General features: G+C 37.8%; 3 protein-coding genes across 3 annotated transcripts; 2 read left to right on the top strand and 1 right to left on the bottom strand.

Moving 5' to 3' along the window:
* Positions 1–9,867: 9,867 nt before the first annotated feature.
* On the top strand, positions 9,868–31,566 carry LOC127813458 (uncharacterized). The gene is made up of 4 exons (XM_052354418.1): positions 9,868–10,208; positions 30,625–30,737; positions 30,870–30,954; positions 31,230–31,566. The coding sequence occupies exons 1-4, from the start codon at positions 9,966–9,968 to the stop codon at positions 31,317–31,319; spliced, it is 531 nt and encodes a 176-aa protein (XP_052210378.1). The 5' UTR covers positions 9,868–9,965; the 3' UTR covers positions 31,320–31,566.
* Positions 31,567–32,003: 437 nt separating this feature from the next.
* LOC127813457 (uncharacterized) lies at positions 32,004–34,858 on the bottom strand. The gene is made up of 2 exons (XM_052354417.1): positions 33,545–34,858; positions 32,004–33,448 (listed from the first exon to the last, which is right to left on the bottom strand). The coding sequence occupies exons 1-2, from the start codon at positions 33,955–33,957 to the stop codon at positions 32,650–32,652; spliced, it is 1,212 nt and encodes a 403-aa protein (XP_052210377.1). The 5' UTR covers positions 33,958–34,858; the 3' UTR covers positions 32,004–32,649.
* A 7,296-nt stretch (positions 34,859–42,154) lies between these two features.
* On the top strand, positions 42,155–62,453 carry LOC127812806 (uncharacterized). Its single transcript, XM_052353335.1, is given in 17 exon segments — positions 42,155–43,576; positions 43,674–43,843; positions 44,093–44,303; positions 44,420–44,657; positions 44,772–44,922; positions 45,008–45,301; positions 46,778–46,938; positions 47,074–47,157; positions 47,887–48,234; positions 48,817–48,879; positions 59,019–60,310; positions 60,408–60,580; positions 60,882–61,092; positions 61,209–61,345; positions 61,347–61,450; positions 61,565–61,715; positions 61,800–62,453. Coding segments are annotated over 17 exon segments (5,382 nt in total). The 5' UTR covers positions 42,155–42,288; the 3' UTR covers positions 62,106–62,453.
* Positions 62,454–69,182: the final 6,729 nt, after the last annotated feature.

Raw genomic sequence — 69,182 nt, 5'->3', positions numbered from 1 at the left:
CTCTCTTTTTCTGGACTTTCCTCTCTCTTTCTCCCAAGTGGAAACTTTTAGAAACTGTTTATTCCGCTGTGACCGGCTCCACTAACCAGCTAATACACTCGCTAACACAACGGCAAGCCGAACCTGATTATCCTTTCATGAACCTCGGGAATGATGAAAATGTTGCGGTTTGTCACCGGCGGCTAATTTTAAAGAAATTTGTAAATACATTATAATTTTAAAATTATTTAATAAAATATTATTCCTTTCACACGTGGTGACAAAATACTATAAATATGTCGCATCACTTTTATACACTAGAAAGAGAATACTATAAACCTCACCTCACTTTTTTACACTAAAAAATATAGTGCCATGGTGAAAGTGGAATAAGCAAAATTTGTTACTAAAAATAGCAATTAAGAAATTTTGAGATTATTTTGACACAATATATAGTGTCTAATTGAACATGCTATTAAAAGTAGCGATTTAATAAAGAATTGCTATTTTTAATAGTGTGTTCTAATAGGAAAATGTATTAAATTTATGATACTAATATTCATCATAGCAAATAAATGTATACAAATATTGTATTCATAGTCAATGACCTTGTTAACAATCAATTCGTTAATACAAGAGCAATGTATCAAGACACACTATATATTCATTCAAATTAAAATAACATACATGCAAAAAATGCCTAAATCAAATAACTATATATTCGACATATATACTGACCATGAAAACATCATCTAACATCAAACAAAAATGATCACAAACAAGTAGAAATAGAGGTATGCCAATTTTTTGTCCTCTTTGTCGAGGTTCTTGCTCCTTATAGGATCATCAGACACAACTTGCTCCTACATTCGATGATTTTGCTCAATTAGTCATGGTCTATGCTTGTACACTTGCAACGATACCCTCAAAGATAACACCCTAATAGAAACTGTAGTGGTGATGTGAGGTAAACATGTTGTAATAGTTATATCTCAACCTCGAATGCCACTTGCACTTTCGCCTTAACATGATCGTGGATTGGCATAGTTTTGGTGAGATCGCTAAGCCTCATTGCTCTCGATATCTTTGACATGTAAGCCCTCGGCCCCAGCATCCTTCCAATATAATCGCTTGATGTTGCCGCCCCTAACATCCACATTATGTAATTTCTTAGCCTCGCCAAGTCCATTTGTATCTAACATATAATTGCTTAGCTTTTATGCTTGTACACCTATAATGATACCCTCGAATGTGACACCTTGATGGGAACTATAATGGTAGTGTGGGGTAAACAAGTTGATGATTATATCCCAACCCTAGATACCACTCACACCTCTACCTCAATATGATCGTGGACTGGTGGATTGACATCCTCGTGGTGCAATCGCTAGGTTTCGTTACTCTTGACATTATCGGCATGCAAGCCCTTCTAGTGTAATCACTTGATGTTGCCACCCTTAACATTCACATGATGCAATCCCTTAGCCTTACCTAAAATGTGAAGTCACCAATCGTCTGTCCATCCATTGAAAATGACATATCCTCTAGATGATGCAATGATAAAGTGATCAATAAGGACTATGGCAAATCAATATCGGGTCTAAACAAACCATTCAACCTTATATGGGAAATCACTCAAATGTGAAGTGTTTATTGGATATTTTAAATAAAAGTTAATACATACGAGTATCACAAAAAAAAAATTGAATAAATGAAAAATAATTCATAAGTCATACCATACCATGTTTGCTTTGGCTCGCTGGTTGGTTTATCATTTATAGATGAGATGAGGTTGATATAATGTGACAAGTAATTTGACAACACCATGTCATGTAATCATTATTTAGAAAAGTAGGACCCTAAATCTCTAAAGCCATGGTGGCATGATGTTGCTTCCATATGTTGACATATCATCGATGGTAAACACACCAGTCACATGTGTCATTGCCCCATATGCCCAATGTATGGAGCTCTATTTCAATGTCCCTATACGGTAGCATGTGTGTACCATATCGAATTAGTGCATCACACAGGGCGATAGGTGCCACTCTACAACATCAAAGAATATTAGCAGAACCTCAGATAACCAAATGTCTTATTTGTCTCGACACATAGTAGGTAAGAGTCTAATCACATTATCGTTATATAACTCCCTTGTGACCTACAAGGATAAAAATAAACATATGGTAATTAAATCCAAACAATTAAATGCAAGCATATATTTATGAAAATAAACATTGTCAGCATATGACTACGAAATAGTTCGAGTGAATACCTGCAAATCAATCTGGTGGTTGAGTTGGTCTTGATAGTATCTAGTGTGTGGGCGATAAGGATATCCTTGCACGTATGATAACCCTTTTAATGTTGTCTTAATAGCTCCATAGCTTAGTCATATGAGGTCATTAGCAACTTAGATGGTAGGTCAATGAGGAGTCTCTCTTATGCTCATAGTTGCAGAAGTAACAATGAACCCTAATTTTATACATGCCTTGCTGACATGTACAACCGCAATGAGGCTCTACCCAACTAAGAGACTTGCATTGATCGAAGTTAACTAATAGTAGTGGGAACAATAGTTGGGCAAATGACTTTGACTTATTTGAAAACAATTACACCCTCCCCCAAAATAAGTATAAGATGTAAACTCGATCATATCTTTAAACCATTACCTTGTGTGCATCACTTGATAAGTCAACAAAGTAAGATCTCAATCATGTCATCTTCAATATAACCCCAAATATGTCATTCTTTATGGGTCCTATCTCACTAACTATTTACAAAGGAACAACCAGTCCTACAACCATGTCCTCATCCCTTAAACAAACATCCCATCAATGCGCAACTTGAATAACAGCTTTCCACCAATTATACGGAATGCATGATCTTCCCCATCCACTTAACCAATGTTATGATCAATGATCGATGTTATTTGGAAATTAACCCCAAGTTTTTGCACATGTATGAACCCGACACTTGTCAAGTAATGAATGATACAATGGCGCGATTCTTATTCTCACATGTTGAGTGATTGTTTAGACCTGCATGTAAGCACTTACCTTGTGTTCATCCCCTCCCAAATATCAATAGACTCGTGTGAATATTGTAGGTGGAACACGTCGTTGATAGAGTCTAGAGCAAACTAATCCATTGTACCTACGAACCATTAAGGGTAAAAAGGTCATAATATTAATATATATGTTGGGTAGTTTAATGTAACTATTGACATCAGTTAATATAAACAAATAAGTTAACAATTGATGAGTAAATTAGATAACAAATGTGTTAATTCATTTAAATATAGGACAATAAAGGTAACAAGTAGCGTAGGTAATATAAGACAAAAAATATAACATGTAATTATCAAGCATATTGCATGAAAAAGAAGTATAACATCGCGTAATGATATAAACCAAATAATATATTAAATGCTCCTCCTCAAGAAGTGGTAAGCCTTATTCCTTTTGAAAGTTTGGACATGCACAAGGATTATGACCTTGTTGTCTACATATGCCACAATGTTGTCCCAATTTGGTACTCCCTTATATCTATCTTATTATGCATTTTGGTGAAATGTGGTCATCCCCTTGGACGTCTCTATGTTGCGTTTGACAGGACACTAGGATCATTATGTTTTGCCTAATATGCTAACTCTTGTATTAGATAGAATTGCTCCTAATCGATTTTGATGTATGTATCCACAATGTATACAAGGTTAACGAACTCTTTACAAGTAACACAATCAAATCTACAACCCGCCATGGCATGAGAGTAAGGATATCTTTGGATTTGTCATTTTGCCATTTATGACCATTACACCAACATTGGTTAATTCTTACATCATGATGTTTGCACCCTTGTTGTTGTTGTTTTGGTCCCTTCATCTCTTCACATTGAAAATATCAATTTGGATGTCCTAATATGTGTCTTTGTGTGTACTTGATGTACTTTCATTTTTTTAGAGCTTAATAACATCATTAGGTACAAACTCTAATGTGTTGGCTTGATTAGTGGTCCTAATGTGGTGCCTATATTTGAAGTACTAAACCATCATATTTTTGTTGTAAAAAATACAACAATTAGAATTTGTGTGAAGTGGGAAAAATTGCAATGGAAGATTCTAGTATTGCAATAAGTTAGCCAACTAGAGATTAATCGAGGGATAGGGTATTTTCGAAAGGATATGAGCTTCTCGAATGATTTTTTTTGAAAGGAATGAAGGATAAGTCTTGTGCTTGTACCTCTCTCGGAAATGATGAAGTAGGCTTTCGTGGAGAGTTTGAGACCTCTCTCAAAAGGGACAATGATATAGGCTTTCAGAGAGAGTTTGGGACCTCTCTCGAAAATGATGATGATGTGGGCTTTCGGAAAGAGTTCGGGAGTTCTCTCGGAAAGGGTAAAGATGTGGGCTTTTCGAAGAAAACTACGAACAACCAACAAAAGGTCAGAAGACTAGCGAGGGATTTCCACCCACGAAATCCTCTGATGCTTAAGTTAGCTACTAAGAGAAAAATGTGCTACTGAAAGAAAACTAAAGCTTCGAAAAGAAAAGTTGGGGTGAATGATGATTACCAAAAAAAAAAAATCCCTTTTTAGTACTATAACTTGGCTTTTATAAGGCTCGAATCCCGAGAATCATTGTGGTAACATGTGTCAATGGATCTGAGAGGACACATGTCAATTGGTCATGCTTTCTTTCGGAAAGGAAGTTCTTTCGGAAAGAATCATTGCTTTTTGGAAAGGCCTTTCCAAAATGACATCCATCGCTATCCGATGCCATTATTTCCCTTTCCGATCTTGGGGGTACAACACCTATAATATAGCATTTGTACAAATACAACGATGAGCAGACTCTTTGGACCCTCAGGATGATATTAAATTATTTAGACAGATTTGTGGTCATGAATTCCCATTAAATGGCATCTCACTAGTCCATTTGTGAGTTTTTAGATGCGTGCATTGTATTGGCCTCATTTTCGCATTAAACTTTAATATTTGATTCTCCATCGTTAACTTGTATAAGTATTTCTTTGTTGTTGTGTTCTTAAAATGAGATTTGAATGCTTAATAAAAAAATGGCTCGCTCCATTCATTTCATGTGTCATCGACGACACTAAGATGAGATGTCTATCCAATACAAACACACATGTTTGTTATTTTGCCATTCTTAGTTGAATACCATAGAGAAATCAACCCCAACTAAATTTATTTTCACTCTCTACTATCACAAATGTAAGAGAGAACAATTGTTCATTGACATCCACCATTGTAACTAGTAGGGTCACCTTATACTTCCCATACAGGCTCATCCTATTGAGATTGATGACTAGTCAACAATATTGAAATCTATGTATGGATGACCCAAATGTCCAAAAATAACAAGAGAACTCATGTATGTTAGGGTTGGAGGTAGGAGGCATCTGTACTTTTTTCATTAACTTGAAATTGACCCTCATTTAACCATGCCTTAGCTTCTCCCATTACTGAGTTACAAATTATCGTAGGTTTCCTCCGTTTAATAAGTATTAGTCTTTTCCCTTATTTGCTTATAATCCTTTTTACCATGGGTATGATCTTTATGAAATCGCCAATACTTAGATTAATCATGCTTGTAGGCAAAGATCTCTATTTTATTCAAACCACTTAAGATAGTATTTGTTTTCTATGGCCACAAAAATCTTAACCCTTAGGGCATTTAAGGGTGTATGCTATGTCAAACTCCTCTAAAGATGGGGTAGACAAATAAAGTATTACACTCTCCTATTACAAGCATATAGCAAAGCCTTTTGCCCAACCATTTTCTTTTTATTTTTCATCTTTTTAGCCTACTCTACCCTTTGCGTCTAATGGTCCTCTTCCATACTAATGTATCTACTCTTATTTAGCGCATTTTGGAAAGTGACCATTGTAATACGCTGGTCAAAGTCTTTAATACCAAGGGCTTTCTCATTAAATAGAGCCACCTAGTCTTTTAGTAACTCATCGTTCTATTATTGGATGTTAATGAAGGCTAAGGTTATCTTTTTGATGTGCCTCAAGGGTGTAAAGTACATGAGAAAGTTTTACTTTAATTCATTGAAACTATAGATGGAGTAATCGGGAAGTCTTGAGTACCACTATCTAGCATTCTCATTTAAGGTTGTCAAGAATGCTCGACACCACATCATGTCCAACATGGCTAGGACCAATATATCACTACAACAGATTTTGCTATTAGTGACAATTTTGTAGTGGCGTAATGAATTTTCGTCACAAAAAGTACTCTTTTTGTGACAATATAAGCATTTTGTCACCAAAATTCATGAACTGTTATTTTTTGGTGATGATTTTGAGATTTCGTCACAAAAAAACGTCATGCATAAGTTGGCACCAACTTTTAGCGCCAACACCCGATCACGAAAAGTGATTTTGTGACGCTTTGTATATGTAGGTGACGAAAAATAAAACGTTAGCATATTAATATTACATTGGGTGACGATTTGTTTGTGTCACAAATAAATGGATGACCATCTGTGATGCATTGGATATTATCACAATTGTAAATAGTATTAGGTGATGTTAACTTTAGTCACTCGTTGATAGTAATATTTTAGTTTGTTGCATAAGATGACAACTTTAGGAATGTCACTAATGAGTGTTAGATTTGGGGACGATATGATATGCGTCATGTATACAAGAATAACCCATTTGTGATGCATGACATATTGTCACATTTGTGAATAATATCAGGTGACATTCAGTTTCACCACCTATTGTTAGTATATTGTAGTTTGACGCATAAGGTGATGACTTTTGAAATGTCAATAATGAGTATTACAGTCGATGATGATTTTCTTTCTGTCATGTATGCAAGAATACCTATTTGTGACGCATTACATATCGTCACATGTGTGAATAGTATTAGGTGACATTATGTTTCGTCACCCCTTGTTAGTAATATTTTAATTTGATACATATGGTGACGATTTTAGAAATGTCACTAATTAGTATTACATTTAGTGATAATTTATTGCGTCACGTATTCAAAAATACCTATTCGTGATACATTACATATTATCATATTGGTGAATAGTATTAGGTGACGAGTTCAACGTGGTATGAGAGGTTGGAGGTGCCATCATAAGGCTTGATGGTTAGAATCTTAAACCTTTCCAGGGGTATTTTAACCATTATTGCCTTATTGAGGGGGTGCTAAGGCTTTAAACTATGTGTTTTCTCCCTTTTACCCTTTTTATTTATGCCATCTTCATCTTGAGGTGTTGGGGATGCCTTTCTTACAAGGTTGTTTCCTTGGTCCAAGAGAAGACTGACCCTTCTTTTTCCAAGTAGTGATGCACGTAGTCTTCACTCTAAGAATGCCAATTCCTTTTCTTATTGTCAACATTCATTTCTTTTTGGGACTTGTTGACCATTCTCCGAGGAAGGAGGACATTTTTTTTGGGACTTATGCTACCCTTCTCGAGAATGGTGAAGGTTATTTCTCCTTAAACGCCTATTGTCCTGTTGAGAGTGTTCAGCTTCCCAAGAAGGTTTTCTTTCTCCTTATTGTCTAAGGAATGCGTTTAATAACTTAGTTAAATGTTGTACCTAATTCTTCAACTAGATTGAGTGGTCTTGATTTTCTTAGTTGTTCGGGATGACAGGGATCTAGGCCTTAACATAGGATTCTCGTGTTTGTGCCTTGTTTAAGTGGGTGCTTAATGGGGCGACATGTCAAGTAAGGGTGAGCTGGGTAACAGCTCAGTAAATGAGTAGGTAGTCATAGGGAACGAGCACGTATAGACATAGACTATTGAAGTCGACCCCACGATGGGTAGCAAATGATGATGTTATAGAGCTAATTACTACCAAAGTTGTCCTCGAGCCATGTTCTTATTAGCTTTCCTCATCCTTGACCTTGTTTAAAATTTGCTCAACTTGCAAAAGAAAATAAGGGCTCGATCCCCAATATGTTATTTCAACGATTAAGTCAATCATTAGACCTTAAGGTAGAACAACACAATAATAATATAATTAATGAGATATATAAGTGTTGAGCCAACTTACTCATATTAATTAAGTTTTTATGATTAACAAAAATATTTTTATAATACAAATGTATTTTTTTCTCATATAAAAAAAATAAATTTATTTTGAATTAAAAGTGAGTACAAAGAGTTAATTTATTTTGAATTAAAGGTAGATTGTCTTTAAACATGTTTCCTTCTTTTGATCATTTATATCTCAAAAGTTTATATTTGAATTTTCATTTATTGATAAATGCTTTTATTACTTATGCAAAAAGTATATTTATTTTGAATTAAAGAATAATTACTTTTAGATATATTTTATCTTTCTCATATAAAAAATAAATTGATTTTGAATTAAAGAGAATTGGTTTTAAACATGTTTTCTCTTATTCATGTAAAAAATAAATTTATTTTGAATTAAAAGAGATTGCTTTTAGACATATTTTATTGTTTTAATCATTTATGTCTTAAAAGTTTATATTTGAATTTTCAAATCTTGATTTCTTATTCAAAAAATAAATTTATTTTGAAATAAAGGTGAGACATGTTTTCTTATTGTTTGAGAAAGGCTAAATATTTTTTGAATTTCAAACTTCATATTAACCATTTTTTTAGTGTCTAAAATACTTATAAATACCCCCAAACTTATTTTTTGAGTATCCATTGCACATATTGCACATCCAAAGCTCCAAAAACTCTCAAGCTAATTTTCAAGCATTCAAAGTCAATCAAAGATTCATTGTTCATCTACTGAGAGCCACAAGACAAAAGAAGAAAAAGAGATCGTAAAATCGAATTCGATCTTCTCCATTCAAACTAAGGTCACTATTTATTTATTTATTTAAATATTATTATCTTATATAATTTGTTCTTAATTACTTATTTGTGTCTAAGTATGAAAAAATTATTTATAATATTTAAATTATTATTGAGTATTGTATAGGTTTCCTAAATCCGTTAAAATCTATATGAATCTAGTTTTCAAGATAAGTTAGAGAGAAAATCTTGGTGCAGTGATTACCTAGAATCCACTGTAATTTAGGTGTGTATCTTGTTTCTAATGTGAGTTAGTGTGAAAAACTTGGTGATTTTGAATTAGTGGGACCCCAAGGGTGGTTAGATCTTGGAAGAGTGGATTAGATGTGTGGAAACACTAAATCACTATAAATTGTGTTGTGCCTCATATTATTTATTTTTCTTATATTTTGTGACTTACATTTATTATTAATCTTAAATATAATTTATTATATTTATCAAGTATATTTTTCAATAAATTTTTAATTAATAATATTTATTAAAATTGAAAAAAATTATAATCATTCAATTCACCTCATTTTAAGTGACCATACCTTAAGGGACCAACAATAAGTCATAATGCCGCCACATGGATGCCCAAATTTAAGCTTGGTAGATAATTAAAACTACACCATGTGGTGGTTAAATCTAAACCTATGGGTTGAACTCAATGAGAAATAATTGATGCTTAGGTCCAATGAAGGTTTAAACATGATTATTTGAGATTGAGTTTATGATGTTTTTTAAAATAAGCTTTAGTCTCGTATCTAGAATTTGAGTATCCACTTTATCTTATCCTAAATCTTGGGATACTTGTCGCTATTAAAAAATTTAAGAAGATAATATTATATTTTTACTTGAAATTAAAGCTCATATAGATATATTATATATTTGTATTAATATAAAAATATATTAATATAATAAAAATGATAAATAAATATCTAAATATTATTTTTTCTTTTATAATTGCAGTCGTAAGTAGACATTCATAATTGCAGTCGTAAGTAGACAGAATCGATCACATCTATGATGTCATTCGGCATGTTATTTTTTTATCTTTTGATAAATAAAAAAAAAAAACCAAATGTGGGAGTTGGAGCCGGGGCTGGGGTCAGTGAAGCATCAGTATTTCTGAAACCCTGGATTTATCATCGTCGACCGGAGAAATAACCGGAAAGAAGGATGCAGCGATGGGGCGCCAAGCTTCGATCATTGGCCGCCGCTTTTCCCTCCGCTGGCCGGACGATCCAAACCTCGTCCCCGTCTTCCCATCGCCTCCTTCACTCTTCTCCGCAATTTCTCCATAAACCCTTGCCGTCCACCCTAATTTCCTCCAACTTCAAGCCCCTTTTCAGTGGCTATTCGGCTTCCCAGGGTTTGTTGTTGAGTCAGGCAGCTCACTCTGCTCATCTTCTTCCTCCCTCTGTGAGTCGGTCTCTCTCTCTCTCTCTCTCTCTCTCGCTCGCTCTCGCTTTTTTTTTGGGTTTTCCATTGCTGGGAAGCATGGGAGAAAATGGCATCCAGTTGCAGATTGTTGAAGCAGATTATTCATTTAATTTTATTTAATGTGCTTACTGTGTGGGTAGTCTACTCTTATTTATTTTGTCTTTTTGTTTGTTCGGTTCAGTGAAAATGTTGGAAAGAGGAAATCGAATCCGGCAGTTGGGTATTGATGAATTAGTGTATGGTTTATCTAATTGATTTTCTTGGCGGATAGACAGTTTGTGCATTGATGATTTTCATGAGATGGGGGCTCACTGATTATGGTGGGAATTATGTAGCCTGATCGCTTTGATCTTTGCCTTTTTGATTTTAAGAAAATGTATGTTAAGGAAATGCAACCCAACTTAGTATTAAATTCTTCCTTTTACTTCTTGTTACACCCCTTAGCCCTTGTTTGGATTGGGGGTAAAAAGGGAGAGGGAAGGCTCTTTCCCATGTTTTGGAGAGAGTTTCATAATAGAATGCAAGGTGAAGGGAGGGTGTATGTTACCTTGCTTTCCCCTCCCATACTCCCATTTTCCTTACACCCCAATCTGGGGTGTAGGGAGGGGGAAGGGAACACACTATTAAATATTTTTATTTACACTTATTATTTAAATATCTATAGATAATAATAAAACAAAGTGTAAGGTTTAATTGTCACATTGTTTTTATTACTTTCATCCCATCTCTTTCCATTCTCTATCCAAATGAAGTGAAGCTACATTGCTTTTCTTTACATTTCATTCTTGCCTAACAAAGGAAGAGTAGCAACCTTTTCATTTTTGTACTTACCCTTCTGTTCCATCCCCTTCCCTAGCTTTCTCTACAAACAAAGTATAGTGAGATTGGTTGTGAACCTTGGGCCTTGGCTGTAAGAGCATGTATGCCTTGGCCGAATTTGGTAAAAGACATTTGTGTTACCTATGAACTTTTTATCAAAAGAACTTTTCATCAAAAGAAATTTCATTAACGTCATGCAAAACACACCTCATTTCTGATTGTCAACAGAATTTTACATGATAGTAAATTGTCGGGAGGTCTTAACATTAAGTCTCCATTTTTAGAGTCCATGCCAGAGCTTTTATTGTTCTTTTGAAATGATAAAGTTGGATGTGTGCTCACAGTTTAGTGAATGGAAGTCTTACAATAAAAGACGAGCGTAAGACCAGTTTTGTTGAGAGTCCCATTAAAATTGAAAGGGAAATTCTATAGGACAGTTATAAGACTAGTTTTGTTGTATGGCTCAGAATATTGGGTAGTCAAATACTAGCATGAGCAAAAGACGAGTGTAGCGGAGATGAGGATGCTAAGATGGATGTGCGGCCATACAAGAAAAGATAAAATTAGAAATAAGATTATTCGTAATAAGATAGGAGTAATGCCAATTGAGGAGAAGATGAGAGAGACTAGACTAAGATAGTTTGGTCATGTGAGAAGAAGACCAAGAGACGCACGCTCCTGTGAGGAAAGTTGATGAAATGGAACAATTAGTCAAAAAAAGAGGTAGAGGCAGACCCAAGAAAACTTTGGGAGAGACATTAAAGTTTGATATGAAGTCTATGGGCCTAAATGAAGATATGACAAAAGACAAAAATACATGGAAGTTTAGAATTCATGTAGCGGACCCCACATAGTGGGATAAAGACTGGATATGTATGTATGTATGTAATAAAAAACTTTGTAGTTTTTAAATAAAATTTCCCTATGCTTGCACATTCATTTCAAGTTTATTGTATAATAGTGCAATAGATATTAAATAATGTATTAAAAATAATAATAAAAATTATTAGAGAATTAATGTAAATGTTCAATCTCATAAGGTCGGGTAATAATCTGCCTAGTGGATTCACACTTTGTACAGAATCACCTTAGGATGGCTTTAACTATGTACGGAATCACCTTAGGATGGCTTTATTTTTTTTCCCCCGAAGTTGATTTTGTTACGGTTACCGTGTTACCAACACTCATAGAAATCTGTAGGCGCTAAGAATTAGTGTCATTTACTTCACTGTCAAAGTTTTTATGGCTCATTGGCTATTGTAGCAGGCATTATTTCTTTGAATTTCTTGCCATTGCAACAACTAAAAAGATTCAGCTAGGGAGTCAATCCCCACTACCCTATTGAGAAATTTTTATAGTATCTCTAGCTAATAGAGTTGTGCCAACATCATTGTAGTGGCTGGGTATTTTTCTTAGATTTCATATAGCATGGCCCTTTCTTTTGTGCTTAAAGCATTTTATGAAGCTTTTTAGGTTGAAATAGAGGAAATTTTTAGCAAAAGAGGGAGTGGAAGACCAAAGAAAACTTGGTAGGAAACCTTTAGACATGACATAGGATATAATGGCCTTACAAAGAATATGACCATGGATAGGGATGGTTGAAGGTAACCCGAGTGTAATTATGCCATGTGATTGTACTTCTCGAAAACACATTTCTCAAATACTTTTCAAGCTATTCCCAATCATTTTTAAAGCTCGTTTCTTCAAACATCAAATGTTTACAAATAGTAATAATTTCTTCTTATATGATAAAATAATTTTAAGCTAAATTAGGTATTATGACAAATAAATCATTCAAAATGTATGCTAGGGAATAATTTTCCAGAATATATATACCAAGGCAGAACTACTCATCTGGTGTTACTTCAATGCAAGTCATAATGAGTGCACTTTCTCAATCTTCATCTCTTTCTTCTGTCACATTTTCTCTTCACCTCTATTTCTCTCTTTCTCATCTTCTCCTTTGTATTTGTTCGGGGTTTCATTCATAGAACAAGAAAGTTAGTCACCAGTCATCCTCTCCTTTCCTTCTATCATTCGCTGCACTAGTCGTCGCCCAATTTGTTCAACATCTTCTCTCCAACCTCTAACCCTACCTTCCTCTCTTGTTCCAGACACCACCCATTTTTTTTTTTCTTTAGGTAGATTTTCGCTTTGATAGCTGCATCATGCTGTGACTACCACCCAACCCTTTCAGCTGCTTGCCATCAAGAACCCCTGCCACAGCTATGGTTTTTGCGAACCCTTCTCTCGTGGGATTGGCCCTTTATTCCCCTTTTGTTGGACCTCTTTATTGGGTCAAGTCTTTTCTGTTGAACCCTTTATTTAGTTGGGCCTCACTTTGATCCTTTGGGTTTGTTTTGAAAATAATTGACATGTACCTACTGTTGATGGGGGGTAGTACATTGTATTGGCGGTTATAACCGGCTGTACTAGAGGCTAGCTATAGTAATTATACTTAGATGGTAGTTGCCTATGGTTGTACTTCATTTTGAGTTTGGCAGCCTTGTTGGCACCAACCCCTTTTGCTGGGATTAGTATATAAGAATTGATCTAGCCTAATACAACTCATCGAAGAATATTTTGAGACAATTCTCTGTTTTCCCGCTCAATTCTCCTTCTCTCTCTCACACTCTCTGCTCTTTCCTTTCTCTCTGCAATTCTTCCCAATTCCCTCTAATTTTCTACCGTAATTCTCACCAATTGGTTGAGAATTCTTTGTCAGATATTAGGATCCGACAATTTGGTATTAGAGCACATCCTTAGCTGGCGATTCCCACCTGCGATCTCAATTCCAATGGTGGACGGCACCAGGATGAAGAACTTCGAATCTGAGCTGCAACAATTCAACTTGACGATCTTTGATCTGGAAGCTAGGGTTGATTCCTTGAAGATTGGATTGAACAGGAACCATGGGGCAATTATTTTGATGGATTGGAGATTGGAGACAATCGATTGGAAGTTGGAGAACTCGATGGATGGGTTAGCAAAGAGGTTGGATGGCTTCATGTTGATTTTTTCCAAATTGCCCCAAGTAAGTCTCTCTCTTGAATTCCCCCCTAGGGAGAGATCGGATCCTCTAAATTTGAGGTAGAATTGGCAATGGTTAGGGAGAATGAAATGGAGAGAAGGCAAGAAGTATAGGCTGCCACTAATCAGCCCTACTTTCCTATGCCTAAGATGGGGATTCCCCTGTTTGATGGTCAAAACCCGAGGTGGTGGGTGAAGAGATGTGAGAGAACGTTTGTCCTATACCATATCCTAGACCAACAGAAGGTCACATTGGCTTCTGCCTATCTCAATGATGTTGGGGATTCTTGGTTCCAAGGCTGGATCAGGGTTAGAGATGGCTGTCAATGGGCAGAGTTTGTGGAAGATCTGTGTGAGAGGTTTGGTGACCGGAGTATGATGGATGTGGTAGAGGAGTTCAACAAATTGAGGCAAGAAACTTCAGTGCAGGCATATCAACTTAAACTTGAGGTGTTGAAATCCCCAATGTTGGACCTTAACCCTCATTTGATCGAGGCCTACTTTGTCTCAAGCTTCATCAGTGGCTTGAGTGGAGAATTAAGGCCAACGGTGAAGATGTTGCAGCCAAGGACAGTTAAACAAGCAGTAGAGAGTGCTAGGGTGCAAGAGCTTACGGTTGAGGCCCTAATGAAGAAGCAGAGACTGCAGGCAAGAGGGTTGAGTTCCACTACTTTACTACAAGGGAGTAAGGGGTTCAATAAAGAGGCAATCAAGAGCAACCTGAACTCTAAAAGTTTGACTTTCCATCCACTGCCATTTCAAATAAGTCATCGGGGGGAAGAATTGTTGAGCAAAGGAGGTGGGCTGGACTATGCTTTTGGTGTGGGGATAAATATGTACTGAGGCATCAGTGCAAGAGATAGTTACACTTGCTGGAAGGAGAAGAAGAAGTAGAAGCAGGGGAAGAGACACCAACAGTTGCAACTAAGATTGAAGAAGAGGATAATGTGGAGATTTCCTTGCATGCTCTTAAGGGGTTTGACCAATAGCAAAATCATTAAGGTGGAAGGGAAGGTGCACAACTACAAGCTGATGGTCTTGATTGATAGTGGGAGTACCCACAACTTCTTGGATGAGAGCACAACCCAGAAGTTAGGCTGCAAACTCACTGGCACACAACCCTTGTCACTAACTATGGCCAATGGTAGCAAAGTACTCAACAAGTCTGCTTGTATTGGCTTTCGATGGGAGATGCATGGAGAAGAGTTTGAAACTAACCTGAGGCTGTTGAAGTTAAGGGGATGTGACATGGTTTTGGGGGTTGATTGGATGGAAATTGTTAGCCCCATCAGCTTTGATTTCAACAAAATGCAGGTGACTTTTGAGAAGGATGGGAGAAAATGACACTTACAGGCAGCTTCAAAATAAGTATATGTAAGATGATTACTGGGAAGAAATTACAAAGGATGTTCAAGAGTAAGTGTCCCAAGTGGCACAACTGTTCTCTATTCATGCCATGGATGATATGGAGGGAAATCAAGAACAAACAAGGAGGTGAACTAATGTTGACTGCCAACAACTAGCTTTAGTCCAACTGGGAGGTTCATGAACTTGACTCTCTTAACATACTATTAGTTGAGTTTGAGGACCTATTTGTAGAGCTTGATTCCTTACCTCCTAAATGACCATGTTAAACCGAGAGCTCAAATGATCCAAGAATCACTCAATAACCTCACCGAATTCAATCACCATTCAAAACAAAATTGAAATAGAAAAGAAAATCAAACCAGATTACAGCACACGCGATATACCCTGGTTCATGCCATTTACATGGCATTACATCCAGGAATCCAAGAAGCGACCAATCCACTAGAATCGTATGAAAAACCAGTACAAGAATACCTTTCTCTCGCCCCCACTTGCCTCTCGAATACAATACTCTAACCGAAGACAACAAGAACTATAATCTCACAGCTCTTTCTCTCGCCTCTCACTGTGTTCGATCACAAGGGACTAAAAGATACAAATGATTGATGATGAGACTGACCTCCGCACCCTTCTATTTATAAACTAGAGGGGCGGAACTACCTAAGGGAAAATAACTAACTTATAAAAGTCAAAACTACCCTTAGTAATTACAACTAGTTACATTTAAATCCTGCTAACTAACTGCTGTTGATCATCTCTTATTTCTTCTTGATTTCTCCCAGAATTCCAGCATTCTATTACTTCGAGTAAAACAATAACAGACCACTTGACCATGCCATTTCTCTCAAACCTGATAGTATACGATCATGTCAATATCCCCCCATCCAAAAGACTGAGATTGAAAGACTAGTGAAAGACATGCTTCAAAAATCCATTATCAAGCCCAACCATAGCCCTTTTGCCTCACCTGTACTACTAGTAAAAAAGAAAGACAGCTCATGACGATTTTGTGTTGACTACCGTCAACTAAACACCATTATTGTCAAAGACAAGTTCCCCATCCCAATTATTGAAGACCTATTAGATGAACTAAAACATGTTGCATTTTTCACCAAGCTAGACCTCGGATTTGTTTATCACCAAATCAGGATGAAACTCAAGGACATACCCAAAACAATCTTTAGAACCCATCATGGGCATTATGAATTCATTGTGATGCCTTTTGGGCTCACCAATGCCCAACCACCTTTCAAGCCCTAATGAACCAAATCTTTGAACCCTACCCATGAGAATTCATGCTAGTTTTCTTTGATGATATTCTTGTGTATAGACCTTATTTTGCCCAACACCTTAACCATTTGAGGTCCTTAGGCTGAACCAACTATTTGTTAAGAGGTCAAAATGTTCCTTTTCCCAAAAGCAGGTGGGAGGTTTGTGAGGAATCATGGGGTTATCAACAGGCCTTAAATTGATCTATTGAAGAAGGATAGTTTCAATTGGAACCCCAAAGCTGAGGAAGCTTTTGTTCAGCTGAAAAAAGCCATGAGTGAGGTCCTAGTCCTAGCATTACCAGATTTCAATAAGCCCTTCATATTGGAAACTTATGCTAGCAATATGGGAATAGGGGTTGTATTAATGCAGGAGGGTAGGCCATTGGCTTTTATCAACTAAGCTTTAGCCGTTAAACACTCGGGATTGAGCATATATGATAAGGAACTAGTGGCTGTGTTACTAGTAGTGGAAAAGTGGAGACACTACTTGGAGGGGAGTTAGTTCATAATTAAGACTGACCATGAAAGCTTAAAATTTTTACTGCAGTAGAAACTGCATGCACAATTGTAGAGAAAAGGGATGGCTAAGCTTATGGGGCTGGATTATATCATTCAATACAAAAAGGGGACGAAAAATGTTGATGCAGATGCATTGTCCCTCTGCTTTGAAGAGGGAACCTCTGCAGCCATTACCTCAATCGTTCTTGATTGGTACTAGGAAGTAACATCCATTTATGAGAAGGCTGAGTGGTCTAAAGAATTGTTGGAGCAGCAGGTAATTGACCCTTCACGCAGGTCAGGCTTTACACTATCTAATGGGCTGATGAGATATCATGGCAGGTTGGTGATTGGAGATTGTGACCAACTCAAAGGCAAGATTATGTAGTCCCTGCATGGATCTCCCTTGGGTGGACACTCGGGGATGCAGAACACCTACCACAAGGTAAAACAACTCTTCTATTGGCCATAGTTAAAGAAGTTTGTGATGGCTTGCGATGTGTGCAAATGGTGCAAGTATGAAGCAGCTACAGGCCTGGGTCTATTGTGGCCCTTGGCCACTCCTATGCAAGCCTGGACTAGTGTGTCCATGGACTTTGTGGAAAGGTTACCCAAATCATAAGGTAAGGATTGTATCTTGGTGATAGTGGATTGTTTTATAAAGCTTGCCCATTTCCTAAGCCTTTCCCACGCTATTACTGCTCAAGAAGTGGCTCGGATCATCTTGGACCAAATGGTAAAACTACATGGAACCCATAGTCCATAGTGTCCGACAAAGACAAGGTATTTACAAGCCTACTATGGCAAGAGTTGTTGAAATCCTTGGGAACTAAACTGCAAATGTCCACTGTGTATCACCTTGAGATAGATGGGCAAACTGAAAAGGTTAACCAGTGCCTAGAGACTTACCTCTGCTGCCTTTGTTTCCTACTGCCTAGACAAGAGGCTCTCAGCTTAGTGGTGGTATAATTTATGCTACCACAGCTCTATTAAGATGTCATCTTTTGAGGCCTTGTATGGGTACAAAACTCTCTTACTACCTGCCATTATTGAACCCACTACGGTGGTAGTTGTGGACACTTATCTATAAAATAACAGTAGAATATTCTACAACTGTTAAGGAAGGAGTTGGCAATTGCTCAAAACTGGATGAAGCAGTTTGTTGATAGGAGGAGTGAAAGAGAATTTGCAATGGGTGATTAGGTGTACTTGAAGCTAAAACACTCCCATCAAAAGGCTCTTTCTCAAGGACTGGTCTCTAAATTAGGCCTGAAGTTATATGGCCTTTTCCCTATTATTGTGAGATTTGGGATTGTTGCCTACAGACTCCATCTGCCTACTGATTCCTCAATTCACCCAGTATTTCATGTTTCATTGCTCAAGAAGGTAGTGGGAACACAACATGTTAGTCCCTCCTTACCTTCCTTTGTTCAGGACACTTTCCCTAATATGGAGTCGGCTGCCATTTTGGACAAGAGGGTCATCTACAAATAGGGAGCCCCTTTGACTCAAGTATTGGTGAAACGGTTTCATCTCCATCTGGATAATAACACTTTGGAGTCCCTATTGGACTCACACAGTTCCTTCAGGCTGCACACCTATTTTTAAAGGGGGGAAAATTTGTCATGTACCTACTGTTGATGGGGGTCGTACATTTTATTGGTGGTTATAACTGGGTGTTCTAGAGGCTAGCTATAGTAATTGTAGTTAGATGGTAGCTGCCTATGGTTGTACTTCATTTTGAATTTGGCAGCCTTGTTGGTGCCAACCCTTGCTGCTGGGATTATTAGTATATAAGAACTGATCCTGCCTAATACAAATCATCGAAGAATATTTTGAGACAATTCTCTGTTTTCCCGCTCAATTCTCCTTATCTCTTGATCCTTCTCTCTCTTGCACGCTCTATTCTTCCCTCTCTCTCTGCAATTCTCCCCAATTCCCTCTAATTTTCTACCCTAATTCTCACCAAACAGTTGAGAATTCACTGTCAGATTTCAGGATCTGACAATAACCTGGGAGATCTGACCAGAGTTCTCTAGAATTATGTGAAGAATTATGGAGAATAAGAGAAGATGATAGAGAAGGGAAAAGAGAACGGAGAGTATAGAGAGGATTTGAGAGAGAGATAGAAGTGAGAGGGAAACAAGAGAATGAATTCAATTCAATATCTGGATGCCTCTACATGTGGGGGAGGTTTCAATTTATACCCTTACTCCCGCGTACAAGAATTCCTGCTCAAATAGAACAAACAAAGCCTAACTACTTTCTGTTTTATTCCCTCCTAATACTTCTCCACTTCCACTCTTACATTTTACGTAAGTACCCTTCTAAGTATTGCAAGTACATGACAATACTCTCCCCGTGAGACATTTCTTGTCCTCAAGAAATGGTTAGTAGGTTGCTGCTCATGGGAACTGAGTTAGCAGATCCGGGAGGTGTAAGAAATGATAACAGAAAACGAGAGAAAAGAATGACAAGAATGCCTCGATCTTATATTGAATGAATAACAAATATGAGCCAGCTGATATATATATATATATATATATATATACTCAGCTGACAGGGAAGGCGCTAAACCTTAACAGCAAAATAAGCTAACTAACTACAACAGAAACAATAGCTAAATAGAAACAGAAATGTAAAATACTATATGTTATCACTTTCTTCAACATTTCCCCTCAGTTTAGACCTCCCTTCAGGCTTGGAATTCCTTTGTTTCTTTACAACATCAGTATTGCCAATCAGCTGTGACTTTATAGGAGAAAACTGCAAACCAATTAAAATTGCAACTGATCACGAGGCAAACTCTTAGTAAAGATATCAGCAACCTGATATAAAGTGGGCACATATCTAATCTCAACCACACCTTTTTCAACCTTCTCACGCACAAAATGCACATCTATTTCTATATGCTTAGTGCGGGAATGTAACATCGGATTCTCAGCTATGCTCTTGGCAGCCATATTATCGCACCACAAAATAGGAGTATGAGAAATAGAATAGCCCAGCTCAGAGAACAAAGATTTTAACCATAGAATTTCAGTAACTCCTTGAGCCAATGCTCGATATTCAGCTTCCCCAACTGATTGAGCCACAATTGATTGCTTTCTAGAACCCCGAGCTATCAGAGTAGAACCAAGGAACACACAAACACCACTTGTTGACCTTCGTGTAAGCTGACATCCAGCATGATCAGCATCAGTAAACACAGTCAAAGAAAGACCATGTATCATAAGCCGAAAAACTAGCCCCAAACTGATCGTACTCTTAAGATATCGAAGAAGCTGTTTGCAAGCTAACCAATGCTCCATTTTAGGAGAAGACAAGAACTGACTAAGCTTGTTTACCACAAAAGAAATATCAGGCCTAGTATTTGTCAAATATTGGAGAGATCCAATTAGAGTCTGATAAAGGGTAGGGTCTGAAAATGGCTCTCCCTTGTCAGTAAAAACAAAGCCAGATATCAGAGGTGTATCACAAGGTTACAATCTTGCATAGAAGCTTTCTTCAAGAGATCTAAAACATACTTTGATTGCAAAAGATACAAACCATCAACAATTCTATGAGCTTCAAAACTTAGGAAATAACTGACAGAACCCAAAGTTTTGAGAGCAAAATGATCATCTAGATCCTGAATACACTTATGTAAGATAATAGGATTGGATCCGATGATTAATATGTCACCAACATACACCAAAAGAAATAAAACTACTGTGTCAGTCCGTTTAATGAAGAGTGATGCATCTGATACTGCTCTGGAAAACCCCCAATCTTGCAACGCAGATTTCAACTTAAGATACCAAGCTCTAGGTGCTTGTTTCAATTCATACAAAGATTTCTTCAGTTTACAAACATGGGAAGGAAAATTAGAGTCAACAAAGCCAGCTGGTTGAGTCGCCAGCTGGTTGAGTCATATAAACATCCTCTACAAGTTCTCCATTCAAAAAGGCATTATTTATATCTACTTGCTGAATATCCCAGCCAAAGTGGACTGCCAAGGAGAACAAAATTCTAATTGTAGGAGCTTTAACAATTGGACTGAATGTCTCCAAATAATCAATTCCAGGAGTTTGGAGAAAACCTTTTGCAACCAAACAGGCCTTGTGTTTTAGAATGGATCCATCAGCCTTGTATTTAGTCCTAAGCATCCATTTACAGCCAATTAAATTCATATTTTGAGAAGCCGGTACCCATTCCTAGGTATTATTGTGTTGAAGAGCAGAAAACTCTTCTTCCATTGCTTGAGTCCAACGAGGATCAGAGAGAGCTTCATCGATCGAGTTAGGTTCTAGAGCACTTAGGAGGGCATGAGGAGAAGAACAAAGTTGTTTAGACTTAGAGCGGGTAATCATAGGATGAACAGAAGGTAGAGGTACAGATTTAGGACAAGAAGGAAGTGGACAAGTGGAGGTACCTGGTTGTATGTCTGAAGAAACATGTAACAAAGAGGGGGAAACAGAATTTTCCAAAGGTGAAGATGGTAATGAAGTTTGAGTGACAGGAGAAGAAGGCATTGAAGACTGTGCTACCCGAGAACTCTTAGAACGGAAATAAGGAGGAGAATGAAAAATAGTAGTAGAGGGACACAAAGAAGAAGGTTGAACAAGCTTATTTATAGATGATACAAACAATTTTGGATAAGGAAAATCAGTAGGATTAAACTGAACATGTCGAGAGATATAAATCCTACCCGAAGGATGTAAACACTTATATCCGGCATGAATTGAACTATATCCAACGAAGACACACTTAGCTGAGTGCAAGTCAAACTTATGTCGATTGTAAGGCCTTAAGTAGGGAAAACAGGAACAACCAAAAGGTTGGAGATGCATGTAGTTGGGTTCTTTGTGAAAGAGCAATTCAATGGAGATGTTAGCTTCAAAGGAACTGAAGGCAACAAATTAATGGTATAAACAGCCACTTGAAAGGCTTCTACCTAGAATTTAAGAGGCATATGAGCATGTGATAGAAGGGTAAATCCCATTTCAACAATATGTCTATGTTTTCTTTCAGCAACGCCATTTTGTTGGTGTGTATAAGGACATGTAAACCGAGGTTGTATACCACATGACCGAAGATAAGGCAATAAAACTTTAAATTCCCCACCATTGTCAGTTTGTAGGCTTTTAAGTTTGAAGTTATATTGCAGCTCAGCTAATTTGTGAAAGGCAGTGAATGTGGAAAGAACATCAGATTTCAACTTAAGAGGATACAACCAAGAATAATGTGAATAAGCATCAACCAGGATCAGATAGTATCTGAATCCTTCAGTAGAGAGAATAGGTGCTGGACCCCATACATCAGCATACACTAATTCTAATGGATGTGTTGCTGTTATTGGACAAGAAGGAAACGGTAACTGATGTAGCTTACCAAGTTTACAAGAATCACAAAATGCTAAATCTGAGTTTGAGCAAGAAACTCGAATCTTATTCAAAACATGTTTCAGTACATGAAAAGCAGGGTGCCCCAACTTGGCATGCCACTGCTGAACAATATTCTTTGAATTAACAGAGACAACATCAACATTGTTAGGCAATAAATCATGAACAAATTGACTCTGTTGATTACATTTAAGGGAAACAGAAGGATGCATAACAACAACACTTGAAGACTTGGAAAACTGCGATGAAACAACATGAGTGGACTTAGCAGGATCAAAAGCTGAGGTCAGCTGATACAAACCATCCTTAAGTAGTCCTCGGAGTGGCATTAGTCCTGAATCCTTGTCCTTAATCACACAAGAAGTAGAATTAAACTCAGCAACAATATTATTGTCTTTGGTTAATTGAGAAACACTAAGAAGACTTTTGTTCATATGTGCAACATGTAGAACATTAGGCAAACCAAGGATTGAAACAGGTTTAGTATGAGTGTAAAGATTGCTATGACCAATATTAGATATAGACAATTTCTTACCATAACCAACGGCTACTTTGTCATTACCTTGATATGGAGAATGAACTGATAGGTTGTTGAGGCTGGTAGTGATATGGTTAGTTGCTCCAGAATCAACAAACCATGGAGCTTCTCCACGAGAAGAAGAAGGCAAGGATTGAGTTTCAAAGTTTTGTCCATATGGTGATATAGAACCTACCTCAGTCATGTAAGCCTCACCAAACTCATTAGGACTAGTTAGGAAAGCTTGATAATCATTTTGAAACTGATTAGATTGCTGAAACTGATTGTTAAACTTGGAAGCATTTTGATTCTGAAGAGAGACTCTCTGAAAATTTCTATCAAAATGATGATAACACTTATAAACTAAATGGCCAGGTTTGCCACAGAATTGACAGTATATGCGTCTACCACCGGACCTGCCACCACGGCCACGACTTCCTTTATTCACATAACCACTTCCTCGAGGAGTAAAACTACCTCTATTATTAGTAAATCTATCACCAGATTTTGATCCATAGGATGCAACATTAACATTCATTGAGCTACTCATATCAGAGTTAACAAAGACAAAACAGATTGATTTTTAGCAGTTAGACGTTGCTCATGCATAAGCAGCAGATATTGAACTTTCTCAATGTTAATTTCATCCATTTGATAGGTGATTAGACTAACGACAGCTTCATACCCATGATCCAATCCATTTAATATGGATAATAGTAAATCTTTATCACCTAGAGGTTCTCCAATGGTAGCCAAGGCATGTCCAATTGTCTTAATTTTTAGAATGTAGTCATTAATGGACAGAGAGTCTTTCTTTACCGATCGTAGTTGTTGTTTCAACTGGAAAGATTTTGCAACGGTTTGTTGAGAATATAAATTCTCAAGAGACAGCCATACCTCCGATGAAGACTTGCAGTGGATTACCTGCGCAAGTACTTCCTGATCAATTGTCGAGAACAGCTATCCAAGAAGCAGCTGATCCGATTTGATCTAGTTCATATAGTCGGGATTGAGAACCGATGCATCTGAATCTTCTCCAATTGGATTCGATTTAGAGTTTAAGTTCGATTCTGGAGTAGGAAGATATTTAGGAGGAGGAGGACGTTTGTTGAGAAACTTCGACAAATCATATGCCCTAACCGTAGCAAGAACTTGTGCCTTCCAGAACAAATAATTACTTGTTCCTAGCTTGATCGGATTGTAATTAAGAGCTTTGGCAACTGAAGAAAAATCAAGTTGCGAATTTGAAAGAAAAGATGTAGAAGATCGGGGAATAGATGAAGCGCTGCAATTTGGATCGGAAGCCATAACCAGTGGCTTTGATACCATGTAAGAAATGATAACAGAAAATGAGAGAAAAGAATGACAAGAATGCCTCGATCTTATATTGAATGAATAACAAATATGAGCCAGCTGATATATATATATATATATACTCAGCTGATAGAGAAGGCGCTAAGCCTTAACAGCAAAATAAGCTAACTAACTACAACTGAAACAATAGTTAAATAGAAATAGAAATGTAAAATACTATCCGCTATCACTTTCTTCAATAGGAGGTACTCCCACATGCTGTCATCCTTATGTCTATTGGACCATTGAATAAGTACTTGCATGATTGGTGCTCCGTGGCGATAGATCACTCGTCTCTCCAAGACAACAACTGGTTTCGGGGTCGCATTAGGCTCCACTACTTCTAGAGGTAGCTGGGGGTTCACCTACTGTCCCCCTATTGCTTTCTTCAGGAGTGACACATGGAAGACCGAGTGTATCTGCGTATCCTCTGGTAGTTGGAGTTTGTAAGCCACCCTGCCAATCTTGCCCATTGTTAGAAGGCTGTCTTGAGAAATCCAGAATATTTACAGTTATGATGCATCAGAATTTGGGGGTATAGATAGGCAGTTTTTTCCAGCTTATAAATAGAATTGAGTTGGGGGTTAAAACCGGAAATCTTTATACCGGTTATAAGTTCCTAGAAGTTAACACCCTATTTTCTATAAATAGGACAACAGTCTAGGCATAGGGATGAATTATTCATTCTCACGAGAAAGTAGATAGATGAAAGACTGTGTGAACAAAATAGTCTTTGTAATCTTGAAGTCTTGTAATCGTGAGGGTGAGGGATTGTACTGTGATCATTCTGAATCAAAGAAGGTTGCTCTCGGTGGTGGTTTCAAGGTTGGATGTAGTTCCAATTCAATTGGCATGAACTAGGATAAAATTCTGTCTTTTTATATGGTTTGAATGTTTCATTTCCTGTTATGTTCTTTGATTAATTTTTGTTCTTTATTATCCGTTTGTGTTGTGGTTTGTTGGCCAGTGAGTTGAGAGTGTGATTGGGAGGTGTTTGATTGGTTTCTTGAGAGGAAAAAAGGCTGCCAATGCTCCCAATTATAACACCTATAATAGGAAAAGGGACCAAAATACCTTGGGCTCAGCTTTGAGATGGGGCCCTTAGGTAAGGACCTTAGGTGAGGCCCCTTCAATTTCAAGTATACTTCTTCCCTTACTTCAAATTCCCTGTCACTCCTTTCTTGGTCGGCTAATTGCTTCATACGATTTTGAGCCATGGCAAAGTCTTTTTTTAGCTGTTGGAGGACTTGCTGTCTCTGCTGTAAGTGCTCGTCTACTGCTGCTACACTTGTGGGTCCCAGTAGTGTTGGTAATAGGGGTGGTCTGTAACCAAAACGAGCCCCAAAAGGGGACGTTCTGATTGTACTGTGGTGGCTGGAATTATACTACCATTGTGCCACTGAGAGCCATTTGTGCCAGCCTTTTGGATTCACAAAACACAAACATCAAAGATAGGTCTCCAAACATTGGTTTACCCTTTCCGTTTGCCCATCTGTTTGAGGATGATAGGCAGTGGAGAGGTTCAACTTGGCCCCTAGGGATTTCCGCAAGGTCTGCCATAGGAGACTAGTGAAAATTTTATCCCGGTTGGATATAATAGTTTTGGGGACCCCATGCATCTTCACCACCTGATCTAGTAAAATTCGGGCCACTTCTTGGGCAGTGTAGGGATGAGTAAGGCTTAAGAAGTGGCCAAACTTTGTGAATCGATCTACCACCACAAGGATGCAGACTCTGCCTTTCGACTTTGGCAGCCCTTTTATAAAATCCATCGACACACTTTTCCATGCCTAGTTGAGTATAGGAAGAGGTTGTAATAACCCCGGGTAGGCTACCGTCTCGCGTTTGCATCTTTTACATACATCACAAGCTAAAACAAACTGCATTACTTCCTCTTTGAGTTTAGGCCAACAAAATAATTGTTTTACCTTGTGGTAGGTGTTCTACACGCTAGAGTGTCCCCCTATAGGAGACTCATGCAATGCCTGGAGTATCTTCTTCTTCAACTCCTCACTATCTCCTATTACAAGTCGGCCCTTACACCTGATCACCCCATTCTCATAGGCGTACCCCGGTTTACTCCCTGGCTCTATAATCAGTTGCTCGAGGAGGCCCTTGAGCCGTGCATCCCCTTTATAACTCCTCACGATTTCCTGGCACCAATTAGGTATTATAGCTGTGATAGAAGTTGTCATACCTTCCTCCATGCACCGGGACAATGCATCTGTTGCAATATTCTCCTTACCCTTCCTATATTGAATGACATAGTCTAAACCCATAAGCTTGGTCATACCTTTCTTTTGCAGATGGGTGTGGAGTTTTTGCTGTAACAAAAATTTCAAGCTCTTGTGGTCGGTTTTAATGATGAACCTCCTCCCATCCAGGTAATGCCTCCACTTATCTACTGCAAATATTACTGCCAAGAGCTCTTTCTCATAGATGCTGAGGCCTGCATGCTTGGGGGCCAAGGCCTGACTTATAAAAGCAATGGGTCTCCCCTCTTGCATGAGAACAACCCCTATTCCCATTCCACTTGCGTCAGTCTCAATCACGAAAGTCTTGTCAAAATCAGGTAGACTCAGCACTGGGGCTTCACTCATTGATTTCTTCAGCAATTCAAATGCATCCTCAGCCTCTGGACCCCATACGAAATTGTCTTTTTTAAGCAAATCGGTCAACGGTTTGCTGATCCCCCCATACCCTTTTACAAATCTTTTGTAGTAGCCCGTTAGTCCTAAAAATCCCCTAAAGGCCTTAAGGGATGTAGGCCTTGGCCAGTTGTTCATTGCTGCCACTTTGTTGGGATCAGTGCTCACTCCATGCCCAGATATGACATACCCCAAATACTCCACATGATTTTTGGCGAAGGCACACTTTGACCTCTTAATGTACAATCCATTAAATTTGAGAATCTCGAGAGTAGTCCTTAGGTGTTTAAAGGAAAGTCAAAGGTGGGACTATACACTAAAATGTCGTCAAAGAAAATGAGTATAAAATCTCTTAGGTGGGGTTCAAAAATCTGGTTCATGAGTGATTGAAAAGTGGATGGGGCATTTGTTAGGCCAAATGGCATGACAAGAAATTCATGGTGGTCATGGTGGGTTTGGAAGGCAGTTTTATGTATATCAAGGGGATTCATCCGGATTTGATGGTAGCCGAATCTTAGGTCAAGCTTAGTGAAGATGGTGGCATGTTTCAATTCATCTAACAAATCTTCAATAAGGGGAATTGGGAATTTGTTTTTGATGGTAGCTTTATTCAATTGGCGATAGTCAATGCAAAACCGCAATGTACTATCTTTTTTTTTTTTACTAGCAATACGGGGGATTCATAAGGGTTATGACTAGGTCGTATGAAGGATTTTTGAAGCATTTCTCTAACCAAACTTTCTATCACTGTTGTTTGGCTAGGAGGATATTGATAGGCACCGGTATTAATTGGATCAATGTTGGGTTTTAGGTGAATGGTGTTGTCTATTGGTAGCGTCGGGGGTAGAGATTCCGGTTCTGCAAACAGATTCTCAAACTCAGTAAGTAGTATATTAAGGAGGTCGGTTTGGTGTACCTCTAGGTTAGCTTGTGGAGGGGTGCTAACCGTCAACATGAATTCTCCCTTTGCCTCCAACTCCTCATTCTTTCTGTCCGTAGCTTGGATTGAAAATAGATGGGCTACTTGATTCAGCTTTTGTTTGAACATTTTTTGTAGTCTTCTCCCTGTTATCATCTTACAAACCCCCAATTCCTTGCTTCTTGTCAGTGTCACCAATTTCCCCTCCTTTTCAAACTTCACCTCCATCCTGTTGAAATCGAAGCAAATTGGGCTGACTTGCTTCATCCAATCCACACCTAACACCACATCACAACCTTCCAGTTTAAGAAACCTCAAGTCAACTTCAAACCCTTCTCCTTGCATCTCCCAGCAGAATTCAGCACATGCTGATTTGCTGATGACCTTGTTGCCATTCGCTATAGTTTACTGACAACGGCTAAGTTTGGATCAAGGGACACTACAACCTTCTTGCTGTTCTTTCATCCAAGAAGCTGTAGGTGCTCCCACTGTCAATGAGGATTATTAACCTACTGTTCTCCACTCTTCCCTCCACCTTGATGATTTTGCTATTCGTCAAACCTTTCAGGGCATGCAATGATATCTCTCCACTGCCCTCTTCCTCTTCTCCTTGCAGTTGGGGTCCTTCCTCCTCCTTGCCATCTCCTCTTCTTCCCCTTCCAGTAGGAGGAGTTGCTTCCTGCATTGGTGGCCGGGGAAATACTTCTCCCCACACTTGAAACAGAGGTTGGCCTGCCTCCTCTGCTCCATGGTCATTCCGTACTGGGTGGTCGATGCTAGTAGAGCTAAATTCTTCATCCCCGGTGACCCTTTCCCCATCTCCTTACCTTAGTTCCTTCCCTGAGGTATGCTCCCTTGTGAAACCCCCTTGGACATGATCCTCTATTTCTTCGTCAATGCCTCCATCGTCAGCTCGTGAAGCCTGGCCCTATCTGCAGCATGTTTGAGGGTCCTAGGCTGGAGCACCTTCACCATTGGCCTCAACTCCTTATTCAAGTCGCTAACGAAGCTTGAGACGAAGTAGGCCTTAGTTAGGAACGAATTGTGATTGAGCATTAGGGCCTTGAGCTCCTCAAACCTCAATCGGTACTCCCATCACCAGACCTATTTGCTTGAGCTTGTTGAATTCTTCAACCACATCAGATAGGCTTTCGGTCTCCAAATCGCTCACATAGCTCCTCCGCAAATTCCTCCCATCTGCACTCCTCTCGGACCTTGGACCACCCTTGGAACCAAGCGTCCCCTACGTCATTAAGGTAGGCTGTTGCCATCGTCACCTTTTGCCTCTCAGCTACCCCATACCATTCAAACATCCTCTTGCACCTTCTAATCCACTAGCGAGGGTTGAGGCCATCGAACAACGGTAGTTCTAGTCGTGGCATGGGTATTTCGTGTTGATTCGGCCCCATCGGTGCCTCTGGTTGTCTTCTCCACCCCAATTCACCACTTTCCTCGTCTCCTTTAGAAGCTCTTAACGGCCTCTAATTCATCCCAAGTTCTCGGGCAATCAAACCGCTCGCCGCTGTCCCCATAAGATGGGATTCGTCCTCTCCCTCGGAGGGAAATCAAGAGAGAGGTTCAACTGATGCTGCCTAGCGAACATCCCCACGAAGCTTTGCTTCTGCTCCCTTATTTGGACTCCTAGATCCTTGTGGATCTGGGCGATTGCTACCTCTAACTTCCGATCAACAGCCAAAATGGCCTCATGATTTTGGTTGGATCCCAATTCCAATTGATCCACTCGACTCTGGAGATCATTCACCATGGATTCAAACTGTTGCACTTGCATCTCCAAACTCTTCATTTTGGTCCCATCTGCCATCACTACCTTTGTCCAACCACCGTGGTCCAAGAGGAGCTCTGATACCAAAATTATCAGATCTTAGGAGATCTGACCAGAGTTCTCTAGAATTCTGTGAAGAATTCTAGAGAATAAGAGAAGCTGATAGAGAAGGGAAAAGAGAACGGAGAGTATAGAGAGGATTCGAGAGAGAGAAGTGAGAGGGAAACGAGAATGAATTCAATTCAATGTCTGGATGCCTCTACATGTGGGGGAGGTTTCAATTTATACCCTCACTCCCGCGTACAAGAATTCCTGCTCAAACAGAACAAACAAAGCCTAACTACTTTCTGTTTTATTCCCTCCTAATACTTCTCCTGTTCCACTCTTACATTTTACGTAAGTACCCTTCTAAGTATTGCAAGTACATGACAAGTGGCTACAATTTTTAGCTAGTTAATTTTATTGACATCCAAACAGCTTATGTATTTGATGGATTTCAGATGCTGTGGCTTTTCAGTTCTGGACATATTCTGGTTTGGTTCTTTCTCATGTCGTTCTTCTTTCTTTCTTTCTTTCTTTCTTCTTCTTAACTTTTTTTTTTTTTAATTCTTACTTGTTGCTGATGAAATCTGGGAAAGTATGGTGATCCTAATTTTGAGCACTGGAATAGACCTTTTGTTTTAATTTGATTCAGTTTTTACATTTTGATATGGCACAAAGCTGTCTTTCCGTCTATTTAAATTGTCTTATGGATCATTTATTTCTTGCACCTCTTTTTTATGAATTATTTCTGCTTGTTTACTAGTTCATTCAAGTACGGCACCTTACAAAGAAAGAGAAGAAGGAGAAGATGAAGAAATTCAAACCAAGGACGCCAGTCACTTCCAAGCTCAAGAAATACAAAATTAAATGTTATTCGTAGGTTTATGTCCTTGTAACGTTGCATTTGTACTCATGAGAATATATATAGACTTGTATGTGAATAATAGGTTCAATGCATTCTTATTAAGTTCACATAAATTTATTATGTTGAGTTTTTTCTCTTGTCAGATCTTTTAAGGGCAGATTTAGGGTAATGAATGATGGAAAGATTAGGCGCTGGAAGGAGGGGAAGCGACATAATGCTCATTTAAAGGTGTGTTTATACTATATCCCATCTGAGGAATGCTTGTTTTCTATATAGGTATATATATAGATGTAAAAATGGCTATAACCTATTGAAATAGTTAGAATTTGAATTTTCAGCATATTTCTTTACTATAGTTATGGAATCTGTATAAGATCACATCCTATTGCAATACCTGGAAAATAGAGTAAATACCTGTGTAACTCTACTTTGATTCCACCAGAAGTTTAAGAAATATGACGCATTCAATGGTAAAATTAGTGGCATTCTGTTGCTTGATGCAGTCTAAGAAAGCAAAACGTAGACTTAGACAGCCTGGTATCGTCCCATTGGCTTATGCAAAGGTGATGAAGAAGCTCAACTTCTGCGGCTAAAGCACTGGAAGTCCTTTCTGACCGCTGATCATTTTGGCTTGAAAGAAGGATGGTTGGAAAGCCTGAGCTTTTGCATTGTTTTCACTTTTTGCTTTCTCTGTATCTACTTTTAAATATGGAAAGCATTGAAGTTCATACTCTTGCAGCTATAGGAATGTAGTCATCAATTTTTTACTTACGTTCGTAAACTGATGCATGGTTAATTCATCTCAAGACTTTCATTCGATAGGATACATTTGAAGTATAACTTTTCTGTTCTAGCCACACCTAGATCTATCTTCATTGTCTTGGGGGGGGGGGGGGGGGGTGGCGGCGGCGGCGGCGATGGGAAGTAAGGAAATAAAAGAAACAAAACTGAAAAAGTTGTTACTTCTTCTGTATTACCTGCTTTAGGATTTTTTTTTTGGTTCTAGTTTGAAGGGAGTTTAAAGCTATTTTGGAACTATATTTTTCAGTCGACATAAAGATAAAAATAATATTCGTAATGGACATGACATGCAAAGAAGCATATTTTATATTTCTGTTTTCTTTTTGCATTCACTAATCATCCAAAGAAGCATATTTTTTATTTCCGTTTTCTTTTTGCTTTCACTAATCCTACTTCAGTATATGAGAAATGAAAACCTGGCCACTACACATTTTTTGGGGATGAATATGAATTATATGTTAAACCACTTTAGCAATATCAATTAAGGGTATTAGACTCTTATTAATCAAACGCCTCGCAATCCACATTCAAATGTAACAATCTCAGGTCCTAGGCGATGCTAAGTACAGTTCAAAGCTGTTCAGAACTTCTTCATTGAATGATGGGCAAGCCAAATTGTTCATGCTTATACTGAAAAAAAAAGGCAGTTGTCTAGGGCTCCGTGTTTACCTCTTTTGGCAACTCCAAGCCATTCTCCAGAAAACCTTTCTGGTAACCGTCCTTTCTCACCAGCCCGGCAGCTGTGGCTCCTCTGAGGTTACTGATATTCCCAAAGGTCAGCACAAGAACACCAACAATAGTGGACCAAAATGCTACCTCAAATGACCTGTCAATGTTTCCATGGCCAACTGATGCTACTGCAAAGCCTGTTAATGTTCCAATAGCTCTTACCCATGAGAACCATAACGAAAATGCGCCTTCTTTCCCTGCTGGTGAGCAATCTAACAGCAGCACGCGCCCAAAGGCGTGCAAGAGACCTGTGGCCATGCTCTGCACAGCAGCCAAGACCAAGACATGTTGGTTCTGCCAGTTGTTTTTCCGGTAATAGAACCCGGTCGCAGAGGTGAATGCTGACAGTAGGAAGCCTAGCAGCTGCATTTTCACTGCATCTGCTCTAATGAGCTACTGCAGTGGTTGTACCAGTGGGAGAGAGATCAAAGGGAATATGAAATATGTAAGCCAAAGGTAGAGAATGTTCACTGGTTTAAGGCAGAGTTGCCCAAGTAAATGGAGAACTCCTCCTGTGAATATGCACATTGTTGCAAACGAGGCAAAAAAAACAGCAGCTAAACTCCCTGCTGCATGAGGGTATCTGAAAATGGAAGTAAAATGGGATTTGGGGATGGAACTTGGCGGTGAATCTGTATTTGCAGCAGGTATGTTAGCAGCAAGGGAATGTATTGTTCCAGCAGAGATTATAAGGCCACTGAAGATTGAGACGACCCACAAGCTGAGAAACCGCTCAGTGTGGCCCAGCATGTGGTAGGTGAAGGTGGCGATGATGGCAGAGCCGAAGCAGCCAGCAGCAGTGGCGTAAAGCGTAAGCCAGCCGGCCAGGGCTCGCCTGTCAGGGAACTTACTTTTTCTGATGGTGGAACCAACAAAGGCCTGCACCATCAGGCCAAGGTGGCGGGTGTGGCAGGCTACTGCAACCGTGCTGGCAGCAACAATGGCAGCGATATACACTGGAAATACCCATGTGGTTTTGAAAAATCCAACGGGGAGGCAGAAGACAGCTCCCACGGCTGTTGCAGCGGCAGCGATCAACTGTTGGTTGTTACCATCATCAAGGCAGCCCGAGATAGCTCCTAGTATTGGTGCTGCAAGAATAAGCCCTGCAGCCCAAGAAATTGAAGTAAACTCCAGCGGGGAGAAACTACTACTTCTGACCTTTATGGATGGATATGTCAATCCTTCAAACCTGGCAATAAGCAAATATGATGAGTTGGGCCTAAATCATTCCTACGACCAGCCACATTAGCTTTTACTTTTAGAGGCAAGGATTCAGAGAACTTACAGTTGCATTTGCATTTGGGTGCAGGCCACGCCCTTGGAGGTCTTCTCCCACCCCTGGGGTGGCACTGGTGGCGGTGAAAAGATTTGGCTGATGAGGAGGGGAAACAGAATAGGAATCAGAACAGTGTGAACCAAGTATGAGCACAGCTCGTACAAAAACCAAAGCAGGACTTCCCCTTTACTCGGCTTCTCCTGAAGCCCAGTGGCATAAAAAGCCTCGTACTCCTCCTCCCTATCCCTCCTGGGTTTCATCAGCACCGCCCTGTGACCACCGGGACTGGACACAATTTCCTCCTTCCCAGCCTCCTCGGCCTCGGATACCGGTGTTCCTTGGAACGGAGATGTAGGAGTAAGAGTCGCTTTCTCCTCCTCCTCCTCCTCCTCCGTTGTGCTGACACTTTCGGATTTTCTCATTTTTGGTAGAAGAGGCAATGTTGGTAGGAATTTTGAGAGTAGTGTGCGAGAGAAATTGGGTTGGCTACAAGTAATGGTGTGGAAGATGGTTGGGCCGAGGAAGCACAGCTGGGATGTGAAGCTTTCTAGATTGTGAGAAAAATAAAGCCTCGGATAGTTCACTTGCTAGGCTGATGGTACAGAGGCCATATTGGCAGCATTCTGTTTATTCCTTTATGCCACATGCGGCTTGGCTGCCACCTCTAATGCATACACAGTTCAACAAAAATACACGATATATCTTCCCAGGAATTTGTTCAAAATACTATCAAAATAATGCAATCAAAGAATATTTATATTCACAAGCGACTGCAACGAATTCTTTCACTTCCAAATTTATAAATAGATTTCACACAAAGCATTACTTGATTTACATTATTTCTCAATTTCCTCAACAGTAAGTTGTAAACGCTGTACCTGTCCTAGGAATGGGATATCCGTTTTGGAGATAGCTATAAATGCTTCCCTCCTCTCCTAGGAAGTATGCAGCCAAGCTTTGTGAAAGCTAAAGAAAAAGGAAGCCTTCGTTTTTATTTCCTTTAAAATATAATGGTTTCTCATAGCCTTCGTTCATGTGAATGAAGATGAGGTCAGGAACAGTCTTATCTGTCTGGCAAATGAAGTAGCATTTGAAACTGAGTACAAGGGGTAAGGGGAGAGTAAGGCGACTTTCTGTTAAGATGCGATGCGAATGACTCTTAGTTTAGTAAGTTTGGAAAGACTTGAATGAACCATAATTGTACATTTACGGACTTCAAAAGAAAAAAGTGAATGAAGCTCATCACATTCTAATGCAAAACAACCTGTAAATTGTGAGAGATTGAAGAAGAAAGTGTAGTGAGGAGAAGAAGACGCAAGAGAGAGAAAGAACAGGAGAGAGAGAAATGGGAAGAGAAACCATTAACTTAATTTCAGATTACATTATAAGCCTATTCATAAGTTGAAAGCTCAGCCATAATTATCATAACAAAATAAATAAGTCATAAAAATCTTAAATCTAAATTTCAAAAACTCAAATAAAACCAAAATCTTAACTTCAACCGGTCACATTCTGCAGATTTAATATATTAGCAATGCTGCTAATCAAGCAATTGTAGTTATTCTATTCTATCAGTAGTATTTGAATGCACAAGGAAGAAGTGACCGGCACTATATGTGCAGACAAAGTCAATGAAGCAGGTCATCACATCCTTCAATATATACTGTTCTGTATTCTTATGACTCTTTTTTCTTCGAGCTTCCGTTGCTGGGGACCTTATTCAACATATTTTATTTTTCTTCTGAGAAAGCAACACTATAGTCTAATCTATACCCAAAACCTGAGATAACTGTTTGCATATAGAAATCTAGGTTGTAGGAAACAAATAATTGAAACTCAATGATCATGATAAACAATAGGCCAGCAACACATCCAGCAAAAAAAAAAAAAAGGGCAGCATCATATAATCATGTTGTCATCTTAAATCCTCATCTTTAGGTATTGAAGGAAAGTTTCAAATTTTGAAATTTCGAACTCAAAATTTGTGGTGACTCTGACATGAATGATTGTATTGCTCTCTACATATTTCTATCAACAAGTAGCAGCAATCACTACTATTTTTTTTTATTTACTTCGGGTGTCTGAGCTTTGCTCGACTAATTTTCAAGGGCGGGTAATGTTTTTCCCTAATGCACCCCGTAGATAAATTAGGATGCGGATACAGTTTATACATACCCAGAGCTGGAGTGTAGTCCATACATGACTTAAACCTTTTAGCAAGTCTTCGCACCGATTCAAATCTTGATACCATATATGAAACTCCAGGTGTTTGACCACTACACCATGCTCGTGGGATAACAGTCACTAATCTTTGAGTGAGTATTGGATACACTTGTTGAGCATGCATAATAGTCTAAAAATCACTTACATTAAGTAAGGTAAGCACACACAAATCTAATTGGGGGTAGGGTGTCAAAACAAGTAAATAAATTGAGTTTTGTTTAAGTTACTAAGGGATCATGATCTGTTAAGGCTCAACTCGAATTTGATCTGTTAGCTTATTGGGTTAAGAACCTTTAACCTAAACCTTGACATGCTAACTAAATAGGTAAATATATTAACCTATTAAATCACTATTAAGGTTAACATGTATAAATCAGGTTGGTTCATTAACTTGTTTAAGCATTTATTTAAATTTAAATACTAACTAAAATATTAAAAATAAAAATAAAATAAAATAACCCACAAATTACTAATCAAATGATTAGTTTCATTCTAATTCTTCTGAATAACCTAAAATAGTCAAGACATAAACTAAGAACAATACATTCATTATCCATGATATAACTTGAAAAATAATCAAAATATTAAAATCTAGTGTGAAACATGACTTGGCAGAAAGTGAAAGAAGGAAAATTAGAAAAGACGATGAGGGCATTTTGGAAATTAACAAACATCTTAATTAATAGGTCATAACGGGTTAATTTCGGTTTTAAATTTCATGTCAACCCATTTAAACTTGTCTTGTTATCTAGTCGACTTCCGCATTTTTTAGGTTAACCTATTATTAATCTGGACTCAATAAACTCTTATTGGGTCGACCTAATAATGACCTAAACTTGTTAAGGATAGATTCAAATTCCGCAAATTTCATGTCAAGTTTGGATTGGATCATTGGTATACGTGATCTATTGATACCTCTAACTGCCATTTTTCCTAGGAAAATTCAAGGTTGATTTGATATGGTTTATGCTGGAGCTTGAACTTAAGCTTATGGATGTTTTTGAGAAGGTTGTTTATAGAGCATATGGTATATTAATACCAAAAACTATTTATTAATGAGCTTTTTTGGCTTCTCGAGAAGTTAAAAACTCCTTTTAAAGTGTGCTTTAAGCTTTTCATGCTAAAAGCTGCTTATAGCTGTGTAACCAAATGCTTAGATTTTTCAACAAGGTTCCAGTAGCATAAACCAAGAAACAGTGATAACAGAAGAAGTCACTTCACCCTTTTACCATTAGGCCAACTTTTAAGGGTTATATATGCTGCACCAGTTATGATCTAGTACATGGTGATGGTCAATATCCTCTCCTTGTTTAGAAAGAAAGGAAATTAGAGAGAGATATGGTACAAAACAGGAAAAAGAAAGGCTTGTGAAGGTATCCATGTAGCAATGAAGTCACAAGTTTTGGATATAGTATTTAGAGGCATTAGAGCAACATTATATTAGAGCATATATAGATAAATATGTATAATGATAGATAGATAAGTGAAACATAAATAAATTACAATGTTACAGTGTGTTAGAATATATTAACAGCCATGTCGGAAGCCTTGATGCACACAGCTTCAAAGTGTCAAAAGACTTATCATCTATGTTACAGTGTGTTAGACTTATCATCTATGGCTTGCAGGGGAAGTTTGAAAAACACCCTGTATGGGTTGGTAACAGAAACGCACCTATTTTCAGCAATTCTAGTGTTCTGATCATAGACAGTATTGGCAACTTGATTATCACAGATGATGAAGTGAAACCTATTAAGATATACAGGAGTCAAAACAATAAATAATGTAATGGACAATAGGAATTTCATGGTAAGTGTAAATAATTGTAGGAGAGAATAGGTTGAATTGGGTGTTTAAAAAATTTCGATTTGATAAATTATTTATACAAAAACTATTTTGAATACTTTCATTCTTTTGAAAACATTTGCTGTGAATAAAGATTGACAATATTTGACATTTATAATTTTAAAATTAGTGCTATAAATGTTGAATGAAAACACTTGTGCTCGTGTGATTTCACAGATAATGCATAAAATATAAATTAAAAATGCACAACATATGAAAATTGAATGTGAAAGAATATGCAAGAGATTAAACTTAAACAACAACAACAACAATATATCCGGCCTTTATTCCACTATATGAGGTCGGCTACATGAATCCTAGATTTTCATGCATTTCTGTCTTTTGTTATATCTTCATTTTGATCCATACACTTCATATCAAATTTTAATGTCTCTCCTAAAGTCTTCTTGGATTTGCCTCTACCTCTTTTTTTGATTAATTGTTCCATTTCATCAACTTTCCTCACCGGAGCGTCTCTTGGTCTTCTTCTCACATGACCAAACCATCTTAGTCTAGTCTCTCTCATTTTCTCCTCGACTGACACTACTCTTACCTTATTACGAATAATCTCATTTCTAATTTTATTTTTTCTTGTATAACTGCATATCCATCTTAGCATTCTCATCTCTGCTTCGCTCGTCTTTTGCTCATACTGGTATTTGACTGCCCAACATTTTGAGCCATACAACAAAATTGATCTTATAATTGTCCTATATAATTTTTCTTTTAGTTTTAATGGGATTTTACCATCACATAACACCCCTATGCATTTCTCCATTTTAGCCAACCTGCCTTAATTCTATGCGTGACATCCTCGTGAATTTCTCCATCTTTTTGAATCACTGATCCCAAATATTGAAAATGATCTTTTTTTTATATAATTTGGTCTTCCAATTTTATTAACATACTCAACTCTTGCATTCTTACTAAATTTATATTCCATATATTATGTTTTCTTTCTACATAATTTAAATCCTTTAAATTCTAAATTGTTTATCTACAATTCAAGTTTAGTGTTTACTCTATTTTTTGTTTTATCCACCAACACTATGCCATCTGCAAATAGTATACACTATGGCACCTATGTCTGAATGTGTTTAATGAGTTCATCCATTACTAAAGTAAATAAGTATGGATTTAGTGTAAAAATTTGATGCAGTTCCATTGTAATTTTAAATGATTCAGTATTCCCTCCACATGTTTTGACCATTGTCTTTGCATCGTGATACATGTCCTTAAGGGTTTGTATATAAGCTATTTAGACTTATTTCTTCTCTAAAACCCTCTATAATATTTATCTAGAAACCCTATCATAGATTTTTTCTAGATCTATAAACACCATATGCAGGTCCTTTTGATGATCCCAATACCTTTCCATTAGGCGCCTTAGTAGATATATAGCTTCCATTGCTGACCTACAAAGCATGAAACCAAACTGATTTTTCGAGACGTATATTTCTTTTCTGAGCCTCTTCTCTATTACTTTCTCCTAGAGTTTCATGGTATGACTTATTAACTTAATTCCTCTATAATTTTCATAGTTTTAAACATCTCATTTGTTCTTTATATATAGGAACCAAAGTACTCTTCCTCCACTCATTTGACATCTTTGTTGATATAAGGATCGCGTTAAATAATTTCGTTAGCCAGGAGATGCCCTCTTCTCCCATGCATTTTCATGCTTCTATTGGTATATTATCCGATCCCACCGCCTTATGATTTTTCATCTTTTTTAATACTTGCCTTATTTCTTTTGAACTTATGCGTCGATAAAATGTATAGCTCACGTTCCCTTCGGAGTTACTAAGATGTCCCAACCTAACTTTTGTGTCCCCACCATCATTGAATAATTTTGTGAAACACTCATTCCATCTCTCCTTAATCGCTCCCTCATTCACTGATACATTTTGGTTTTTATCTTTTATGCATTTCACTTGGTTTAGATCTCTTGTTTTTCTTTCTCTTGCTTTAGCTAATTTATATATATTTCTTTCTCCATCTTTTGTATCAAGTCATTTATATAGATTTTCATATGCTTTTGACTTTGCTTCACTAATAGCTCTTTTTGCTACCTTTTTTCGTTTTTTTATAATTTTTTAGGTTTTCTTCATTACCGCACTGATGTACAACTTTATAGTAAGTTTTTTTATTTCTAATTTTCAATTGTACCTCTTCATTCCACCACTAAGACTCCTTAAGGTTTGGAGTTTTACCATTTGTCTCTCCAATGACTACCTTTGCCGTGCTTCTTAGGGCAGTAGTCATTTCCCTCCACATTTGGTTTGCATGTCATTCTCCATTCCATTCCTTTCTACCCCTTACTTTTTTTTGAAGATTAATTGTTTCTCTCATTTTAAATCCCACCACCTAATTCTTAGATTTTGTTTTATATGATTTTTTTCTTTTCTAATTTCTTATTTGGATGTCAAGTACCAAAAGTCTATGTTGAATAGTTAAACACTCACTCGGTATCACCTTACAATCCCTACAACAGAACCGATCCTCTTGTCTCATGAGGAAGTAATCTATTTGGGTGCTTGATGTGACATTTTTATATGTGATTAAGTGTTCGTCCCATTTTTTGAACCTAGTATTGGTTATGATGAGCCCATATGCCATAGCAAAATCTAGAATAGACTTATTCTCATTATTAATTTCCCCAAATCCATACCCTCCATGTACCTCTCTATAACCGTTTCCGTCTTTACCCACGTGACCATTTAAGTCACCTCTTATAATCACTTTATCTCCTATTGGTATCATTTATATGAGTCCCTTTAGGTCTTCCCAAAATTTTGTTTTTATCTCCTCACCTAACCCCGTTTGTGGTGCATATATACTAAAGATATTCATAGTCATTCTTCCTGGACCAACCTTCACCATAATAATCCTGTACCCTATTCTCTTTACATCCATTACCTCATCTACTAAGCTTTTATCCATAATAATCCCCACTCAATTTTTTGCTCGATCATTTTTTGTGTACCATAATTTTATATTTAGTTTCTGTTAAAGTTTTTATTTTTTTCCCTACTCACCTCGTCTCTTGAAGGCACATAATATTAATCTTTCTCCTAATCACCACATCTACCACTTTCATAGCTTTGCCTGTCAATGTTCCTATGTTCCATGACCCAATCCTTAATCTATGATTTTGATTTTGGCTTTGACTTTAACTTTGATTTTGATTTTATTTTTTATTTTGATTTTGGACTAGCTTCTTTACCCGCATCTGTCCAAGCAAATGCGATGACCCTTGCTCATTTGTCACTACATCTGGGCGCCGATATAGTGGCCCTAGCTCACTTGACATTTCACGCGAACAGTGTAGCGCGTCGCTATGAATGGTTACTTCCCAACAATTTTTCATAATTTGAAATAAAATCGGAATAAAAAATGCAGCACACGATATTTATAATGGTTCAACACAACTTGCCCTACTCTACTACCTTGGCTTCTCACCATAGATTTTCTTACAGCTCACTAACTATTTTAGCTTTTACATGGTCAGTTGAAACCTCAGCTTTTAACAAGAGAAGCAGTAACCATGCAAACTTTTTCATGGGATAAGATAACAACCCTTATGCTTTTTAACTAGGATCAATAATAACCCTTACATCATTTACTTTGAAAGAATATTGAGCAAGCTGAATCAATGATTTGTGTTCCACATAAACCACGTCATCAAGCAATTGGTGTTGTGACGTTCTATTGCATGAAAATGGCAGCATTGAGCACATAAAGGTCAAATTGTGTTTGTGAATTGATAGCTGCTCAGCCTAGTTTGTGTTTGTGAATTGTTAGCGACTTCGAGCAATTGAAGTTATAAATTGACTCATGTTGGACGAAAATGGCAACAATGAGCATGTAAACGTTGATTTGTATAAATGTGACATCGAGCAATCTGCAAGGGGGAACTGAGTAATTGGAGTTGAAAACGCGAACAATCAAGCATCGAGCAATTGGAGTTGTGAATCGATGTTGTCATTGAGCATTGAGCAATGGGGCGACAATGGGGAACAATGATAAAGAGACAGTCAAAAAGATAGAGAGAGTCCAAAGTTGAGACAGGGGTAGCTTGGGCCTTAAAAGAAATTTTGTCCCTAACCAGCGTTCGTGGATGAAAATACATTTTCAAATTGGAAACGCATTTATGATATTTTCAACTTATTACAAAACGGTCTCTAAATGTTTTTGAAATTACAAAAAATAGTTCAAAAACATTTTTAATATTTTTGGAGTTTCAAAAATGGGGAACGTTTCAAAAATGCCAAAACATTGCAGGCTCATGTCATGCCATTACAAGATTAATTATTAAGTTTTTTTATATAAATTTTTAACAGATAGAGTTTACCTAAAATTTGTACTAAACTTATTGATTACAAGGTTTGTTCCATAAAAAATTATTTATTATTCTGTTAAATAATAAAATCCATTTTATACATATTTTATTATTTTTACACTAAATAAATGACGAAACATTGAAAACCTCATGGATATGGGATAAACTCAGCAACTGTACAATTCAGCTAAACGATGGCGAGTCGCGTGTAGAATTTGTCTCTCAAAATTTGAATATTATCATTGGAGGCACTAGACTTTAGAGACCATTTTTGCAAGCATTTTCCAGGAAAATCGAGGGGAGAGACGGCCAAGCCTAGCCCGTGTGAATGTGAAGATCATTAATGGCTGGCATGGAAAGTTTGACCAAGGTAATCATTACTCTTCTCATTTTCTTCCCATTCTCTGTCACTGCATCGTCCGACACCCTCAGGCTAGGTGATCGCCTGAATTCTTCTTCCTTCCTTTCCTCGGCGAATCAACTCTTCAAGCTTGGATTCTTCACTGCGGAGAAGTATTCCGGTCACAGTTACTTAGCAATATGGTACAACAGTGATCCGTACACCCTTCCAGTATGGATTGGCAACAGAGACACAGAAATTCACCACAATTCTTGTGTTTTGGCTATAGACGGTGCAGGTAATTTGATTATCGCAGATAATGTTGGGAAGCGGATTGAGCTATACAGCGCTCCAAGCGGCATCAACACAACTGCAACTCTATTGAACACCGGGAATCTCATTGTGAGAGAGGTGAAGAGCAATGAATCAGTGTTGTGGCAAAGCTTTGATTACCCTTCCGACACTCTTCTTCCTGGGATGAAATTAAGAGTGAATCACAGGACCAGCAAGAAGTGGACGCTTACGTCGTGGTGGAATGGAGAGGCGGGAGTTTCTGGGGCTTTCACCATGGAATGGGATCCCATCGGACAAGGGCTCATCGTTAGGCGCCGAGGGAAGAATTTTTGGACCACTGGGGTCTTGGGGGACAAAGGCTTTGAGTTTCTAGACACTAATACTAATATGCTTTACAAATTTAGGAATGTTACAAGCGAGGATGTGGATTACTTATCCTATTCACTCCGCGATGAGGAAAGTCGTAGGCCTGTATCAGGATGGCGATTAGATGATGAGGGCTCAATCCATGAAGTAACCGGGTTGCAGATTTCCGATGGCAGTTTATGTTATGGCTACAAGAATGATTTTAATAAGGGGTGTCAATTATGGCAACAGCCTGATGAGTGCAGGTATCAATACCAGTCGTTTCAGAAAAGATCCGGGAGGATTGGAGCGCAGCAAATTGATCGTGTTGGGAACTTGAGCTTCAGCGACTGTAAGGCCAACTGTTGGGATGATTGTGCTTGCTTTGGCTTTCAATTTGATGAAAATACAACTAGTTGTACATTTTATCGAGGAAATCAGAGTCAATTTTATCAGGATTTATCCGGTGACCCTCCACAACGTTATCTTCTTACTGACGACCCGGCACAACAACCAACTACAGGTGTATTATCATTCCACGGACACTCGGGAAGGAAGTGGATATGGATTGTCATTCCTGCAGTAAGTGCATTTCTTTTACTCGTCTTTGGCTGCTTGTGCTACCTAAGGAGGAGGAAGATCAAACTCAATGGTATATCTCTAAAAAGGAAGAGCTCTCCTTATGTTTATGCTTGCCATAATTACTTATATGAGAATTTTCATTTTTTGTGTGTTCATTACATCCATAGGGCCGCATGATGATGTCACTGACGGATACATGGACTCGAGTGAACTTGAAAATGGCGAGAACGAGAGTAATAATCTCAGAGTATTTAGTTTTCGAGACATAATTGCAGCTACAAATGACTTCTCACCAGAAAATGAGCTCGGAAAGGGTGGTTTTGGACGCGTTTATAAGGTATATCACATAAAGAAACTTGCTATTCTTATGAATAGCTTGTTCAAAAAATTGTTTTTAATTAAAATATTGCATAAAAATTAAATATAAGCTGTCATTTTCATTTAAATTGAAAGGAAAGAATAATAAAATATGAGAAAAAGTAGGGAATTTGCTAGGTACTCTTGTCTACGAAGACAAATAACAATTAAACGATTAAATTCACCCAAGAGAAAGGGACAAGTTACTAAGCAACAGCTTCCATTTCAGGGAAAGTTGCTCAACGGAACTGAGATAGCAATAAAGAGGCTCTCAGAAAGGTCGAGTCAGGGAGTAGAGGAGTTCAAGAATGAGCTCATACTCATAGCCAAACTCCAGCATGTGAATCTGGTTCGTCTTATAGGATGTTGCATTCACGGAGATGAGAAGATGCTTATCTATGAGTATATGCCCAACAAAAGTTTGGACTACTTTCTGTTTGGTCAGCAAATGCCTTTGGTTTTGTTTTACAAAGTCATTGAGAATCATTCAGCAGAAGGTTGTATTTTTATATGACCTCTGCTAACATATTTTAACACACTTCTTTCTCCTAGGCAGATCCTATTCGAAAGGAGCAACTCGCTTGGCAGAGACGTTTCAACATCATTGAGGGAATAGCTCAAGGACTACTTTACCTTCATAAATACTCAAGACTGAAGATCATTCATAGAGATCTGAAAGCTAGTAACATATTGCTTGACGACCAAATGAACCCCAAAATTTCTGACTTTGGTATGGCAAGAATTTTCAAGCAGAACGTGTTGGAAGCAAATACCAAAAGGGTTGTTGGAACTTAGTAAGTTGAGAAGAGACTAATTCATGTCATTTTGTGAGTTTAATGATCTGCTAGCTTGCTTATTATCAATTTAACTGACCTCATAATGATTTTACTTGCTGCATAATTTCGTAGTGGCTACATGGCTCCTGAATATGCCATGAAGGGCATGTTCTCAATAAAATCTGATGTGTTCAGTTTCGGAGTGCTAATACTTGAAATTGTGAGTGGCCAGAGGACCAACAGTTTCCGTCAAATTGACGGCCCACTTACCCTAATAGAACATGTAAGTCGCATAAAACACAGCTCTGGGCTCTGCCCCATATTAACTTCAAACTACACCACTGACATGCTTAAATGCTATTACTCAGGCATGGGAATTATGGAACAAAGATGCGGCACTAGAGCTCATGGATCCAATGCTAACCCATTCATGCACAAAACAACTGCTAAGATGCGTTCATGTGGCTCTGTTATGTGTACAAGACCATGCAGTTGATAGGCCAACCAGCCCAGATGTTATTTCCATGTTGACTAATGACTCCATTGCTTTGCCGCTGCCCAAAAAACCGGCATTTGTTTTTGGAAAAAGGGTTGATGAGGGAGGTTCAAACAAAAGAATGCTGGAAAAATGTTCAGTGAACGAGCTTTCCTTTTCTTTGGAGGTTCCCAGATAGAGGCTTGTTGATCCCTTCATGATTTTCTTCCTTCTTTTTAATTTCTATTGGTCTGTTGTGGAATAGGCTGCATCAGGGTCAAAGATTTTTCCACATAATTAGAAAGTTTTGTGATCTCTCTTAGTTGATATATGATAGTACATTCATGCCAGTTCTTGGTCAAGTGTGGATTCTCGAGAGCAAGTCTATTTAGGTTTAATTAATTCACCAAGTAATGTTATCCCCAATAACGGGTCAGCCGGAGCTGACAGTTTCAGCTTTCTGTGTTGTTAGTCCTTCTGTTGTTAAGGAAAGCTGACGATTTTTTATAATTGAAACATATTTGTTCTTTTGTATTGGGCCTCTTGAAAAAAAATCTATTGATTAATCCGTGTTGAAAACGTTACTGCTAAGGATTAAAACTTTCTCAATCAAACATCATGGGTGGTAAGAACCCAAATGGCATCGGTAAGGTGCTGTTTGAACCTGTAATTGATGTATTACAAAATATTTGGATAACTAGAACAGGACTTCTCATAGGCCATGGCTGGGGAAAGAATCTGTTTAGTTTCATGGATGTATTTTGTTATTTACAAATACCGAACTTTGTAATTGTCTTGCTACCAAAATCTAGTCGAATATTTCACTTAATTAACTTTGTAATATTGATGAGCTGTGCTCTACATTCACTGCTTCAGGTAAGGGCAGGGTCGGACCTTTCATGTGGCCTATGAGGTGGTTGCCTCAGGGCCCATGAAAATTTGACTATTTAGGGTCCCACAAATTAGAAATCTCCCTCTTTGTAAGGGCCCACTGCACAGGCCCAGTCGCCCACCCCCTCGCCCTCTGCAAAGCTTCGCCCCTGCCCTTCTCACTCTCTCACTGTCGTTGATTCGCTCGTTGCCCTGCCTGTCTTGTTTCGTCACTCCCTTCGTCGCCTTCTCGTATCTCGTTGCTCCGTTGCCTCTCTCTCCTCTCACTGCTCCGTCGCCCTTTGCCCTCTTCTTCTCACTCTCACCCTCGTTCTCTGTTGGCATTTGATGCCTTTGTAGTTGCAACAAAGCTAGAGGTCTACAAACACATGCAATGGAAGAACATGTGGGAAAAGAACCAGTCCATGCACCAACAGTACATGACCAAGTATTATGCTTCAGATATTTAGTTCCCAGTCAATAAGTTGGTCCTAGTCTTTAGGATATTGTTAGTGCAATCTGCAGATCTTCCCTTTGTGGCTTAGATCTCGGTGATCCACTCACTTTCAGTTTTTTAGTATTATAAATGTAAAGGACTGTTGAATGAAAAAAAAAAAAAATCTAAACAATTACGACAATTGGTATCAGAGCCTATATATCTTGAGGGATCTGTGAGAAAACCCAAAAACACATTCACAAACACTCAAATTCAAGCCAACAATCTGCCAAAATGGAAGCAGAATCAAGTCACAGAATGCTGACAGCATCGATATTTGGTGGCGACAACTATCAGGTATGGGCTATCAAAATGAAAGTCCATCTTAAGGCACATGATCTTTGGGAAGTAATTGAGGAAGACTACGAAGTTGCTGATTTGCCAGCCAATCCAACTGTGAATCAAATAAAGATTCACAAGGAGAGGAAGACAAGGAAGGCTAAAGCCATGGCCTACTTGTATGTTGCAGTTTCTCCCAATATTTTCAAAAAAATCATGAATCTGCCTTCAGCAAAAGCCATTTGGGATTATCTCAAAGAAGAATACCAAGACAATGAATGAGTGAAGAATATGCAAGTGTTAAACTTAATCAGAGAGTTTGAAATGCAAATAATGAAGGAGTCAGAAACTGTGAAGGAGTACATTGATATGTTGTTTAGCCTTGTTAACAAAGTCAGGTTGTTAGGTAAGGATTTTCCTAATCAAATAATCATTGAAAAAATACTTGTTACACTTCCAGAGAGGTATGAAGCCACCATCTCTTCTCTAGAAAATGTTAAAGATTTGTCAAGCATTTTCTTGGCAGAGTTAATTAATGCTTTACAGACTCAAGAAAAAAGAAGGCTTAATAGGAAAGGAGGAGCCGTTGAAAGAGCTTTGCAGGCACAAACAAGGCCCACTGGTGAAAAAAAAGTTAGGAATCACAACAAGAAACTTGCAAATGCTGAAAACAACAATAGTGGAAATAATCCACCTTGCTCATACTGCAAAAAAACCAATTATCCACAACACAAATGTTGGTGGAGGCTTGATGTAAAGTGAAACAAATGTGGTCAATTGGGTCACATCAAAATTGTGTGCAGATCACAATAGCACGATGGAGAAGCTAGAGCTGCAGCTGACCAACATGAAGAGGAGATAGAGGAGTTGTTCACAACAACAACCACAAATATAAAACGTTGCTCATCAGAAAGTTGGCTCATTGATAGTGGTGCCACACACCACATGACAAATAACAAAAGACTCTTTAGAGAGCTCTACAAATCTACAATTTCTCGAGTTACAATTGGAAATGGAGGCCAAATTGCCGTGAAGGGTGAAGGAACAGTTGCTATATAATGTCACAAAGGTTTGAAACTTGTTTGGAATATCTTATATGTTCCTGAAGTTGCAAAAAACTTGTTTAGTGTTAGCCAGTTGCTTGATAATGGTTACAAGGTCTTATTTGAGGGCAAATGCTTCACAATAATAGATGCAGGAGGTAGAGAAACCTTCAAAATCATGAAAAAAGATAAGAGTTTTGCTTTGAATCCATTGGAGGAGGAGGAGCCTTTAGATAAAGATTTAAGTTCAAAGTCTGCCTATATTACCAGCGCAGAATATCAAGAATACTCTTCTTCAACTAAGAAGGGGATTCACATGAAGGTGAACAACAGGAGACCAACACAAAAAATGGAAAGAGCAAAATTGCAACCACAAAGTCAAGGAGGAGATTGTTGGCATTTGATGCCTTTGCAGTTGCAACAAAGCTGGAGGTCTATAAACACATGCAATGGAAGAACACGTGGGAAAAGAACCAGTCCATGCACCAAAAGTACATGACCAAGTATTCTGCTTCAAATATTTAGTTCCCCGTCAATAAGTTGGTCCTAGTCTTTAGGATATTGTTAGTGCAATCTGCAGATCTTCGCTTTGTGGCTTAGATCTGGGTGATCCACTCACTTTTAGTTTTTCAGTATTATAAATGTAAAGGACTGCTGAATGAAAAAAAAAAAAAAAGTCTAAACAATTACAACACTCTCATTGCCTCTCTCTCACTCTGTCTCTTTAAGCCTTCGTCGCTGTTTTGCACCCGGGTTGCCCTCGTGGCGGTGGCTCGCTTTTGCCTCTTGCTTCGTCGCTCGCTGTGGCTGGTGGCTCGCTGCCTCAGGGCCCCAAAATCTCATGGTATGACACTAGGTAAAGGTATTGCTTTCAGAGACACCTTCACTTAAGTACCTACTTCCCGGCATTTTTCCTGTGCTCCACCACATCCTTACACACCGAGAGATTCACTCACTTCCATAATTAACAAGAAGCTGATGATGATGGAGCCATTTGATGTTTTTCTTCAACAGTTTGTTACTAACAGAGAGGCAGTTGAATAGCAGTGTAGCAGAGTTCAGTTGCAACATAGACAGGTAACGGTAACCGTGACCATCGGGGTACTGGCCACAATTTCCTCCTCCCCAGCCTCCTCGGCCTTGGATACCGGTGTTCCTTGGAACGAAGACATAGGAGTAAGAGTCGCTTTCTCCTCCTCCGCCTCCTCCACCGTCATGCTGACACTTTCGGGTGTTATCATTTTTGGCAGAAGAGGCAATGTTGGTAGGAATTTTGAGAGTAGCGTGCGAGAGGAATTGGGCTGGCTAATGTACTTCTAATGCATACACAGTTCAAGAAAAATATATGATATATCTTCCCAGGAATTTGTACAAAATACTATCAAAATAATGCGATCAAAGAATATTCATATTCACAAGCGACTGCAACGAATTCTTTCACTTCCAAATTTATAAATAGATTTCACACAAAGCATTACTTAATTTACATTATTTCTCAATTTCCTCAACAGTAAGTTGTAAACGTTGTACGTGTCCTAGGAATAGGATATCCGTTTTGGAGATAACTATAAATGCTTCCCTCCTCTCCTAGGAAGTATATGCAGCCAAGCTTTGTGAAAGCTAAAGAAAAAGGAAGCCTTCGTTTTTATTTCCTTTAAAATATAATGGTTTCTCATAGCCTTCGTTCATGTGAATGAAGATGAGGTCAGGAACAGTCTTATCTGTCTGGCAAATGAAGTAGCATTTGAAACTGAGTACAAGGGGTAAGGGGAGAGTAAGGCGACTTTCTGTTAAGATGCGATGCGAATGACTCTTAGTTTAGTAAGTTAGGAAAGACTTGAATGAACCATAATTGTACATTTACGGACTTCAAAAGAAAAAAGTGAATGAAGCTCATCACATTCTAATGCAAAACAACCTGTAAATTGTGAGAGATTGAAGAAGAAAGTGTAGTGAGGAGAAGAAGACGCAAGAGAGAGAAAGAACAGGAGAGAGAGAAATGGGAAGAGAAACCATTAACTTAATTTCAGATTGCATTATAAGCCTATTCATAAGTTGAAAGCTCAGCCATAATTATCATAACAAAATAAATAAGTCATAAAAATCTTAAATCTAAATTTCAAAACTTAAATAAAACCAAAATCTTAACATCAACCGGTCACATTCTGCAGATTTAATATATTAGCAATGCAGCTAATCAAGCAATTATAGTTATTCTATTCTATCAGTAGTATTTGAACGCACAAAGAAGAAGTGACCGGCACTATATGTGTAGACAAAGTAAATGAAGCAGGTCATCACATCCTTCAATATATGCTGTTCTGTATTCTTATGACTCTTTTTTTCTTCGAGCTTCCATTGCTGGGGACTTTATTCAACATATTTTATTTTCCTTCTGAGAAAGCAACACCATAGTCTAATCTATACCCAAAACCTGAGATAACTGTTTGATTTTGTACTAGTAACAAACGATGTTGCATATAGAAATCTAGGTTGTAGGAAACAAATAATTGAAACTCAATGATCATGATAAACAATAGGCCAGCAATACATCAAGCAAAAAAAAAAAAAAAAAAAAGAGAGGCCAGCAACATATAATCATGTAGTCATCTTAAATCCTCATCTTTAGGTATTGAAGGAAAGTTTCAAATTTTGAAATTTCAAACTCAAAATTTGTGGTGATTGCAACATGAATGATTGTATTGCTCTCTACATATTTCTATCAACAACTAGCAACAATCACTACTCTTTTTCTTTTTTTATTTCCCGGGGTGTCTGAGTTTCACTTAACTAATTCCTAGGGACGGGTGACCTTTTCCTCTAATGCACCCCTAGGTAAATTTGGATACGGACACAGTTTATACACACCTAAAACTGGATATTCAGTACAGTCCATGCAGAATTTAAATCTTTTAGTAAGTCTTTGCACTGATTCGAATCTTGATATTATATGTGAAACTCCAGGTATTTTACCACTGCACTATATCCATGGAGGGCAGCAGTCACTACTCGTTGAGTGAGTATTTGATACACTTATTGAGCATGCATGCTAGTCTAAAAATCACTTACATTAAGTAAGGTAAGCACACACAAAGCTAACTGGGGGTAGGGTGTCAAAACAAGTAAATAAATTGAGTTTGAGTTGGGTTACTAAGGGATCATGATCTATTAAGGTTCAACCCGAATTTGATCTGTTAGCTTATTGGGTCAAGAACCTTTAACCTGAACCTTGACATGCTAACTAAATAGGTAAATATATTAACCTATTAAATCATTATTAAGGTTAATATGTATAAATCAGGTTGGTTCATTAATTTGTTGTAAGTATTTATTTAAATTTAAATATTAATCAAAATATTAAAAATAAAATAAAATAATCCACAAATTACTAATCAACTGATTAGTTTCATTTTGATTCTTCTGAATAACCTAAAATAGTCAAGACATAATAAACTAAGAACAATATATATTCATTATCCATGATATAACTTGAAAAATAATCAAAATATTAAAATTTAGTGTGAAACATGGCTTGGCAGAAAGTGAAAGAACGAAAATTAGAAAAGTCGATGAGGGTATTTTGGAAATTAACAAACATCTTAATTAATAGGTCATAACGGGTTAATTTCGGTTTTGAATTTCATGTCAACCCATTTAAACTTGTCTTGTTATCTAGTCGGTTTCGGGATTTTTCAGGTTGACCTATTATTAATCCGGACTCAATAAACTCTTATTGGATCGACCTAATAATGACCCAAACTTGTTAAGGGTAGACCCAAAATCCGCTAATTTTATGTCAAGTTTGGATTGGATTGTTGGGTTACGTGATCTATTGATACCTCTAACTGCCATTGTCCCTAGGAAAATTCACGGTTCATTTGATATGGTTTATGCTGGAGCTTGAACTTAAGCTTGTGGATGTTTTTGAGAATGGTTGTTTATAGAGCATATGGTATATTAATACCAAAAACTATTTATTAATGAGCTTTTTTGGCTTCTTGAGAAGTTAAAAACTCCTTTTAAAGTATTGTTTAAGCTTTTCATTCTAAAAGCTGCATATAGCTTTGTAACCAAATGCTTAGATTTTTTAACAAGGTTACAGTAGCATAAACCAAGAAACATTGATAACAGAAGAAGTCACTTCACCCTTTTACCATTAGGCCAATTTTTAAGGGTTATATATGCTGCACCAGTTATGATCTAGTACATGGTGATGGTCAATATCCTCTCCTTGTTTAGAAAGAAAGGAAATGACAAATGAGAGAGAGATATGGTACAAAACAGGAAAAAGAAGGGCTTGTGAAGGTATCCATGTAGCAATGGAGTCACAAGTTTTGGATATAGTATTTAGAGGCATTAGAGCAACATTATATTAGACCATATATAGATAAATATGTATAATGATAGATAGATAAGTGAAACATAAATAAATTACAATGTTACAGTGTGTTAGAATATATTAACAACCATGTCGGAAGCCTTGATGCACACAGCTTCAAAGTGTTAAAAGACTTATCATCTATGTTACAGTGTGTTAAGACTTATCATCTATGGCTTGCAGGGGAAGTTTGAAAAGCACCCTGTATGGGTTGGCAACAGAAACATACCTATTTTCAACAATTCTAGTGTTCTGATCATAGACAGTATTGGCAACTTGATTATCACACAAGATGAAGTGAAGCTTACAGGAGTCAAACAATAAATACTGTAATGGCTACTCTATTGGACAATGGGAATTTCTGTAAATAACTGTCAGGGTGTACACCAAAAAAATGGGTGAATTGGGTGTTTTAAAAACTTTTCAGTTTGATAAATTATTTATACAAAAACTATTTTGAATACTTTCATTCTTTTGAAAACATTTGTCGTGAATAAAAGATCGACAATATTTGACATTTATAGTTTTAAAATCAATGATGTAAATGTTGAATGAAAACACTTATGCTCGTGTGATGAGATAATGCATAAAATATAAATTAAAAATGCACGTCATATGAAAATCAAATGTGAAAGAATATGCAAGAGATTAAACTTGTTGAAATAAAATTAAAATAAAAAATATAGTACACAATATTTATAATGGTTCAGCACAACTTGATGTATTTTATTATTTTTGCTTCTCACCAAGAATTTTTTAAGTGTTCGCCAATTATTTTAAGTTTTATAGGTTAAACTATAACCCTAGCTTTTACATGATCAACTTGATAGAATGGAAGTGTTATGACACACATCAAGGGGGGACGGGGCGGGGCGGGGGATGGTAAATTGGTTATTTTAAAAAATGTCTTTCAAAATATGAGAAATATAAAATCATTTTCAATGAATGATGTGTGAATCAAGTGAGGAATGGATATGTACTAGACAATAAAATGAAATTAAGAATACAAGCACATAAGAACACCAAAATTTATAGTGGTTCGACTTAACCAAATCTAGTCCACTACCTTATCTCCTCATTAAAGATTTTGAAGAGAATCTAGTAAAAACCTCCTACTTGAGCCAAGTAAATCCTCTAGTTCAAAGATTAGGTATTACAACCTCTTATACACAATATAGACCCTTTAGCTCTTACTAGAAAATTCAATACAAATGTGAAAGAGAGATTATAAGAGATTTACCTTTTAGTTACAAATTCTCTCAATGAAATAAAGGCTTTAAAATGATATATCAATGAATACAACAAAGACCTTACCAATATAAAATGAGAGAAAAACAAATTAAGCACAATAACAATTGTTAAGCACTTGGTAATTGAGCAATAAATTCATCTAACTCTTTAAATGAGCCACTAGCCTCTTTTATAATTGATAGTGAGTAAAGACAAAAAATGGACCGTTGGTGGTGGTTGAGAGCATTAAATGCATTAAAAAAACTAGATGTTATGAGAATCTGCGAAGCAAACTGTCGACAAATGAAAAATGTTAGTCGACATATGCAAGTAAAATATAAGGGTTAGTTGACAGATGCATTGCAATCGGTCGACAAATGATATTGAGATTTTAACAACCATTCTAATAGTTGACAAATCCATATAGGTTAGTCGATAGATCAATGCCATATTTGAAATTTTTATTCTGTTAGTCGACATATTGCTTGACCTTAGTCGACAAATCAAAACTTACCAATCTGTTAGTCGATAAATGGCTTATTATTAGTCGACAGATCAAAAGCAAAACACTTAAAGTACTGGACAAGAAATTTGTTTTTTTCCTTGAGAAAAATCTTTCATATTGCTTCCAAAATAGTTGATTCAAGATATGTTTCACTTTGTTTTTTCAATCTTTTAAGACATCAATCTCCTTAAGATATACATTGAGTCTTATTTCATTAAGAAATTGATTTTTGATTAATTGTGAGGTACAAACATACTTGAAACATTTTTCATCGTCAAAACATATTTGAAATATCAAGATATTTATATCAAGAGTAAAATATCACAGCTGAAACCCCTACTTTTAAAGGATAAGCAGTAACATTGCGTACTTTTTCACGAGATAAGGCAACAAACCCTTATTTTTAACTAGGATCAACAATAATCCTTACATCATTTACTTTGAAAGAATATTGGGTAAGTTGAATCAATGATTTGTATTGCACATAAACGGTGTCATCAAGCAATTGGTGTTGTGACGTACTATTGCACGGAAATGGCGGCATTGAGCACATAAAAGTCAATTCATGTTTATGAATTGACAGCTGCTTAGCCTAGTTTGTGTTTGTGAATTGATAGTGACACCAAACAGTTGGAGTTATGAATCGATTTATGCGGATGGAAATGGTAGCATTGAGTATGGAAATGTCAATTTGTATAAATGTGACATCGAGCAATTGACAATGAGGGGGAACTGAGTAATTGGAGTTGGAAACGTGAACAATCAAACATTGAGCAATCGGAGTTGTGAATCAATGGTGGTACCAAGCATTGAACAATGGGGTGACAAGGGGAACAATGATAAAAAGATGGCCAGATAGATAAAGAGAGTCGAGAGTTGAGATTGGGGCAGCTGAGGCCTTGAATGAGAATTAATATATGCTAGTTATAGATAGAAGAAATTATGTCCCTAATCAGCGTTCATGGACAAAAATGCGTTTTCAAATTGGAAACGCGTTTATGATATTTTTAGCTTATTACAAAATGGCCTCTGAACGTTTTTTAAATTATAAAAATGATACAAAAATATTTTTAATGTTTTTGGAGTTTCGAAAATGTAAAACGTTTCAAAAATATCAAAACGACATCTTTGAGGTGTTTCTGTGCATTGTATGCATGTCATGTCATTACAAGACTAATTATTAAGTCTTTTTACATATAATTAGCTAACAGAAAGAATTTACCTAAAATTTGTACTAATTAATTACAAGGTTTGTTACATAAAAATTTATTTATTAATAAGTTAAATAATAAAATTCATTTTATTATTTTTACTCTAAATAAATGACGAAACATTGAAAACCTCATGGATATCGGATAAATTTACCAACTGTACAATTCAGCTAAACGATGGCGAGTCGCGTGTAGAATTAATTACAACAACATATTCAGCCTTTATCCCACTAGACTTTAGAGATCATTTTTGCAAGCATTTTCCAAGGAAAATCGAGGGGAGAGAGAGAGAGAGTGACTGGGAAGACCTGGAACCATTTAATTCACGTTAGACAGCCAAGCCAAGCCCATGTGAATATGAAGATCATTAATGGCTGTCATGGAAAGTAATTTTCTTTCTCATTTTCTTCCCATTCTCTATCATTGCATCGTCCGACACCCTCAGTCAAGGTGATCGCCTGAATTCTTCTTCCTTTCTTTTCTCGGGGAATCAACTCTTCAGGTTGGGTTTCATCATGGTCGTATGAGAAGAGGGTGCCGGGGATGTCTGTTCCGCATACCAGTCTTGCATTATGGTGTGTGAGCCATCGACCACGCGACTTTCTTGTATCCTCTGGGGTATTGCTGACTCTGGGAGAGGATTTCACAAATGCTCCCTTGGGGTTGCTTCACCCTGGGAACCTCGAGTTCACATGAATCTCGTTCCTCTAGTCACAGGTTGATGGCCTTTTGCTTGGTTTTGACGGACGATGTTAAATTATTATTGTTGAATTATAATAATTAAATTTATTTATTTTAAAATTAGTCAAAATAGATTTCTTCACTAGGTCTAAGATGTTGCGAGTGAGGCCAAATGAGTCTAAATCAAGAGTCTAAGAAAGTTGGATTTGGACGGACCTGGATAAGGGGGCTTCGACGGGTCTTTGAGGAAGCGAAGCTTTTGGGTTTTTGGGAAAGCAAGGTCCTGACTTAGCTTGTAGCCACAAGAGAAGTTAGGAAGGTACGTAGAGCCTCCCCCACATGGGTCCTTCGATGCCTAAGTTTGACAATAGTCTAGGGTAAATGTCTAGATTATGTGGATAAATGTCCAATATATATCATGTAATTATAAATGTATGCTCCGTGCATTTGAGAAGGGACAGTGTAGGTTTTTGGATGGGCTACTAGAGAGAGAAGGAGCAAAACTCGAGAGAGGTCCAAGAGGTTGGGAAAAGAATCTGTTTGCCTTGGAGGCGATGGGTATTTATAAACGAATAAGTTGGGAGAATGTAAGGCTGCGTTCTCTTTGTTGTTTTCAAGTCATTTTTAGTTTTCAATTTTCTAAAAGAATGAAAACGCGTTCTCTTTACTGTTTTTAAAAATGTATTTTGAAAATAAAAAAAATTGTAAAGAAAATTCAAAATAACAAAAAGTTGTTTTGAGTGTTTTCATTCAAAACAAACTCAAAATTCAAAATATATTTATTTATTCATATTTTATTATTATAATGAAAAAATATTACAAAATTCATTAACTTTAAAATATAGATATATTTTTAATAATTTATAAACATTAAATATTTTTAATTTACTAAATAATCAAATTTATTGAATAAAATATCATTAAAAAATTATTTTCAAAATTTCAAAGAGAACGCATTTTCTAATTTTCTGTTTTGAGAAATAGTTTTTCAAAATGACAAAGAGAACGCGTTTTTAATTTTTTAAAAATAGACTACCAAAACAGAAAACTGAAAATAAATTCAAAACTCAAAACTGAAAATTAAAAAATAAAGAGAACACGGCCTAAGTTTCTGGGTGGGTTACTAGAGAAGGGAGAGTGTAGGTTTCTGGATGGGCTAGTAAAGAGAGAAAGAGCAGAAGCTTGAGAGGTCCAAGAGGTTGGGAAAAGAATCCGTTTGCCTTAGAGGCGATGGCTATTTATAAGCGAATAAGTTGGGAGAATGTAAGTTTCTGGGTGGGCTACTAGAGAAGGGAGAGTGTAGGTTTCTGGATGGGCTAGTAAAGAGAGAAAGAGCAGAAGCTTGAGAGGTCCAAGAGGTTGGGAAAAGAATCCGTTTACCTTGGAGGCGATGGGTATTTATAGGCGAATAAGTAGGTCCCACCATCAACCCGAGGGACTCTTCCAGGCAGATCCATCAAGTGAGGTCAGAGGGTTTGGAGAACTTTTTAGGGTAAGGCACCTCGATGGCTGTCTTCGGATGGCCTCGAACGGGGCTTCGATCTATCTGGTGGCTTTGGTCTGGAAGACCCTGAAAGGTGAGTGGATTTGCTCAAAATGAGATTGGTTAGACTGTTCCGAGGACTCTTCGGGTGGCCTGAGAGACTGTCGTCCTAGAGGCTGTCCGGGGAACTAGGATCGAGAAGATATTTAAACTTAAGAAAATTTTAGGACACTCACAATAGAAGTGTTAAAGCAATTAGATTTCAAACTCTACAAATAAGATGTGTTTTATCAATTAGCAAAAACTAGTGAGAATTCTAAAATAAAAAATAAAACTATTTCTTTAATAGCATATGAGATTGAAAATTTTAAATTTCTATTAGACGTGATTATTTGGTATAATATGTTGTTTGCTATTAATATGGTTAATAAATATTTATAATCTTTTTATCGATATTGTTTAAAAGCTATAGAGAAATTTGGGTTTAATTTTTTTTAAATTTTCGTTAAGAAAATTATAGAGTAAATGAATATAAAACTAAAATTTAGTGAAAAACGTATAATAAGAAAAAAGATACAATTCGAAGAGAATGAAAATAAATAGATGAAATTATTTTTTGAAAATAATTATTTTAAATATTTAGTCATGCCATTTTCTCTCCTCAAAATATGTTTGAATAATTTAAAATATATAAAAATAATTTTAATTTCCTTTATAATGTAGAAAATTTAAAATTGTTTGACAATGATAATTTGAAGAAATTTTTTTTAAATCTTAAAAACTTTCCAAAACATGACATGCTCGGACATTGATGGTTTAGATTTCTTTTTAGAATTAAAAATTTTAAAAGTAATCATAACAATGGAAATAAAAACACTACTTACAATAATACTTAATTTTATAAATATATATATATATTTTCAAATGTACAATAGCTTATAGAATACTATTAAGCATTCATACTACTATAGTTTTAGGAGAAAGAAGTTTTTTAAAATTAAAATTATTAAAATTCAGTTGTCATAAAAAAATTAAGTAATTTGATTATACCATTAATTGAAAAAGATTTATTTTCTAAACTTAAATATAAAAATCTAATTAGTAATTTTGCATCTCAAAAAATAATAACAATAAATTTTAAATAGTTTTTTAATATTTATTTATATTATTAAAATACCACTAAAGTAACTCCATGTTGCATAAAAATTTATTTATCAATCAGTTAAATAATAAAATCCATTTTATACATATTTTATTGTTCTTACACTAAATAAATGCGAGACATTGAAAACCTCATGGATATCGGATAGACTCACCAACTGTACAGTTGAGCTAAACGATGGCGAGCCGCGTGTAGAATTATTCTCTCAAAAGTTGAATTCAACAATTGCAGGCACTGGACTTTAGAGACCATTTTTGCAAAGCATTTTCCAGGAAAATCGAGGAGAGATAGAGAGGCACTGAACTTTTGATACCATTTTTGCAAGCATTTTCCAGGAAAATCGAGGAGAGAGAGAGAAAGAGAGAGAGGCACTGAACTTTAGAGACCATTTTTGCAAGCATTTTCCAGGAAAATCGAGGAGAGAGAGAGAGAGGCACTGTACTTTAGAGACCATTTTTGCAAGCATTTTCCAGGAAAATCGAGGGGAGAGAGAGAGAGACTGGGAAGACCTGGAGCCTGGAACCTTTTTATTCACGTTAGACAGCCATGCCCATGTGAATGTGAAGATCATTAGTGGCTGGCATGGAAAGTTTGATGCTAATTTTCTTTCTCATTTTCTTCCCATTCTCTGCCACTGCATCATCCGACACCCTCAGGCAAGGTGATCGCCTAAATTCTTCTTCCTTCCTTTTATCGGCGAATAAATTCTTCAAGCTGGGATTCTTCACTGCGGAGAAGTATTCCGGTCACAGTTACTTGGCAATATGGTACAACAGTGATCAGGACACCCTTCCAGTATGGATTGGCAACAGAAACACAGAAATTGACCACAATTCTTGTGTTTTGGCCATAGACGGTGCAGGTAATTTGATTATCACAGATAATGTTGGGAAGCGGATTAAGCTATACAGCGCTTCAAGTGGCATCAACACACCTGCTACTCTATTGAACACCTGGAATCTCATTGTGAGAGAGGTGAAGAGCACTGAATATGTGTCGTGGCAAAGCTTTGATTACCCTTCAGACACTCTTCTTCCTGGGATGAAATTAGGAGTGAATCACAGGACCAGCAAGAACTGGACGCTTACGTCGTGGAGGAATGGAGAGGTGGGAGTTTCTGGGGCTTTCACCATGGAATGGGATCCCATCGGACGGGGGCTCATCGTTAGGCGCCGAGGGAAGAATTTTTGGACCACTGGGGTCTTGGGGGACAAAGGCTTTGAGTTTGTAGACACTTATTCTTTTATACTTTACAAATTTAAGAATGTTATGAGCGAGGATGAGGAGAACCTATCCTATTCACTCCGCGGTGAGGAAAGTCGTAGATCTATGTCAGGATGGCGGTTAGGTGATGAGGGCTCAATCCATGAATTAGCAGGGAGGGAGATTTCCAATGGCAGTTTATGTTATGGCTACAAGAATGATTTTAATAAGGGGTGTCGATTAAGGCAACGGCCTGAGTGCAGGAATCAATACCAGTCGTTTCAGAAAAGATCCGGGATTATTGGAGCACAGCAAACTGATCATGTTAGGAACTTGAGCTTCAGCGACTGTAAGGCCAACTGTTGGGTTGATTGTGCTTGCTTTGGCTTTCACTTTGATGTAAATGCAACTAGTTGTACATTTTATCGAGGAAATCAGAGTCAATTTTATCACGATTTATCCGGTGACTCACCACAACGTTATATTCTTATTGACGATCCACCACAGCGATCAACTACAAATGTATTATCATTCCACGTACACTCGGGAAGGAAGTGGATATGGATTGTCATTCCTGCACCTGTAGTAAGTGCATTTGTTTTACTCGTCTCTGGCTGCTTGTGCTACCTGAGGAGGAGGAAGATCAAAGTCAATGGTATATCTCTAAAAAGGAAACAGCTCTCCTTATGCTTATGCTTGCCATAATTACTCGTATGAGAATTTTCATTTTTGTGTGTTCATTACATTCATAGGGCCGCATGATGATGTCACTGACGACAGATACACGAACTCGAGTGAACTTGAAAATGGTGAGAACGAGAGTAATAATCTCAGAGCATTTAGTTTTCGAGACATAACTGTAGCTACAAATGACTTCTCACCGGAAAACGAGCTGGGAAAGGGTGGATTTGGACGCGTTTATAAGGTATATCACATAAGTAAATTTGTTATTCTTATGAAGAGTTTGTTCAAAAAATGGTTGTTAATTAAATATCCATTGTTATTCTTATGAAGAGTTTGTTCAAAAAATGGTTGTTAATTAAATATTGGATAAAAATTAAATATATGCTGTCATTTTCATTTAAATTGAAAGGAAAGAACATTAAACTAAGAGAAAAAATAGGGAATTTGCTAGGTACTCTTGTCCAAGAAGACTAATAACAATTAAAAGATTAACTTCACCTAGGAGAAAGGGCCAAGTTACTAAGCAGCAGCTTTCATTTCAGGGAAAGTTGCTCAACGGAACAGAGATAGCAATAAAGAGGCTCTCAGAAAGGTCGAGTCAGGGAGTGGAGGAGTTCAAGAATGAGCTCATACTCATAGCCAGACTCCAGCATGTGAATGTGGTTCGTCTTCTAGGACGTTGCATTCACGGAGATGAGAAGATGCTTATCTATGAGTATATGCCCAACAAAAGTTTGGACTACTTTCTGTTTGGTCAGCAAATGCCTTTGGTTTTGTTTTATAAATTCATTGAGCATCATTCAGCAGAAGGTTGTATTTTTATATGACCTCGGCTAACATATTTTAACACACGTCTTTCTCCTGGGCAGATTCTATTCGAAAGGAGGAACTGGCTTGGCAGAGACGTTTCAGCATCATTGAAGGAATAGCTCAAGGACTACTTTACCTTCATAAATACTCAAGAATGAAGATCATTCATAGAGACCTGAAAGCTAGTAACGTATTGCTTGCTTGACGAACAAATGAACCCCAAAATTTCCGACTTTGGTATGGCAAGAATTTTCATGCAGAATGTGTCGGAAGCAAATACCGAAAGGGTTGTTGGAACTTAGTAAGTTGAGAAGAGACTAATTCATGTCATTTTGTGAGTTTAATGATCAGCTAGCTTGCATATTATCAATTTAACTGACCTCATAATAATTTTACTTGCTGCATTATTTCGTAGCGGTTACATGGCTCCTGAATATGCCATGAAGGGCATGTTCTCAATAAAATCTGATGTGTTCAGTTTCGGAGTGCTAATACTTGAAATTGTGAGTGGCAAGAGGACCAACAATTTCCGTCAAATTGACGGCCCACTTACCCTAATAGAACATGTAAGTCGCATAAAACACAGCTCTGTTCCCTGCCCATATTAACTTCAAACTACACCACTGACATGCTTAAATGCTATTACTTAGGCATGGGAATTATGGAACAAAGATGCGGCACTAGAGCTCATGGATCCAATGCTAACCCACTCATGCACAAAACAACTGCTAAGATGCGTTCATGTGGCTCTGTTATGTGTTCAATACCATGCAGTTGATAGGCCAACCATCCCAGATGTTATTTCCATGTTGACTAATGACTCCATTGCTTAGCCGCTGCCCCAAAAACCGGCATTTGTTTTTGGAAAAGGGGTTGATGAGGGAGGTTCTAACAAAAGCATGCTGGAAAAATGTTCAGTGAACGAGCTTTCCTTTTCTTTGGAGGTTCCCAGATAGAGGCTTGTCGATCCCTTTGTGATTTTCTTCCTTCTTTTTAATTTCTATTGGTCTGTTGTGGAATAGGTTGCATCGGGGTCAAAGATTTTTCCACACAATTAGGAAGTTTTATGATCACTCTTAGTTGATATATGATAGTACATTCATGGCAGTTCTTGTTCTAGTGTGGATTCTCAAGAGCAAGTCTATTTAGGTTTAATTAATTCACCAAGTAATGTTATCCCCAATAACGGGTCAGCCGGAGCTGACAGTTTTAGTTTTCTGTGTTGTTAGTCCTCCTGTTGTTAAGGAAAGTTGACGATTTCAGTTTGAGTTTTATAATAATTGAAATATATTTGTTCTTTTGCATTGGGCCTCTTAAAAAAAAATCTATTGATTGATCCGTGTCGAAAACGTTACTGCTGAGGATTAAAACTTTCTCAATCAAACATCATGGGTGGTAAGAACCCAAATGGCGTTAGTAAGGTGCTGTTTGAACCTGTAATTGATGTATTACAAAGTATTTGGATAACTAGAACTGGACTTCTCATAGGCCTTTGCAGGGGGAAGAATCTGTTTAGTTTCATGGATGTATTTTTGTATTTTCCAATACAGAACTTTGTAACTGTCCTGCTACCAAAATCTAGTCGAATATTTCACTTAATTAACTTTGTAATATTAATGAGCTGTGCTCTATATTCACTGCTTCAGGCAAGGGTATTGCTTACAGATACACCTTCACTAAAGTACCTACTTCCCGGCATTTTTCTTGTGCTCCACCACATCCTTACACTCCGAGAGATTCACTCTCTTCCATAATTAACAAGAAGCCGATGATGATGGAGCCCTTAGATGTTTTTCTTCAGCAGTATCTTACTAACAGAGAGGCAGTTGAATAGCAGTGTAGCAGAGTTCAGCTGCAACATAGACAGGTAACGGTAACCGTTAAATGAGTTTGAGTGCAATGTGGTTTCCAAAATTGATGTTATCGCTTTTCATGAACAATATCACTTTCCAGAATAGCATTTGCTGGTTCATTTATTCAATTTCTTAAATTCAGAAGGGTCAAGACAGAAACTTAGCATACAGCAGAGCATAGACAGAAATGAGTTGTGAGAATTAACAAGAAAGCACTCATGGATTGGGAATCGAGGGTTGTTTTTTGGTCTTAGTTGAACTGTTGAAATATGGTTCCTTAGGATTTTTCATTTCAGGACCTTGTTGGCAGACTGGTAGTGTCTTTGGTCTCTTCACTTAAACTTGTGAACTTCATGGTGTGTAACCACCCAAGAATAAGCAGGGGTTGGAATTGAACCTCCAACATCTAGACTCGCAAGGTGATGTTCTCGAACCTGCTATCCTAAGTTACCATTTTGGGTGTTCTAGGGAATTGTCGTTTTAGAGGTTTGAGGCGTGTTTAATTGGTCAAATTGGATAGTGCAGTGCAGTGTTGCGAATTTGATCCACAATGGGGCCGGCAATGGGTACACACTGATGAAAAAATTCCATCAAAGAAGCAGGTGAAAGAATATTTTTTCTGCTCAGGGGTGGGTCACGGATAGGCATTGTGAGAATATCTTGTAAAATCCACAAACCCACAAGTTAGATCGAAGAAAAACGCACAAAAACAATGAGTTAAATCAAAACAACAAACCGAAAAAATTAAAGCAAAAAACTCCCTGTTGTGCCTCCACGAATCTCCGGCAATGGAGGAAATGAAAATGGGGCTTCAAGGCTTAGATCGATCGGTCCAAAACCCACTAAGGTAAGCCAAGAATCGGTCCCAAGGAAAACCCAAGAAACTAGCCTCAGATCGAACCCAAATCTGCCCAAATCGGAAGAAAATAACCCCAACTCGAATGAATATCAACAACCACTAGTGTTCTTCACCTCTTCGGCTATCTCTCTCATTCTTTTCTCTTACCCGTTCAAAAAACCACCCCCATAAACACAATATATGCAGATAACCATCGAAGCATCTCACAAAGATGAGGCTCCCTAGGTATCCGGAAGAGATGAGATGAGGGTGAGGAAAAAGGGGGAGAAACAAACCTGGTTTGAATGGCAACGGCCAAGTCTCCAACAACTTCACAAAGCTGGATCAGATAAGTAATGGGCTGTGATGGAAAAAGAAAAAAGATGAAGACAGGATAGAGAGAGAAGCTCTCATCCGTGGGCAAGGATTTATTCGCTGGCGGCACTTGGGAGCTGGAGCTGCTGACTGTCTCTCATCTGGAAGGTTCCAATCTTCACTGGTAAGGCTAAGCTCATTGTTTGCGCTCTTCTGGCGTGGGTTTACTGTGCACCGGATTGTTTGCGTCTTTTCGCTGGCCATTGTATCCTGCAGGTTTCTCTGATTATTCTAATCAGTTTGTTCGTTGCTCCCATCACCTTTGTGGATTTACAGACGGTTTTGTGAGTTCTGGGTTTTAAAATTTTGAATATGTGGTTTTCCCGCCACTGGTTTTGATTTTCTGCGGGCGCTAAGGCGTCTCCAGACGGTTTCATGGTGTCGGTGTAATCCACTGTGGCTATCTGATTGGTTCTTATCTTCCCATGGGTCGGAAAAAGCCTAAGCCAGGCTCAAAGACACCTTCCCCATCTGCTGAGAAGGTTTTCAAGCGGTTTAGAGTTAAACCGCGGGACTCGGGGCCTTTAGCTGCTGAAGTTAAGAAGGCGTCAGAGGTCCTAGAGGCCGCACTAGGGGAGAGCATTAAGTTATAACCGACTAAATCGTCAATTTTTTATCAATCGAATCGAACTGATCATATCCCACTAATCGAACCAAACCAAATAGATAGGATATGCTAATCGAAAAATCAAAACCGAAATAATCAGTATAACCGAACTTCACTAAAACTTACCGAATGGGTGAGCATGATCGGAGGGAGAGAGATGTAGATGGGGCGGTGTCGGCCTCTGCATAGGAAGGAAACGAAACGTCGGAGACAAAGACAAATGGCCAGCCCTTATTCGGTTCGGCCCTTCGCTCGGCCAGAGGCCCAAATGGCCCTTCATCTTCGACTGTCATATGGCTATGAGATAGAGAAATAGAGAGATTGCCATGAGGCGGCGGGAGAGGATCGACGGTCATGAGGCGGCGAGAGGGGATCGACAGTCATGAGGCAGCGGGAGGGAGCTGACGTTCGTGAGGTGGCGGCGGGAGGGGGTGACGAAGGTGAGGCGTGAGGCAGTGAGATCGAGATCAAAAGAGAGAGAGAGGTCTGATTGTCGCGTGCGAGAGAAAGGGGACGTCTGACATCGTGAGGGAGGCTGAGAGGTTTGGGATAAGGGAGAGAGGAGTTTGGGGGGTTGGGGGAACAGAGGAGAGTCTCTGGGTCACATGGGGAAACCGTGGGCAGGGAGAGAGAAATTTGGGTGGGAAACTGTGGACAGAGTCACATGGATGGGAAACCATGTCAGGGAGAGAAAAGTTTGTGTGTGGCCTGTGGGGGGAAGCCGTGGGCAGTAAAACCAGAGGGGGACATTGGGTAGTAAAACCATGGGCAGTATTAGAGCATCTCTAATGTTGGACATCAAATCTAACAGTGATTTACGCTAATTTGGTGTCCACCATTTTTGTGTTCTCTCCAATGTATAACACCAAATTGGTGTAAAAGAGAATTTTTAAAGAATATTTTATAAATAAATATTAATAGTATAATATAATTAAAAATAATTAGTCATATTTTATAAAAAAAATTAAAAATTACAGTCATAATTTTTTTATATTTTTTTTCAAAATATGTTATTCTAATTAATTTTTTTACTAAATTTTTAATTAATTATTTTTGCCTAACTTTTAGCAAACTAATTGTTTATCCACCTAATTATTTATCCATCTCATTTCTCAACTAATATTTTAAATCAAAGAAACTATTTTTCCAATAAATGTTTTTTTCACTTAATATTTCAATTAATTTTCTTATCTTCTTTTTTTCACTATTTTTCCAATAAATGTTTTTTATTTTTAAGTCATGTTGTTGTTGTTGTTTTTATTTTAAGCTTTTTTTTTCTATTTTCATCATGTATTTTTAATTTAAGTTAATGGAAATGTTATTGCTTTTTATTATATTATTGAATTTTTACAATAAAAATATTTTCTTTCTATTAAGTAATTATTAAAATAAAAAAATTCATATACATAAACAAAAATAGTTCATTTTATATTAACATAGTATTTATAAAATATATTAAATATTTTAAAATATATTCAATATTATACTCATTTTATAGATTTTAATAAAATATTTCTATCGGTATATATTTTTTGTAATAATTTAATTTATATTTTTAATTATTAATCAAAATATACAAATGTATTAAAAGTGATAAAGAATATAAAATAAATAACTTATTTTGAAGTTATACAAAGAGGGGTAAAATAAGGAATAAAATAAAAAAGAAAATTTGGTGTTGATGAATAGTATAACACCAAATTTGGTATTACACTATTCACTCAACACCAAATTTTGTTATGAAAAATTGTGCCAACACCATTTTAGTGTATACTTTGGAGCCGTTTTCAGTGCCAATTTGGAGTTGGCGCTGCATTTGCCGCTCCATTGGAGCTGCTCTTAGTGGAGCTTGAATTCGGTTTTCGATTAACTGAAATATCCAAAATATTTTATAAATATAATCGAACCAATTGTAGCTATTTAATTAATCGAACCGAACCGATTGATTCGAGCGGTTCGGTTGAACCGAAAAAATACACACCTCTAGGCCCCACTTTATCCCTAGAATGGCTTGGTCCCAGAGGCCCCACTCATGAGGTCCCGTCTCCTTATGTACTGGAGCCATATTCCCCGAGTGTTTCTCAGACACTAGGGGAGGATGACTCCAGCTCGGCTACCAAAGGGACCTCGGAGTCAAAAGGGGTTCTGGAGTCGGAATCTTCTTCTGGCAGTCAGGCTGTGAGTGTCGAGCAGGAGACTCAAGGAGTGGTGCAGGTTTGCCAGCAAGCTAAGGCTTCCAGCAAGCCAGTCGAGACTCAAGGTAAGCAGAATTTTAATCAAGAGGATGTTCCAACAAGCTGAGGCTTCTAGGGCGCTGGATGGGAATACTGAGACTAATAAAATGGCTGGCAAGCTGACTGCTCCGTGGGTTGGCCTCTTTAAAGGAAACAAACAGCAGCAACAAGGGCTCTCGTTGCCAGCGTTTGAGAACCAGGGCAACCGAGCTGTTCTTGAGCCTCATGAAGTGGATGAAGTTGAAAAAGCTTGGGGCCATTGCCTGGTGGGTTTCATAGCTGGTAAGTTCCTGGGTAGGGAGACGTTGCTTAAAATCTATGATTCTTGGAAGGTTAAGTACCACTACTTAGCCCATTTCAGTGGATGGCTTGTGTTCAAGTTTGTTGACCGTGAATCCAGAGATGAAGTTCTGCAAAAGGGCCCATTCTTTGTATTCGATCGTCCTTTTATGTTAAAGGTAATGGCGCCTGACTTTGACTTTGATGATAAATTGCCTCTTTCTGTTCCAGTATGGATTTCCCTACTGAGTCTTCTGCTTAGTTGTTGGAACGCTAGGGCCCTGGGGAAAATTGCATCTCTAATCGGGAAGCCCATAACCACGGATAGGTTTGCGGCTACCAAGGAGAAGATCTCCTTTGCCCGTGTCCTGGTTGAGATTGATCCTACGAAGAAGCTTACCCGGTTAGTTGAAATTCAGATGCCTTTCGGGAAAAACAAGCAGCAGAAGGTGTTGTATGAGGATGAGCCGAAATACTGTCCCACGTGTAAGGTGTTGGGCCATTCTGCTTCGGGATGCAAAAGAAATTCAAACTTAGGGACGGGTCTGGCCAAGCAAATGAATGTGGTCCCTGTTCCGCCCTTAGATGCTTCTAAAGATGAAAGCGTGATGGATCCTCCTGAAGGCGATATTGTTTCTGCTCATGTTTCTATCCCAGAAGGCTCTAATGTTGTTCCTGATAAGGATGCTCCTGAAGGTTCTATTGTTTCTGTTAGGGATGCTCTTAGATCTATTGGTGCAGAAGCCTCTGCTGCTGATAAATGGGGAGTTGGGATTTCAAGGGTCCCTATGAACGTCCAAGCTCTTGGCTCATCCTCTTAGGTCTGTTCCAAGGAGGCAGAGCCGGGGGGTTTTTCCATCCGGTTAAAGGCAGGAAGAAAAAGGTAGGTCAGCTTGTGGATGGTAAGAAGCCTCTTGCTAAAGCAGGGAACCTTAAGATGAAGGATCCTCAGAGAGGGAACAAGCAACATGATAGCCCTCAGTTGTGTGAAGATGAATGGTTGAAGAGTTATTTAAAGCGGTTGTCTGGACAGATAATTAAAGGCAAAGCAGGGGACCCCAAGCCGAGGGTTCCTAATGTATCGAAGGATTCAGATTGTTCTAACCTTGTTGGGATGAAGGGCCAAGCCCTTCCTTTCCATCCATGAAGATCGGCTGTTGGAATATTAGGGGTTTTAATAGACCCCTTAAGCAAAATGGGGTATCTCACCTCATGCGCCATCATCTTGTTGATGTTATGGGTATTCTTGAAACAAAGACTGATCAGTCCAAGCTTTCTTTCATTATGAGGACTAAGTTGAATGACTGGTAGAATATTAATAATTTTCATACTCATGAAAGCGGGAGAATTCTCATCCTTTCGGATCATCGAAAAGTTCACATTGAGCCCATTGAGATTTCCCCTCAAGTTGTCCATTGCTTAGCTACATGCAAGGTATCATCTTCTACCTTTCATCTTAGCTTTGTTTATGCTTTTCACTCTATCATGAGCAGGAGACTGCTTTGGCACAATTTAATGGATTTTGGTTCCCGATGTTCAGATCCTTAATTGCTACTGAGCGATTTCAATAATGTTCTTTGGCCTGAGGAGGAATGTAACGGCCTTGATGTCTTGGCCTATGAAATTCAAGATTTTAATGACTGTTGTGCTACGGTGGGGCTTTCTAATTTGCCTTCGGTGGGATGTTTTTTCACTTGGTCTAATAACTCGATTATGTCTAAGCTAGACCAAGTCATGGCTAACAATCCATGGGTGATGGAGGGGCTATTCGGTCAAGCCAACTTCCTTCATTCAACGTGTCTCTCCAATCATTCTCCAGTATTGTTTCCATTTTCCAGCCAGAAAGA

This window comes from Diospyros lotus, chromosome 11 (genome assembly GCF_014633365.1).
Source record: "Diospyros lotus cultivar Yz01 chromosome 11, ASM1463336v1, whole genome shotgun sequence".
NCBI classification, from domain to species: Eukaryota; Viridiplantae; Streptophyta; class Magnoliopsida; order Ericales; family Ebenaceae; genus Diospyros; species Diospyros lotus.
This window is presented reverse-complemented; position numbering and strand designations above follow the sequence as displayed.

Coding starts and splice junctions, on each gene's coding strand:
- LOC127813458 (XM_052354418.1), top strand. CDS start 9,966: ATGCAGCGATGGGGCGCCAAGCTTCGATCATTGGCCGCCGCTTTTCCC. Junction 10,209..30,624: donor CTCATCTTCTTCCTCCCTCT/GTGAGTCGGTCT, acceptor CTTGTTTACTAG/TTCATTCAAGTACGGCACCT. Junction 30,738..30,869: donor TACAAAATTAAATGTTATTC/GTAGGTTTATGT, acceptor TTCTCTTGTCAG/ATCTTTTAAGGGCAGATTTA.
- LOC127813457 (XM_052354417.1), bottom strand. CDS start 33,957: ATGAGAAAATCCGAAAGTGTCAGCACAACGGAGGAGGAGGAGGAGGAG. Junction 33,449..33,544: donor ACCCAAATGCAAATGCAACT/GTAAGTTCTCTG, acceptor GCTTATTGCCAG/GTTTGAAGGATTGACATATC.